The sequence below is a fragment of the Haemaphysalis longicornis genome, unplaced genomic scaffold, assembly GCF_048455015.1.
Source record: "Haemaphysalis longicornis isolate Haplotype H1 unplaced genomic scaffold, Haemaphysalis longicornis Haplotype H1 scaffold_9, whole genome shotgun sequence".
NCBI lineage: Eukaryota > Metazoa > Arthropoda > Arachnida > Ixodida > Ixodidae > Haemaphysalis > Haemaphysalis longicornis.
This window is the reverse complement of record NW_027526460.1, coordinates 39,499,277-39,570,237: the sequence shown is the minus strand read 5'-3', so window position 1 is coordinate 39,570,237 and position 70,961 is coordinate 39,499,277. Positions and strand designations below refer to the sequence as shown.

Here is a 70,961-nt window from a genome sequence, read left to right as displayed (position 1 = left end):
TGCCCGAGGCTTCTCTACGCCTGAAAGCAACAACTGAGAAACGAACGCGATGCCTCAGCCTAGAGCCTCGGCTCATTAAAGCTGCTTTACGTGCACTGGGAGTTTCTGTATTATGCTTCCGTCGAAATGAGTCGGTTATAAGACGATGACCTCTGATGGGGTCACGCGGGAAAGATGACGCTCCGTACTGCAATGCTGGTTCGAACGTAAGCCGGGCCGCACGTTTGGTAGTATACAGGGCATGTACAGTAGCTGAAATCCCAAGCAACTTACATACGCCTCGATTCTCAACTCAACTTATCAAAGCCAGCTTTTGCAACTGCCACAGTTTGACCAGAGCTTGACCCTGGATAGTAAGAAAAGCTAAGATTCTCGCTTCTAAACGGGCAGGGTGGATAGGCGTGATTATTAGCTGGAAAAGAATAGGGGAGAGTTGGGATGTTTTGTCTCTCTGGTCAAGACAAGAGAAAACAAGACACACGGGAAAGAGAAGGTTGATGCTCAAAGAAAAAGTGTCCGCAGTGACCGAAACCGCCGCGCACAGCAAACTGCAGAGAAGCCCGACGTCCAGGTGCGCCCGGGAAGCGACAAGGACAGGAGTGCATGGTGAAGCGAAGGGGCCGTCCTCACGGCGATGTGAAATGTCCGCAACGGTCCAGACTTTTGGAGGTTGTTGAATTCCCATCCCTGCAAGAAGAAGGAGCTTACTGGAGAACGGTAGCTCTCGGAGAGGAGGTCACGCAGCATAGCGCGCATCGCGAAGTGTCGGGGTTGAGGGAAAAAAACCCTGTGGATGACGGACTGCATGCCTGGGGTCGCAGCCTAGCGTATACGAGCCCCTAAACGTCCACCGCCCCCCTTTCCCCGGATTGGGATGTTTGTAAAGGTACTAATACTTAAGGACAATTCAGCGTACGAGGCAGGTGCTTGTGGTAAGCATAAATCGAGAGCATTTTAATTCATAGACGTTGAACATGCTGACGACTGTGGACAAGGGTAAATTTAGTGCGTGCTTCACAAGAGAAACAAGTCTTTCATGCACATATGCAGAAATACAGTTGGACACAATACGGAATTTTAACCCTACCCCTTCCTAGAGACGGTAAACCACAAGTGGAGTTAGTTCACGGTGATAAAATGTTTAGTTAAAGCACACAAACATCACAGAACCTCTCTAATCTGTAGGAAAATCCACTGCCAGAATTTTAAAAAAGAAGAAAAAAATGCTAACTTCACTAATTGTAGCAAAAGGAAGTCTAGCTTCCCCCGTACCTCCCTTGGTGTTATCGACTGCCGGCCTTTCCTTCTGTATTTCGTCAGCGAGTCCCTTATTCATAACGATATTATTCTGCAAAGCATAGTGAGGGCCTCGGTTCTGGCAGTCTTGATGCCAAAAGGTAGCATAAGAGGGTTTCCCGTCAGTTGACTGCTTATGACAAGCTGTATACGTGCTGGTCACGCTGTAGCGACGGAGCAAAACCAATAATTTGCTTAGTTTTTGTTGCGGTAGCGCCGGGTTCACGTCGAAGGAATGCGAAATCTTGAAAGCATCTTCGGGTGCGCCTTCAAAGTCGGCGACGGCGATCACGTCACTTGGTTGTTGCGTTTCTTCGAGGAACACAGTTGGAGCGCCCTCGTTTAGATTCTGGTACTCCTCGGGGAAATTAGTGACCAAAACGCGGGATTTGCAATGCCTCTTGCGACGGAGACACCGCGGTTGAGGAGAAAACTTTGGCCCCTCTCAACGATAGCGTCGACGTCAGGGACAGCATCGTCCCAGTAGACGGTGATCATAAAGTTTGCGCGTGGTGGCAGGGTAACATGGTGATCGGCGGTCCTTACAGCAGCACGGTGTTCGAGGTTTGGTTCCGGAGTCATGGAGTGATCGGAGGAAAAAGTTACCGACTTGGTTTGCAGATCAATTATTGCAACGTTGTCCGTTGCAGATCAATTATTGCACCACTGTTAAGCTGCAGCTCGCAGCTTTTAGCCCAGGAGACCGTCCAGCGGTTGTTTCCGGAAAATAAAGGAAGTAAAGGAAGTAAAGGCCATCCCGAGAATTACGTCGCGGGAGCAGTTAGGCAAAATGACGAACGCAGCAGGGTACCTGGTGCCGTCTATGGTGACGCGTGATGTGCACGTTCCACTTGGCGTTACGAGATGGCCTCCTGCTGTGCGTATGTGCGGACCGTCCCATCTGGCCGTAACTTTCTTTAGCTTAGACGCGAATAATCCGCTTATTACTGAGTAGTCGGCTCCCGTGTTTATGAGGGCGACTGCATCAAAGCCATCGATGCAGTCGCCATCGATGCAGACACTGGACGTCGGACACCGCCTTCCTCGAGTACTGGGTGCGTCGAGGCGTCGTATCTCGGCGTGTCCGCTTTGATGGTCGGGCACTGTGCGTCGTCGGTGTCGTCGTCTTCTCAGAGGCAGGCTCGGTCATGTGGGGTACGCGTCACACCGTGTGGCTGTCGTCGTGTTCGGGAGTCACGTCATGGTTAGATCGGGTCGTCGGGCTGAGGGCATGTCGGGAATCACGGTGTTCGATGCGTCCTTGCGTCGTTGGAGGATTTTCGTTTTTCCGCCGTTGTGCAACTTCACCTCCAGAAGTTGCTGCTTTTAGTTTCCCCCGCGTGGGCTGGGGGACCTTCCACGTGCTAACTCAGCATTGCTACGGTGGTTCGGCGAGCGACTGGTATGGGTAGGGCGACGTCGAACGGTTGAATCAGTCTGGGCCACGGCTGGTTTGAGATAGATACTCGTCGATCTCACGTGGTCGCTGGCCAGGTAGAGGGCGAAGTTCGTCGACGGAGAAACCACGAAGTCCGAGTCTTTTGTATGGGCAGCGACGATAGATGTGGTCGGCTTCTCCTCAGTGGTAGCACAGCGGACGATTATCGGCGGTTCTTCATACGTCCGTCGGCTTCCTCAGAGTCTGGTTTTGGGCTGCAGGGTGTCGGGCGGGCGACACTGGACGGCGGTACGGAGGGTCTTCTTGACGACGGTTGGTGCAGGGCGGCCTCGACGACGAGCCGGAGAGTAGATCATAGCTTTTGTTTCGCGGGGTACTTCGGATGGCGTAGGAGTCCCCATAGCTAGTTGAATTTCTTACCGGATTACGTCGCTCATGGAGGGGACTTGGGGTTGCGGCGTTGTCGGGAAAAGTTCCCGCAGTTTCTCCCTGACGGCTGCGCGTATTGTCTCGCGTGGTGTATCAGAGCTAATAGCGCCGGCATCGATCGTCTCCGAAACTAGCGCATTGATAGGGCGGTCGTACTGCCTCGTACAAATTTCCAGCGTCTTCTCCATCGTGGCTGCCTGAGACGCGAATTCGGCCACCGTATTAGGGGGGTTGCGGGCAAGACAAGCAAAGATTTCTTGCTTTACTCCAAGCATCAGAAACCTCAGTTTCTTTTCATCAGTAATTTCCGGGTCCGCGCGGCGAAGCAGTCGCTTCATTTCCTCAACGAAGATCACGAATCCTTCGTTGGGGTGTTGCGTTCAAGTTTCAAGCAAAAGCGCAGCTCGCTCTTTTCTCACAACGGTAGTGAAGGTCTTAAGGAACTCACTTTTGAATTGAGTCCAGTTGGTCAAAAAAAGCCGTCGTGGTTCTCGAACCAAATTTGAGCTGCATCTTCTAAGTAAAAGAAAACACGCCGGAAAGTTTCTTCGTCGTCTCACGCTTTGAAGATCCGGACGCGCTCCAGCTTCTCCAGCCATTTTTCTGGTTCTTCAGCGGGCGCTCCCCGGAACGATGGCGGTTCCTGGGGCTGCTGCAGGACGATCGGCGACGTTGCTTTTTGTACCATGGTGGTGGTAATTGCAGCGGTCGTTCGCTTCGGTAATTCTGGCAGAAGACCAAACTCGGGCGGTGAACCTCGCAATCGGCGGTTGGCTCTAGTTGGGCTGGCTTGGCGGCTTCCAGAGGTCGTAGGGAGCATAATGGGTGCGTACCCGACATCTCCACCAGATTTCACGAAGTCGAAGACGACGCAGCTGTCTTGAAGGAAAAGCAAGTTTATTGGAGCGAACTTGTGCTCCCCTAACAACTCAAAGAATACAAAGGCGGCGAAATAGCAGTCATCAAAGTGCCGTGTGCAAAATGGTGTCGGCGAATCGAATACCGACGAGTAACCCCGATACATTATCCGACCACGTGTTTCAATACGCCAGTGGTGTATTTTTTTCATCAGTTTTAGCTTACGAAAAAAATCCTACAGCAGCCACGTAAATGCTACCTTCGATTGTTTGGCCACCTAGGATAATTTGTTGGCAGTGACTTTATCGAGGATGTGAGCCAAAATTCTGTTAAAGCTGAGCTTTAGTTAACCCTCAGTCTCTCATTAATGCTCTGATCGCTGGAATGCCTTTTCAGATAGCTATTGCGGATGTGTGCGTCACCATGAATACGTCTCCGTTCTGCTGACCACCAGCCTCATTACACTGCAGAACGCCATAACAGGTTATGCGATTACAAACTGAAAGGGCGATTGGACGCGCGAAGCGCGAGGCAGAGCTATTTTGGGAATGCGCTAATTAATTTGTTGACAACACTGTGCCCCTCCGGAATTAGTAGCAGTAGCAGCAGAGTAACGAGTTAGACTAGTCAGTGAAGCCCGTAACCCAAAACAAAGCAGCCCTGAAAGAGATATAGCAGCAGAACAAACGCAAAGTATGACCGCTAAACAAAATGGCAGCATCTCCACTCCGTGGATGATGGCGTGGGTGCGGTGTACGGGGACTCGAAATGACATCGAAGTTGCGCCTCGAGGGACATCCGATTTGCGCCCCTACCGTCATCCGATTTGAGCCGTCAGTCGCATCTTTCGGGTACTAACTCACGGTTGTGGCGCAATGGGTAAGACGGCTAACACTAACTCTGTCTGGTCTGCCAGACACAGGCTCGAATCCTGCCGGTGCCTTTTTGGTTTTTTGCGATTGTAAATGCTGTGCGCACGTACGCGGACGGACATTGGGCGGACCTAAGGTACTCTGTACATAAAATGGATAGTGCGGGACAGGCCTGCCTTGCTGCTTGTGTCATCTACTTCTTTAGTGCCGTTTTTATCCCAGACGAAATACGTAGCGCCCGCAGGGTCCGGGGATACAGTTTCTAGCAAAATGCGAAAGTGCGCGCATTACGCTAACAGTTTTTTCTGTTATATTTATTATCATTATTTGGATGTCTAAAACGCGAAGTTGTCCGCTCTAAGAGTCCTGAAACACTGATTATTATACCAGGCACCACAGCGCTCCCTGCATTCACCGTGATGACACGTTTAAATATGTTGAAGGTTGGGCAGAGGAAGAGATATGTCGAGAGAAATATCTACCTTATTCGACGACCGAAGGCAGCAAAAAGGGCCCATCTCCCCGCAAGGGAGACTCGAGTAAATGCGTCGCATAGTGGGTGGGTGTATTGCGTTAACGTTTAGTGTTTGGGGAGTTGGTGGTAGTGAATGCGTTGTATCAGCAGCTTTTTGACGTAGTTTGAATGAGTCAAGGATATAAGGCGCGTTCGTAGCCTTTGATTCTGTGTCGGTTTTGTGGCGCAGTGGGAAGAGCACCATGTACCTTGTGTTCCGCCCACAGGTAGTGAATGCGTTGTGTCAGCAGCTTCTCGACGTAGTTTGAATGAGTCAAGGATATAAGGCGCGTTCGTAGCCTTCCATTCTGTGTCGGCTTTGTGGCGCAGTGGGTAGAGCACCATGTACCCTGCGTTCCGCCCGCAGGGTCGTGGGATCGAAACCAGGCGCCGGTAAGTATTATTTTTTTATATAGTGTAGGGGGAGGGGTGCGGACCTGTTGTTGAGAGCGAGGAGGGTAGCGTGATGCGGGGGAGGAGGAGTGGGGGAGAGGGCGCACCTGGAACGGCTGTTGCGGACGCCGAGGCACGCCAACGCCGACAACGCCGGGTGACATTGTGAGTTAAAGAAATGCTCTGCATTTAAAAAGAGCCAAATATTTCTGCAGGCAGTCGGCGCGGAATAATATACACACTTCTCAAAAACTATTGGCGTGTTTCGTGCTCCCAAGTTACTTCGCGCCAAATATTGCAGGTCGGCAGACCAATTTAGACCACCTGGGCGTCTTGAACGTGCGTCTAAATCTCGACACATGGAAGTTTTCGTTTTTCATCTTTATTCATAAAAACGGCCGCTGGGTGCGGTGACAGAACCCGCATCCTTTTGGTCAGCAGACAACGACGCAGCCTCTGAACAGCTCTTGGGGGTCACACTTGTGACGTATTTACACTTTCAAGGTGTGTGACCTTCTTAAAGAAAAATTATGAAACGCAACAAGTATGCCACATTTCGGGTGTGGGCCTTCACCGTTGCGCAGTGCACCAATATTGTGGCCCGACTGTCCCTACACAGTCGCAGCAAAGAAAGGAAAATGTCAATGTTTCATATCGCCTGTGGGCTTGCCCACAGTGGGTCATTTCATTTACTCAGCCATGCATTCTGCTTGCACTACCAGGAGTAGCATGCCATTGAAACGCTGGTGCGCATACCTGGCCCCATGTTGCAACGACTAAGAGAGCGTTGATAGCATTGTAACTGATATGACGGGGAAAGTGAGTGAGATGTTATGAAGTTGATGGTGCGTGAAAGATTGATTTGATTGATTGTGGCGTTTAACGCGCCGACGCAACGCAGGCGATGAGGCGCGCCGTAGTGGAGGGCTCCGGACTAATTTTGACCACCTGGGGATCTTTAGCGTGCTCCGAAATCTCGTCACACGGGCGTTTTTGCTTTTCGCCTCCATCAGAAAAGCGGCCGCCGCGGCCGGAAATCGAACCCGCGAGCTCGTGCTCAGCAGCGCAACGCCTTAGCCACTGAGCCGTGTGGTGCGTGAAGTCCCGAAACGCCTCAACGCGCATTATCAACGTTTCGTCGTGAACCGGTAACCGTTATTCCTTTTTTCGGTTCAGTTCCGGTATCGACACCCTGATATATATATATATATATATATATATATATATATATATATATATATATATATATATATAGGGGTTGGTAGTCAAGAAAACACCGGAAAGCAAAGGGGAGGATGGTGGGTCACTGAAACAGATAAAGAATTTGGAAAGAAAGAAAAAAAAGTGGAGAAAAGAATGCCCGCCGGGTGGGATCCGAACTCACGACCTCCAGAATACCGGTCTGGTGCGATGACCACTACGCTACCGGCGGGGCTATTTTCCCCTCTACTTTCTGGGGTATTTATGTTAAGGTATTTTTGTTTCCTGCGCTTATATACTTCGCGTGGCAGCACCGTAGCTCGCACAAACCACAAAATACCTGGGTGGGCGAACCACCTCATTGTGGTGTGGATACAGGCGTCATTTTTTCACAAGGCGTCTGGAATCCCGTCTGAATGAGAAGCGCGGCTACCGGGCAGTGCTGGGCTCGAGCTAGTTACCGGGAAAATTCCGCGACGAACCACTTGACAGCCTCAGAGCAGTAGACTTTTTCTTTCGGGCTCTTATGTATACAGCCGGTGTAGGTATAGTCGCGCCATTCTCTTGCTTTTCACGACTCCGCCGGCGGTGAAGGCGGCAAACGAACCTCGCCGCCGGCAGAGTGCGATCGCACGTATTGTTCGCAGCGAAGGAGCCGCTGGCGTCCGTCGAGCACGCGAACAGGCACACGATTCAATTTGCTCCTCCTCGCCGAAAACCGCGCGCACGCGAGTAGTGCAGTCCACGCCATAAGTTGGGATGCCATGGTTCGCACGTCTGGGAAAAGCATCAAGGCGCCACTTTTCGTCCGCCCTTTGTTGTCAAATCAGCGTGGACGGGGACCACACAGGGCTTTCGCTCGCCGGTGACCACTCTTCGGGCGAATCGCAGTGGTTCAGAGGGCGTACACGGAGCGGCACGTCACTTTTCACAGCCTTCGAACATCGATACACACGCACGCGTCACGCTTACTGCGGTTTCACGAAGCCGCTGGCTTGTGTAATAATTACGAAGAAACGAGCCTCCAGTTCAAATTCTTGGGGACGCTGTGGCCACGACGACGAGCAAGGAATGGTTAAAACAGGAACTGATTAGTTGAATAGCGTGTTAAGGCAGAACCAGAATTCCACTCGGCATACGTGACGCTGCATAAGTATCTGCTCTCTTTCCATAAGCACTTTATTTAATTTTTTTTCGACTGTTCTTCGCTAATATAAGGCCTTTTGTCCCTTTCGCGATGGCGCGTCGCAGGCATAAGTAGCCCAAGAAAGACTACCGTCTTTAAAAGTCCTCGTTCAGGAGTGCTTGCGTTTGCGAAGCGCTGGAGCAGCCTCCAAACAGACGCACGCAAAGCACGACCGGCTTTACGCAAAGCGACCTTTGTCTGAACACCAGTGACGAAGCATCTGCGCGCCGCGCCTGAAGCACTTATCGGGCACCAATGGCGTTGCACTCAAAGCGCAACTTCGCCAGTCCCGGCGTCAACGGCGTTAACGCTGGCAGTTCACGAGTTATACAGAGTGTCACGTGTAACATCGATAAGTGACCATCTCTAAACATTTTTGCTAAGCAAAACGTTGCTCTGTACGCGCCCATGTATTATACGAAGGTATCATTTTGTGGTCTATTGGTTTTAACACAAGAAGCATAGACAGCACTTGTTTATATAGAAAATATATAAAAAATCGCTCCAATCCACGCTGTGAAGGTGATTGGAAAGCAAAGATTTAAACTAGACCTACATCAATTCCCCATGCAACGTCACTTGAATTCACACACGTGGCCCTACAAAGAGATTCTTCCAGCAGTTACCTGGAATTTTTGGGGCGCGTCCAGAACGCAGCAGCGTCGGCCACGGCCGGGCTAGAGCGGCGGACGCCTCCGCTGTAGCCCGGCCGTGAGCCGGGGGAAAGAAAACGGAGAGGAGCGTCTTTCGAAGGGTGAGACAGCGGAACCTAGCCATCCTGATGTGCTACCTCGGGGCTACACCGCTGCGCGACACAAAAGCAGAAACCGACTCAATTTGGCTCAATTAGTGATTCCCATTTATACCTGAGTTTGGGAATTGCGAGAAAGCTGGGGGAACTTTTATAAGCGCTATTTATCAGAACCAGTTGCTCCTTTCGCGCTTTGTAATACCTCTTAAAACACAACCGAATTGGCATCCACCAATTTAGAAAACGGAGTCCCATTCGTGACAAGCAGTGCGCAAAATGTAGCGTTTCTCTACCGGCCAAATGTCTGTATGTGGTCTCTATATTTTGTTTTCAATTCTTGCAAACCAGTCCTTTAAGTATCTGCCGTACGACCATTTAATTCTGTCGGGATCGGGTTACTTAGGAGGTGCTGTCGAACAAGTTAATCAAGCCGTGAAAAGGAAGCGCACAGTGTACGCGAAGCTGCGCCAAAACAGGCCCAAAACAACCGTCGTTAAAGCAGACGACAAAGCCGTACCGCCGACGCGCCCGCCGGCGAGCAGGCACCTCCACGCGGGGAACGCCGCGCCGCGCCATCTACATTCGCCGCGCCATCTAGACTGTGCACCGTAAGTGAAACCAGAGTCCTTCAATGCTTTTCTGCATAGAGTTCTTTTCTGGTCACGAAACTTCTCCGTAACGCTATGGGAGAGCTTCATATGGGGACCAAAGCTCCCGCGCGGTGGCGCTACGAGTCCGGTGAAGGTAGAGTTCCTCTATATCGCCTAGCGCAAGAGTTGCGCGTCTGAGTGCCACATGCCGCGGGTTCCAGTTCGACAGAAAGCCCGCTTTCAGTGCTGCGCACAGTCAGTTCTACCAGAGTCCTTCAATGCTCTTGAAGGACTCTGGTTCTACTCAACTGGGCATCGGCGGTTGTGGAAGCGGCAGCAGCGGCGGCCGCTCATCTGATAAGCGGTCCAATATTGTGCGCAAGTTTTTGCCCGGCCGCTCCTCGCCACTCCTCCTCGCCGCTGCCACTGGCCCGGCGGCAGCTTTTTCACACGAGAAGGGTGACTTTCCCGCACGACCTGGAACTCGAGATGGCGGATGGACGCGCTACTCTGCTCCCCTAGGGGAGCTATATACAGGAACTCTAGGTGAAGGCGGCTTGGACGGCGGCGGCCGCATTTGCAGTGCGTTGGAGCGCGAGCTTGCTGGTGTTTGTTGTGTGATATAGCTTTCTACACTCATCACGAAGGGTAAACTATGTGAACTACCATGCCTCTGACGTGCTGTGTACCTGGTTGTCGCTCTGGCTATCGGAGTACAACGGAAAAGGCTTCGCTGTTCTGCCTCCCAAGCTACCGCAAACAACGCGACAGGTAGAAGCGAGCCATTCCACGACAGGAGACGGACGCTTTCAGCTTCGAGTCGAAGGCCGTTTGTGTGCGAGAAACATTTCGACCCTACAGACATTATTCGAGCCGATGAGTTAAAATAAGTGGGCAATCTGTGCTTCTGCAGCGCGAGAAGCTCAAGATCCGCGTCGATGCCATACCCGGGATATTTGAAAACCTGCCGGCGATCTTACGAAGCCCAAGCCACGGTCGCGCTCACAACGAGAAAATCCGTCTGCAAAATGTCGTCGCGTTTAGGCGCTGAACAACGATGCTACTGCAGCTACTGTGATTTTGGTTATCCAATCGGACATTTTGAATTTGGAAAGCGGAGCATGGCTATCTTTGCCTGCATATATATTTTTTTTTTAACTTGACCGCCGCGCTTGCCCAGGGGTTAAGGCGTTGTGCTGATAAGCCCAAGGACGCGAGTTCCCAGCCGCTTTTCTGATGGAGGCGAAAAGAGAAAACGCTTGTGTGTTCGAGATTTCGGCGCAAGTTTAAGATAATTGAGTGGTTAAAATTAATCCGGAGCGCTACACTACGGCACGCGCCCCACTGCCGGTGTAGCGTCGGCACGTTAAACCTCATAATCAATCAATCAATGTTTTTTAACTTGCCGTTTGGGTGGGATGGGTGTGACAGGCACTTAGCGGGCGAGTTTTTATCTGTTGACAACCTATAAAGTCGCTCAAGGCTGTAGCATTTACTCCTACCCGGGCCCCTCCGCGCGCCCATTATGCTGCTTCCATTTTCTGAGCGTTTTTTTCCTGAAGTCCACGCTCACTTTCCGAATCTTGAATATTTTTTTTACATTATTAGCGCGCTATAAAATAGCGCAAACACAGTGCTAACCCAACGTGCTGTATGTTTGCACACCTATTTGCTCAACGCAGCACGTCGCCCTGGGCTGAATACACATTTAATTCAGGCGCTAATTAACTCAAGTCATGCAGGCGGCTGCAAAGGCTAGTCAAAAATTGAAAACGTCAGATGTCCGCCTTCTCAAAGCGAGAACGTAGCGGTGCCTGCCGCAACGAACGAACACTGCAACATATACGCCTCAGTAACACCCGTGGTCTTGCCTCAATTTCACAGCTGAGCTACGCGACAACAACTGACTCAAAAACATGCTCACTTCGCTCGCGGTTTTACAGGTGGAAATGAAGAGCAGATGAAAGTAGGCGCGTTGCCGACGGAGAAACAGCCGGCCCGCAAGAGTCGTCGCCCGCCGGCGAAGCCTTCACGTTAACAGGGGCGATCCTAGCGGCAGCTTTTGTCCCTGAATGAAACTTAGGCCGGAGTTTCGTGACCAGAAAAGCATTGAAGGACTCTGGTGAAACCCTTCGCACCCCCCCCCCCCCCTCCCCACCCACCCCACCACCGCCACTGCCTTCGTCGCGTTGGGAGTTTTTTGTCTTGCACGCCGAGAAAGAACTCTTTGGCTGGTAGAGGTGGAGAGCTTTGCTTTAAAAACAATTTTCGCCGACGGAAAAATGGCGGCCAATTTGGACGTTCATGCCCAACTTTGAACCCCGGCGCCGACTGCCGTATGCTGAAAGAAACACGCGAAGGCGTTTCACGTTAGGAATTAACGAGCCAAATCAGGCTGCAGAAGATGAGAAAACCTTTTTCGTCGATAGTTTATGATGGTCACAAATAGTTATATAGGAGTTCATACAAAAAATATTCCCATGGTCCATCGTTATCAATACCATTAAATATTTTTATATGCTTTCGGACCGTCCGTCGTCTCCTGCGCCAGGTTCAGGTTTTTCCAAATCAGACTCGAGGATCCCTAGTTTCTTCTCGTTCCACTTTTATCGCGCAGGTTCGTGTCCATGCTTCTGACATGTCATAATGAGATCGTTCACTGCAGACAAAGAGGCAGCCAGTTCGCCTGCAGTGAATGATCTCATGAAGGCATGTCACCATGCACAGACACGCACGCACAGAATAATAAAAGTAAAATGAGAAGAAACGAACAAATGTGAATAAAAAAAATCATGAGGCTGTTCTGGGAAGCTAGGTACTCTCCCACAGCAGACGGCAGACGATCTGAAGCAGATGAAAAAATTAAACGTTTATTGGTATTGACAATAAACCGAGGGAATAGTTTATTATGATTACTATCAGTTGTTATGAAACTATTTGTGATCATCGTAAACTAGGGAAGAAGAGAAGATTTTATCTTCCGCAGCATTTCGCTTCAGAATCCCGCGTTTCGTTCTGCATACGGCATGTGACGCCACAGTTCCAAGTTTGGCATTGATGACCAAATTCGCCGTCATTTTCCGCAGACAAAAGCTTTATTATATACATTCTAAATAAGTGTGTAAGTGCAGTCCTTTTTTGTGTGCGCTAAACAAAATAAACCAAAAAAACGCGACCTGCGTGTAAAGTTTGGGCATGACCGGTGCAGCGGTTTGCCAAGAACATTTTTTTTTAAAGACGCTGATTTGTCGATGTAAAACCCTGTACATGGTCGATACATCTTCATATGTATGTACAAGTTTCGGCAAGAGTTTTTCAGAGATATTTTCGACCGTGGTAACCAGTTTGCTAATGGCAAAACATACAGAGAGATCTACTGCCATTACAAAAACTTACGAGGTGCTGACACTGCAATTTCCTGAATATAAGTTAGGGTAATTCACAAACGCAGTCACGGAACACGACACGTAATAAGGTGTACAAGGTGGAGCCAAAAAAATCTTGCTATTTCCCTAGCCTGTTTACCACAGCGATTGTGTCAATCATTAATTTCCCATGAGCGGGTTATACATACAGTCTTTCCATTCAGGGGAAAATGACGATTTAAATATAAGCTTACCGGAAATTTTGGTTCCATGCTGATCCATCTTTCAAGCCAGTCAGCAGTATGCAACTTCCGCAGGAAACTCCGTGTATCATCATCATCAGCATCACTAGTCAACGCACACACACAGGAACATGTCCTCTGAGTTGCTGGTCAGATTTTTCTTTCCCTACAAAAATTACATAATTTCTTTCGGTAAGGCGCCCATTTCCTGGCCAATCCCCCTGAGTGAGTACGCGCCATTTCACCGGAACCACCACCCCCACCACCTGCAATCTCCTGCACCACCACTGTGACCGACACAAAAACAAAGCTTACGCGAACTGCAGCCCCAGACGCGGAAAATTTTTTGTTGTGGACAACTTGCCCACCAACATCTGGTTTGGAAATGGTAAACCTTACCTGTTGTCACCTCTTGAAGGCTCCAAAATACAGAAAGTGCTTTCCACGGTAGCCCACAGGGCAGCGAATACCAACGGAAACTGCGCAACACCACCGACGGATATTTGTCGTCGTTGAGTCCTCAGGGAACGGCCAGAACCACAACTCTGTCACTACACACATCCGCACAACTCGCACACCGATCGCGAAGGTACGCCCAACATTTTAAACTACGTTTACACGCAGGCAACTGCGTAAAACTGCCCCAAATGTAAGCAAGGGAACGAGGGTATTCCAAGCGTGCCACAGGCGCTGAAGAACTGGCTGTCTAGGAAGACATGACGAGGCATCTTTGCGCAGCGGGCGGCGCACTATCGGCATCGGGCAGAAAACGCAACTTCACCACGTCATGGTATCACCGGTGGGGTCGCGCGCAGATCGCGAGCTCTTGCATCTTAAAAGAATTGCATGCATTGCAAGTCATTACAATTACCGGCAACGTCCGGCAACCATCCCCTCGTCGAGACGATGAACAAATGGACGACACTTGGCCGGCTTTTGGGAAAACTCGGAATGCAGTGTTGGAGGACGACGCTAATAATAATAATAAAAAAGAAACGGCATCGCTGCGTGCCGACGAAAGCGGTCGTGCACGATGGTTACCAATAGAGAAGCAGTGCTAAGCAGCTTCTTTGGCTGAAGAATAATTGTAATCCAACCATGTTAATTAGGTTTAGTGGTTAACCCACAGCAATAGTTCAGTGGTTAAGGTGGTGTTCTGCTGATTCCAAGGGTTATTTTTTATGGCGGCAAAAAATGAGAACGCCCGGGTATGTGTCGAGATTCGGCAAAATTTCGCTTTGCCGCAAAACATATTCTGTTGAACAATCGTGCTGACTGACCACAACATGAATAATTACGCACGAATGACCCATATACAGCTTCGCTGTGGAATAAATGAAATACAGCCACTTTCCCAGATCGTTGACTTATGCAAAACAATAACTTATAACACAATCCCAGATCTACGGAACGTAAGGAATAGGATAACACGTTTTTATTGGTCCACTCTTACACGGACTTTCGGTGCGCGGACAAATCTGCAGACAGACGGCCGTGTCTCATCTGCAGATGAGACAGGGCGGCGAAGAGCGTGATGGGTGGTAATTGAGAGTGAGCGGATAACGGCGCCGCAGCCCATTATGACGAACCACTGCTCGGCACTTACGACAGCTTTCACGCGAGTGAAACGGCTTTAATTTATTTTCTCCAGCCTTGCACCACCAGTGTGAGCTGCGGCAATTTATTACGAATAATCTTAAATAGCCTCAATTTCTTGGAAACGATTTATACTGTAATTATGTATTAAAGAGGCACTCAAGGGAATTTATCGAGCTTCTTGTTTTGCTTGCATCGCGTAGGCTGGCTCGACAAAACACTTTTCATCGTATATCCAGTCGACAAAGCAATATTTATTTTATAAAGCCTGAAAGAAAAAAACTCCCACCTCCCCTCGCGGGAACCCCTGTGTAGATGCGCCGCATAGGGGGTTCACGGCACGTTTCCATTGAAGGCAGCGTAGGACAGCGGAGGAACGGCGCTGGAATGATGGAGCGGAGCGGCGCAGGCACCGCGTTTTATAGCGTGTATAACGGTGAGGGGACGCGCCGGCGCCAGTGCGTCTGCCGCGGCTATGACGCAACACAATCCAACACAATCCACTTTAATCCAATCCAATCCAATCCAAGCCAATCCAATCCAATCCAATGCCCCTCGCGAGAGAGTGTCCCATGGAGGGAGTGTCCGCTATCGGAGAGGAGAGGGGGTGAGCGGCGGAGAGCGAAGCTGGCGCGGCGAGGAGAATGGGGGAGGGGTGGACGCCGACAACAACGACGCCGATGCCGGTTGGAGGGACAAGGCGGGTGAATGAGATGCCTTCGCATCTAAAAAACTACCATGCGCAGTCTGCGGCAGCCGCGCCAACTAAAGCAGTGACGCTGATACGAAGTGTTACTGCGATTGGACGATGTTCAAAATTTGAAATCGAACCAGTTTCGGTTTCGGTTCTGTGAAACTACATGCTTGGCATCCGACGTTATTGTTGGCTGGGCAAAGATGACTCAGTATCGCAGGCATTCTCAATATCGCAGGAATCGCATGTTGTCGACTGCAAAATGCGTCAGATAATCCTGCAAGAACGGCTTAGAATCGTAATGATCACTAGCTGAGGCGTACGCAGTGGCTGAATGCTCTTCACCTGAGACGCTCAAATTCAAAGCGCTTTGCCCCCCCCCCCCCTTCCCCCCTCCTTTGGAGCTTGCCTGGCACCCCACTGAACACAAGACGTCTTATAGATGTCTACCATGGTCTTGCAAAGTCTTATACCCCTGCTACACTGGGGTCTAAATGTCATTTGAACCAAATGTCATTTGGCTCAAATGCCAAGTTGTGCTGCTACACTAGGTTTTTAAATGCCATTTGGCTCAAATGACATTTGAGCCAAATGAGCACCGAGAGAGACATTTGGGATTTCAAATGCCATTTCCAGCACTCTCGGACGCAGCGTCTTCGATCGGCAATAAAAAATATAATACTTCCGTACGTAAAACAAACAAAATATTGTTGTTTGTGAAACTTTGTTCACTGTTTATTTACTTAAAATACGAAATCAACATATTTAATTTTCATACTCTCAAAACCAGTGGGTCAGTTGCAAAAAACACAAACAAAAACAACGCAAGACAGCCATATTTAGAGTCAAAACTGGTGTCTCTTCTAATTTGATATCATTTTACTGCCTCGGACTGCTCCTAAGTTTGATTGTTGTATTAGTGTACGAAAACGGCAGTTGTGAAAGCTTTCAAATGCCATCGAAATTGTAGTGTAGCACGGCGGATTCTGAATGGCATTTGAAGCAACCCATTTGAGTCAAATGACATTTGGTTCAAATGACATTTGGACCCCAGTGTAGCAGGGGTATATATTAGACAACTTGTGCTATGCGAGTTAGCTATAAGACGTCTATTTTTTATGTCTCAAAGATGTCTTAAGAGAGGTATCTACAGGACACCTGTGCAAGATCTCCGACGTCTTAAGCTCCGTGAGATGTTGATAAGTCATCTTTGCTAAGATGACTAGAAGACATACGAACCTCGACGTGTACAAGACGTTCCCAAGCAGCAGAAATTGCCAAGCCCAAGCACGGCAAATCATCAGTGGCCAATGTGTCCGAGCTTGGCTATACCTCGGCCGCCATTATTGGCTGTCGCTTGGGAAAGGTGACAATCCAACAATTGGCCAATCTCTGGAAGGCATATTGGACAACGCTTGGCGAAGTATGTTGCCATGATAATGCCTATGGGGGGATCCCGTGAATTCTCATGCACATTTTTGGCTTTGTGGCCAGTCTTTATGACCAATGCTTATCTTATGAGATGCCTCGTGCCCGATTTCTGCTTTATACATGCCATTACACAGGAAATTATTTAACGTTACTTATTTATTTAATGCGCACTCGTTAAATAATTTCCTGTACCATGACATCTGTAAAACAGAAATCGGACCGCGAGGCACAATAAACAAACTGCATCAACTTTGCGAAGCAATTACGGGACTTGCAAAACAATTGAGAAACAACTCACCGGGTCCCTCTGTGTAGTTTTCTTATTATGCACATCAAATTTACAACGGGAAACCTGGCTTAACAGTGGCAAGGATACGAACACAAACACGAAAGCAAACAGAAACACGATAGTCGAGAAAAAAAAAGCGCAGATCATGAAGCGCGAACCGATTAGGCTTCGTTTAACTGCTTGAGATGCCTACAAAACAGAAGCATTCAGGTAAATGAAAACAAGACCCTCCTCCCCGGTAATTCGCCGACCTGCCAATATCACAATATGTTGTTGAACAGCACTATATAGCCCAGCTTGGAAGGCTTGTCTCGTCTGCATCCGCCACTTGTCCACGGGAAACACCTTTACGTCGTAGCGCCTGTAATAAGTAAACAAAATAGTTCACTATAATGCTAAATGCATGCTGCTTACTAAATACAGCATCTAGTACCAGCCAGTACGTGTGAAAGTATTCAGCCTAAACTTCTAGCTTGTTAACACTCGCTATGAAACATGAAACGTACTGCACTATTCATTTTTCAATACTGCATGTTATACGGTAGCAGTTACTTGGCTCGTTCTTGAGAAAACAGTCCGGAATTTCACCGAAAATGGGCTTCACTCTTATTACAGTCACGCAAGGTAATATTTTTTTAATAGACAAAGCAACACACAAGGTAATAATATAATAGACAAAGCAACACACCAGCGGTTCCGTGAAATTTTGTTGTGCATACTGTAGCCACATAAACAATTAATTGCGACTGAAATGTCGTGCCGTCAACGTTTTATTAGGGTAAGTTTTCTTTTCTAACAACGCGGGATCAGAGACTACAAGAAAACGCACTACACAACGGGTTCGGAACGCACGAACGTTTACGTTTTTTTTTTTTTTTTTTTTTGCAGGACATCTATGTCAACTTGGAGGTAGAAAAGATTAACCTTGTGGCCTTTGAATGCGTTATATTTTAAGGGGTAACCAAATAAAGCGACAATTGAAGCGACGCTACAAACCTAACTGATCGGGTATTAATTAAACTGTTTACGGTGTTGCTGTCGCCGTCACTCACTTCTGCCTCGTCAGACGCGCCAGGTGTGAACGGAACCAACGGAGAAACCCAGCGGCAGTGTAATTACTTTGGGGCTCGAGAATATCTTTACGTTGCTGAAGAAAATAATGAAACGAAAGCTTCATTTATAGCTAGAGTTTAATGAAGCCAGCTTAACACATCCGGAATTCTTATACTGCAGACGGGTCTTGCTTCAACGCATGCTGAACGTCGTGAACCTGCAGGGGGAGCACGGCCGCTTGTTCTGAAAACACAAAGCAGGAAAAAGGATAGCTAGAACTGGCGTCACACAAACGAAAGCATATGTATGTGACCACTTAATTCTTCGCAAGAACCATCAACACTAAGCAGCACTCACGAGCACCAGTTGTTATAAACGACAGCTGAAGTTTTGGCGGGAACGAGCGCGAGCTCTCCCGTACCGCGCAAGGAAAATTGAAGTGGTGACTTACGTTTTCAGCAGCGGCCGCAGCAGGCAAACGATGTTATTCAACCAGTCAGGTATACTTCAAACACGCCCACCGACACAATAGGCACCTCACAGACACGTACAGGAGTACTACGGCGGTTTCAATCCACAAAAGGGACGGAGACGCGAGAGCGACGCGTACGTCCACCAGCCCCGCCGAGGAGAAAAAGAACGTGCAAAGGCACAACGCTCAAGTGGTCCGACGGACACCGTCGCGTTAGGACGCACTAATGACCCATTCCTACTGAACGTGTAAGACTATCTCTCCCGCTCCTTTGAATACGCTGCACTTAAGTTTAAGTACGCTTTGTTTTGTGGCACGGTGCTGTGGCTCTTTAGGTAACTACTTTTTTTCTGCATTGTGGCCTGTACACCGCTTCAACCGTCTTGTTTGAACATGCTACGCGCACGGCAAGCGCGTGTTCAAAATGCGCTTTTATGCATCAGCTGAAGCTCGGCCTCCGATGGACTTTCCGTGTGACGTTACTTCCGGTCGCCGTTTGATTGGCGCTGAGTCAATCTTCCAGCCGAGTTACCGATGAGCGGCCAATAGCTCGGAAGCCAATGGGGACCCACGGGGTTCCAATCATTGGCAATCGGAAGCAATCGGACAGCTACGCCGCAGCTACGCCGTAAGACAGCTACGCCGCAGTGCCGGCCGCAGGATGGCACGAAGGCGACAGCTGTCTTTCAACAATACCCACAGTAAGACAGCTACGCCGCAGTGCCGGCCGCAGGATGGCACGAAGGCGACAGCTGTCTTTCAACAATACCCACAGTAAGACAGCTACGCCGCAGTGCCGGCCGCAGGATGGCACGAAGGTTGGCAGGATTGTTGTTGTTGTTGTTGTTGTTGTTGTTGTTCGGAGTGTGCTCCGAAGTAGTGTTCGGAGCGCACGTACGCAGTGAATTCAGAATGAACGGATTCACGCGGTTCGCAGATACATCACGCATCAGACGCCGTCCTGTCATAAGAAAAAAAAAGCGACGTTTAATAGCGATACTTACGGCAGTGAGCCAAGTGGGCCTGCGGAAATTGAAAACGCACCTGGACGAGTGGCGTGACTGGTCGTTTGTTTATCAATGACATCGCGTTTTGCCCTGACTGGTGTTATCATCCCCTTGTGGTATACACAGAAGCCGCGTAATTAATTCGTATGAGCCGGTACTCTGGCACCAAAAGTTCGATATGAAGCTAAGTATCCCATCAGGGATACTTAGCACTGCAAATAAAAGTATAGATACAGGCGACATATAGCTTATGAGTGAAGAAATGTATGCGAGTGAAACGGTTCGCTCAGAGTTTATCGCTTAGTTATAGCAGAGTCCTTCAATGCTTTTCTGGTCATGAAACTCCGCCGTCACGCTAAGGGAGAGCTTCGTCGGCTGCCCAGGGAGGCCGCGGCGCGGCGCTTTAAAGGGGCCCTAAATAGGTTTCCGAAGGTCGCCATTTCAATCGCGCAATCGTTAGAGTATCCCTTCGCGACAACGTATACCAAATATTACACCTCTGCGTAAAGCAGGGGCCGCACAAACACGCAAAAAAGATTCCACTTTCTCCCCCGGCTTACCAACCGTACCTTGCCGCCACACCTGCGCGCTCTGACGTATTTTTTCTGTTCTGACGCACCTCTATGACGCACGAAACACTGCCCAGTACGGTGCCGCCATTGGTGGATTTATCAAATTATGCCGCAGATCACCGCTGGAGATCATGTACAAAGGAGATAATTAAATTAGCCAGCTTCGTCGAAATAATGTAGTACAGTCGCATAAATAAACTTTTAGGCGACAACTATCAAAATTTTGGAAGATTATACTTTTTTTTTTTTCGGTGAGCTGTTGCGCACTTCCGGAAGCAGAACACCTCGCAGGTGAGCTTGACCTGAGTGCGTGCGTGCGTGCTTTTCGTCTCCACGTGCTGCGAAGCCCGCATCGTCACGCGACAGCAACTTGATCGTTCAACTGCCTGCGCGGCCCTGAATGAGCAGAACAAACAGGCAAACGCGACCGTGTGCAGTCGTCGGCTGCAAGGCCGTCGACTGGCTTGCGGTAAAAACACTACACAGCGTACCGCGAGATGAGCCGCTACGCTCAGTTTGGCTGCAGCGCATCGGTCTCCGACCATCTGACAAGCGGAAAGTCTTGCTCGTTTGCGGGCATCATTTCTCTCCGGACGACTACTTCCGAAGCCCACAGATGGTGGAACAAATGGGGTTCCCAGCAAGGCCAGTATTGCGGCCCCAAGCGACACCGACTCTCCATCTTCCGAGTGCAGCGGTAAGTATACAAGGCCATGCTTTGATTTTTGGAAGTGTCTAGCGTTAGAACCAGCCGATTAGCCGCCGTTTCTCGTTCTGGGATTTGGTGTTGTGGTTCTGCCGCCGACTACGGACGTTGTAGTCCGTGGTTCGATTCTCGCACCGCGTGTCCTAGCTTTCGTCACTAAACTTCAGTACGTGGAAAGCATAAATGCTATCCCCGCCGGTAGTGTAGTGGTCATCGCACCAGGCGCGAAAGCATAAATGCTAAATGCAGCAACCCCGTTCCAAAACGCTCCGTTGACGCCGAAGTAACGCGTCGTGGCCCGAATGAATGTTTTGGTTTTGTTGAGTACGATTTAGTGAGTTTTAAAAGTTTTAAAAAGCTAGACAGACTCCAACTTTTTCTCTTTTTTTATTAAAATCATGTACGTGTTTTACTGAGAAAGTTTTGGATGATATAAACGTATTTAGTGGTTGGTTACTCCAGGTACGCGCCTCTGGGGCGATCTCTATTTTCTTTTCGCTGTAACAACTTTCAAAACGCGCGGCGTCGGCAACGCGGCATTGCATGGAGACAAGCGCGTTTGAACGCCGCGCCGAACGTCTTTTTCTGTTTAAGTGTTAGTGGCGGCGCTTGGCGGCGGGGTTATGCACTAGGGCAAACGCCGTCATCTGGTTTTCTGCCAGGCAAAAAAAGAAAGTATTAAGGAGGCGCTGGCGCTGGTACTGCGCAGAAGGTGCAAAGCATGGCTCCATGGTGCAAAGCTATCTAGTAACCTTGGTGCAAAGTCCAAACATCGCCTCCTGTATTTTTAAAGCCTTTTACAGCAGACGCAGCCTTTTACAATACAGGAGGCGATGGTCCAAACCACGACCGTCACAAATACTACTACCAGCATCCATGACTACCAGAGTCCTTCAATTCTACTAATAACCAATATAAATATCCAAATTATAAAATAAATAATAAAAATATAATTAAAGTTTTAATATTTATTTTTAGCTGAGGACTTGTTTTGGTTTGGCACATCCGACTTGAATGTTTTAATCATCGCCTCCTTTAACGTTTGTGCGGGGCTAATAGAGATGGCGGCGGCGTCTTGTGATGTCTGCTATGGTCCCTATGTCTGCTTACAGCTTACAGTGTTTGTTTTGCGTGCATGGGGGAACAGAATTCTTTTGTCCGTGTTTGATTGTCAGCGCGAATTATTGGAGTGAACTTCTTGTCGCTGTACCTGATTCCTGTCTGCAGAATGTCGCCGACGTCCAGCTGACATGATGCTGCGTGGGATGTGCTAAGTCGGGACAGAGATCAGTGGCAGGGTTTCCCGTGGAAACGTAACTTCAAGCCAACATGAAGAGGGCGAGATTCGACGAAGCGCAGCCCTCGACGAACGACGACTGCCCGAAAGAAGGCAGCCCTGTCAAAATGAATGGTGTGAGGAAAGCGGGCCCCTACTTGCTTGGTAAGAACCACTTGTTTGACGTAATCGTGGTTACATAATGATGCAACAGAATAAAGGCGTCAAAATCACAGTCACTGTTTATATGACTTAACGACATATTAAGCCAGCAAAGCAGCCTACAAAATTGTGCGAGGCTCTCGATCAATCCGGTATCGTGATGTTTACTTTGCTATCTGCTATAGTTACCTGCCTCAACGATGTTCGATGACTAGCATCCGTATCATTGACACAAACTGGTTACGATGTGTAGAACTTGATTATACAATTCACTTAACTGCGCACTAACATCCCAAGTGCATCTGTATAAGATCGTAATACTATAGTGACACGAATACCCCAACACGAAGCAGCGCAGTGGCACACAAAACTAAAATATTTGTACTCAGGGATTTGTACACCCCAATTGTACCCCCAAGGAGGATTTCGACACCCCCCAAAAATGGTTCCACAACCACGAGCACCCCGCCCAGGTATTTATACACACACCCCCAATATCCCCCCCCCCCTACCTTCAGGAGAATTGCGACACCCGCCCAAAATGAAATTCTGGATAAACCGAAATTGTACTTAAAAGACGCCTAATAAAATTTCATGGCAAAAGGGTGCTGCTTGGCTAGGCTGATAGGCAAAAGGGGACTGCGAAAAGAAGAACTGAATCGTACAAGTGGCAAGCACAGTGTGTCACTCACTTGTGTCATCCTGTCTCTTCACACAGTTCTTTTTCTGAACACTGCTGGTGCGCGACTTCTATCGCTTTTTGCCCTCTTTCATCTGTAGCAGTCTTAAGCTTGAAGAAGTTTTTTTTTTCTTTTCTTTGTCCTTCACTGGGTTCTGCCAGTGTCTGATCCATGGATATTTTCTTGTTTACATTACCTACTCTGTTTACATTACCTGTTTACATTGTTTACATTACCTGTTTACGTTACCTACTCTCACAAGAGGTTATGGTGTGCATACAGGGGCCTCTTCGATTACCAGTCCTGGATTCTCCACGGTCAATCCAAATACTGCGTTCAAATTGGAGGTCTCGGCATATGTGGGAAAATTGAGCACCTACGGACAAATATCATGTGGGGGCATATTGTGTGCGTTGTCCCCTTAGTGCACTTACTGACATAGTCACTTATTGTGTGCGTTGTCCCCTTAGTGCACTTACTGACATAGTCATTTGTTTGCAGCGTAGTGTTCAAATGAGTCAGGGAGAGAGAGAATACACGTTTATTGAAGTCGAGAAATGGCGTCCTCAGTCCAAGACATGTAGCCGTACCCTCCTCATAGCTTTCACTGCTGCTTAGCAGCAGCAAGGGAGTTAGCATCGCGGGTATTAGGAAATTTGCAAGAATACGTTTTCTGTGCTCATCGCTAGGAAAGTAGTGCATACTAAGATCGGAGCATTGCCAATGTCTCTTAGCCCTGCCTGCATTGCTTATATTTTCATTGCTCAGTGATGACAGTGCTTTTTTGTTGCTCTGTTCACTGTCTGCGTCCCATTTTTGTGCACTATTCGCTTCACAGCGCAGTTATCTATATATAGTTTTCTCAATATAGTTTTCGCAATATTCTCAAGTTCTGAATATAGGTTTCAATTTCGACTGCCATTAAGATTATGAGATTAAGTTTCATTTGTAACTGTATATAAGCCGTGCGCATATTTTTCTTCTATTCCAGGGAAGAACATGGGAACAATGTTTGAATTTGTCGTGAATGAGTTGACCCTAAATTACAGGACTTTTTTTTTTGGGGGGGGGGGGGTACTTATCTTCTAGCCCAGTGTGACCATCCAGTCATGACGGTGTTGCGAGTATTTAGGTGACATCTAGCATCAACAGTTGGACCTCAGTAGCGCTGAAACACTGAAGAACTGTGCACATTTAAAGCAAAAAAAAAGTTACCAGTGCATCTACCTGTAGTATCCTTTATATCTTCATATCTTTCACTAAAATAAAAGCCCAAACTCGAGAAACAGCTGTTCATCTTTGCTAGTGATTCTTAATTGTCAGTGGTGACGGGACCAGCAGAATATCAACTAGGCTTGGAAATGGTCAAAACTTGCCCAATACACGCCATCTCGTTGTCTTTTAAGGCCCGAAGTTGGGGACGTCGCCAGTCTGCAGCATCACTCAATGCCTGGCTAAGAAGGAGGGCACGGACGACTTCTACACCATAAAGGTGAAGACCTCCGGCATTTTTCTTGACCACTGGGATTATACCATTCAGGCGAAGCACCATAAGTCAGTATTCTTAAGGAATTGCAATTTAGAAGAGTTGCTCTTCACATTCAAGAAGCCTAATCAACCTGAACTCTTAAGGCTTATGTCACCCTTTAGACGGGCCATGAAGACAAAATACAACTTTGTCTAATTTAAAAGAACCGGCCTTTGGTAGCTCACAGAGCTCTATCCCAGCCATGAAAAAAGCAAAAACGCCCGTGTGTACGGGATTTCGGTGCACGTTAGAGATCCCCAGGTGGTCAAAATTAATCCGGAGCCCTCCACTACTGGGCACCTCGTCGCTTGCGTTGCGTCGGCACGTTAAACCCTGTAGTCAATCAATTAATCAATCTATCGACCAATGTAGAGTGCAATTTGAAGTTTTTCTATATTTCTTGCGCAGCGGCTGAGCCACTCAGCCGCTGCGGCGGGTAAATTATATTAAGTGACGTTATGTGGGAAGGAGAGATTTTATATTGGCCGGCATTTAAAATGCGGTTATCAGTCTTTTAACTGCACCTTAACATCCAAGTGATACATCAAATGAAACTAGAGGGCACACTTCTATTGCCCAGCCATGTTTCTTGGCGGTGAAGTTGGCAACCGCCAATCGCAGAAATGAATTTCTGTGACGTCGTAAACAAATCGCCAGAAAGTGCCTGGGGAGTCGCCACTGCTTCATATGTTTCCTTTAACATCTCAATTATTTCTCTGAAGTTTGCAGTGAAATTGGTATCATTGTTACCTATCAGGGCAAAGCAGTCTGTTTACGAACCAAACTTATATTTTGTCTTCGTGGTCCCTTTAGGACCTTGCCGCTCGTACTACAGTCATTCAGCTAAAGTGACATCGAGGTGGCTTCTTCTTGTTGGAAGAGGGCATTGCGGAGCGCAGTGCGCTTGCAGTGACCCCTGACCCCTGGTCGTCGTCCTTCAGGTTCTGATCATACGCAGCCCAGAGGAAGAGACCCAGGAAGACCGTCAGGGCAAGATGCTGCTGCACACGGAGTACTCACTGCTCTCCATGCTTCACGACCAGGATGGCGTCGTACACCACCACGGAATCTTCAAGGTAGGCTGCCACACCATTTTGAAACTATCCACGTGCAAAGCACATGTGATTGAAGGTCGTTTGCTCTCACCGCAAAGCCAATTTTTGTGTGCGGAAGTTGGAGCCTAAGCCACTGGACAACTTTCTAGCTGGGTACCACTGAGGTGTCTTTGAGGCACTAGAATAAATGAATTCTACCAAGAGTGTTAGAGATGTGGGTGAATGACTGTCACAATTTGAAGATGAAATACGTTTGCTAGGAATGCAAAGGTTGTGGATGAACGATTTCAGTTGTCGTAGTAAAGGAGTTGCCAAGAAATAGGTAGCACCATGCTTGCCACCTGAGACGAATGTGAATGGGGCCAAGTTGAGTCTCTTCTGGTTAAATAAAAATGGTTGCGAACTGCACTGATACGATATGAGCGCAGTCGCAGAGGACTGTGTTCAGTTTGAAGTTAGGGAATTTCCCCGGGGTGTGTTATATTGGCTGCATGTGGTTGCAGTGAGAGCAGGCATTTGGTCATCAGAATTGGCCTGGGTAGAGCCACAATTAGCTGTTTCAAGCTGTACAGATGATTGTGGTTACATTGAAACTTGCACTGTGTGCCTGCCCGCAGCCAATGAATTTAACTCGTTGATTGATTGTAGGGTTTAACGTAGGCAATGAGGCACGCCGTAGTGGAGGGCTCCGGATTAATTTCGACCACCTGGGGATCTTTAACGTGCGCTGAAATCTCGTACACATGGGCATTTCTACTTTTCGCCTCCATCAGAAAAGCGGCCATCACGGTCGGGAATCAAACCCACGTACTCGGGCTCAGCAGCGCAACGCCTTAGCCACTGAGTTACCGCGGCAGGTAATGAAGTTAACTCATTGCTTTCATCACGTTTGCCAGCCACCCTGACGGTTGCCACCTTTGTCTCACTACTGGTTACGATGCTAAAAATAACATGCAGTGTTGCAGCTGCTGATAACATAGCACTCGCATCAGTTGGGGTAGCATCACTGAGGAGCGAGGTTTGGAAAGGACAAAAAGGCCCGCATGGAGGGGGCTATGTCCCCCCTCCCCCCTTTGGATCTACGGTTGAGATTGTGAAGACCCTTAGTTCCACAGTTGAAATCAATTGGATGTTGTTAACTAAAATTGTCAGATTCTTGCTTGCTTTACTTATTTTTCGAAGACCGTAGTTCCCTCTCCCCCCTTCTTCCGTGGTGCTCCTAGTGGTGCTCCGTTTGTGCAGAACCTTTGGCGTGGCAGCCTCGGCTCTCGCACCGTCACTGCTCTGCGACGCACTGCCCCTGGGTCTGTGGGCGGCCAGTTCCTCAGATCCTGGTCGACATCCCCCTTCCCCCGTGGTGCAGGACCGTGCGTGGGAGATGCGGGAGGAGCCGGACGGCAGCCTGGTGTACACGGGGCGGCAGCAGCAGCGGCTGTGCCTGGTGCTGGACTGCCTGTGCCGGCACGACTTCGGCACGGCCACGGCCGACCTGGTCAACCTGCAGCACTACGTGATCCGTGAGAAGCGCCTGCAGGAGCGCGAGGCCCTGCTCATCTTCCAGGACATCGTGCGCATCGTCTGCGCCCTGCACAAGGTCTCGCCTTTCTCCCCCTCCCTTTCAACTCCCGAGTCCTTGGTCTTTCCCTGTCTACAGCAGCGCTACTCTGCGGAGTTGGTCGTGGTCTCTGATGAAAGGGGCTCACTCCTCTCCCGTTACAGCTGAACATTGTCCACCGGGACCTCAAGCTGGGCAACATGGTGTTCCACAAGCGCAGGCGGAAGGTCACCATCACCAACTTCTGCCTGGGCAAGCACTTGATCAATGAGAACGACCTTCTCAAGGACCAGCGCGGAAGCCCCGCCTACATCAGCCCCGATGTGCTGAGCGGTGGGTGGCTGACTGGGGTTGGGGGGAGGGAGGGAGGGAGGGAGTGTGCTGTGCAACATCCTGCTTAATTAATCAGCTCAGCGTAGCGAAGAGAATATTGGACACATAGCATGGCTACGAACGTGCATGTAGGTGCAATTTGCTGGAGTGGCCTGGTTGGGGCGCCTTTTTTCCCCCTTTCTATGATCTATTGGCTCGAGAATGTTTGCATTCATTCAAAACTATTTGTGCACAACTCTGACAAGACATGAACACATTTATTTATCCTTCTTCGTGCACTTAAGAGCCAAGCTTTGAAAAGCCTCGAAGAATTCTGTCACAAGATTGTACTCTAAATTTGAAGTCTTTAACGGCAGCTCCTTGATCTAAGGGACAGTGAAGCAGTCACGTGACTACGCTTTGCAAATATAAACTGCCAACAGTTTTAAGTGGTAATCTCCATAAAATGGTAGGTCAAGGAAGAAATCGGCTAGGCACAACCGCAGCAGGCCTGAAAGCTTTGACTGGGGAGTCTTAATTCGATCACCTGCTTTTCTTTTTTTCTCTTTGTCCGGTATAGTAGCTCCTCGTATAGCCCACTTGTTAAAGCTGCGCTCAACTTTTTCCCGGTGAAGAAAAACTTTACCCGAAGCTTTAGTCTCACGGTTTCTGCCAGTTCTAGTGCAGCACTTCCACAATCCGAGCAATGGGGAGCTTTGGTTAGTCGACACCCATCTTGGCCTTAACAAGTGCTTTGAATAAGAGAAACACCTTCTCACGGTAACTGAAGGGTGGCGTAAGCAAGAGCACCTTTCGAATTTGCCGCCCTTCGTTGTTGCTGTGCTGACTCCGTTGCAGGGAAGCCGTACCTGGGCAAGCCCAGCGACATGTGGGCCCTGGGTGTGGTGCTGTTCACTATGCTTTACGGGCAGTTCCCCTTCTACGACTCCAACCCGCAGGAACTGTTTAGGAAGATCAAGGCTGCTGAATTCACCCTACCCACGTGAGTCACGGGGCCTCCTGCCTGCAGTGTTGCACTTCAAGTGCCTCGATTAGAATGGTCACCCAATGTCAGATGCCACGAGTAGCTACTGCTGAACAGTGAAACCAATGTCACGACCCTTTCTGGTGAGCTTTTCTGGAAGTGCATGGGTAGGAAGTTAGCTTCGTAGACCAGTACAGTGCAGAGCACTTATGTGTCGTGTCAGCTGTGTAAATCCACACTGTAAGCAGTACTGTAGCTGCGACCTAAACGTCCACAAACCAAGGCCATGTGCACAACCTGCCTTTCAAGCACTCCTTGTCAGCACTTAAGGGGGTACATGGCTCTTAAAACAACTTCTTTTAAGTTTCAAGGGACTCTATGAAACTGTTCCACTGATTTCAAATATGCCATTATTTTTTGAGTAAGTCAATCAGTTACCAAGATAATTAGAGATAATTAGTCATTTTGGTATTTGGTATTTGGAATGGGCATTCGAAATGGTTCCCTGCCACTGGTGCCACCAAGGTTTAATGAGCTGTAAAATTAGTTCCAAGTGGTGCATCAAAAAACCGATTCTCGTCTTGCACTCACCAGGGTTCATATCATTGAAAATATCAGGATTACAGTTTTATGACTAACACTGTTTTGTGTATTGTTCCTCCAAAAATGGCTAATTGTCTCTACTTATCTTGGTAACTGATTGACTTACTCAAAAAATAATGGCATATCTGAAATCAGTTGAAAAAAAGCAAGACTGCCAAGTTTCACAGAGTTTACTTGAAAATTAAAGGAAGCAGTGTCCCCCCCTTCAACGCACACCGTTTATGAGCACAGCCACAACGTTTATATCGGGCCCTTTTCTATGTCTCTGATGCACTGTTAAAATGCGTAGCAAGGTCAGGTTAATTAAGAGCCTCCCAGTACGTGCATGCTTCGCTCAAGCGCAAGGTGTTGTGGGTTTGCCTCGTTGCCGGTGCACTCACTGCCACTCACCGCTGCCTTCCTGGCCCTAATGCAGGGAATCACCTCTGTCGGAGAACACGCGGATGGTGATCCACAAGCTGCTGGTCTTGAACGCCAAGCAGAGGATGACGGCCGAGCAGGTTCTCGAGAGCGTGGAGACCACCCTCGCCATGTGGTACGTCGCGCAGTATCATTCCAGTAGCCGCGTTTCACCAGCAGCTGTGGCTGCCAGTTTTCTTGTTTCATGTATTTTATTTCCGATGACAAAATTTTCCGAGGCTTCACATGTCTTTGAAGCGTGAGCCGTTGGAAAATGAATGGCCCGGTGTGTGCGTGCTGTTAGCATGTGGTCAGCACCAAAGTTGCACGCCGTTCGAAACATGATTTGAAGCTCAACCTTACGCATCTCATCACTCGGATATGCATCTTGGGTAGATTAGTTATTAAACAGCACCATTTTTAAGATTAGTAGATTTAACGGGGCCATGCAGGCAAAATACAAGTTTGTTTTATTCGAAAGATTTTGTAATTTGTAGTGCCCCCAGCGCCTTTCCGGCAGCAAACGATGCCGTATTCAATAAGAAATTAATCAATTCAGGTGAAAATTTTGATTCTTTCACTAAATTGTGTGTTTTCGTGATGCCTCCTATGGAGTCATAAGTGCGCATATTCAAACAAACTTCCACTGCACCATTTGGCTCTACAGCCTTGCTTGCCGTCATTCCTCCAAGATGGTGCTACCACACTCAGCCTCTGACCATTGTCCACTGTTGCTTTGCTTTTGACCGTATTTGCAGCTGGCTTGTGTGTGTGTGTTTTTTTTTTTTTTTTTTTGCATCAGCCTTGCTTACTGCACCATATTTGCACCCGTCTTGCTTACTGTCAGTCCTCCTAGATGGCGCTACCACACTGAGCCACTGACCGTTGTCCACCATTGCTTTGCTTTTGACCGTATTTGCACCTGGCTTGTTTTTGTTACAGTAGAAAGTAATCGTTTTGTGAAACATGGGGTATGCTTGACAAACAGGGTCACATAAGACAACACCTTTTGCACCAATCAGCCAGTGTTGTGTAAAACAACTCCGAAGTGGCGGACTGCTGTGCAGCTAAAACAAGCATAGTGTGCCCAGTACCAACAGCAGTGTGCATCGGTACTTCTATGCTTACGTGTATTTTCGTAACTTTCATTCTTTACCCTACCATTCTTACTGCTGTGAAATGAATATGCATTATATTTAAGCGCAAATAGCTCGTTCGGCAAGCTTATAAGCCGTGCCTAATTTGTGCTTGCTTTGGCCAGCCTCAGCCCATTGCACAGCGGGGAATATGACATCATAGGATCTGTTGCGGGAAATGAGCTAGTGGGTCGCATAGCCATTCCCTTTTTCCCTTATTATATGGCTTGTTTGAGCGAAGTGAGCGTTAGAAGTGGTGTCAGTATGATTCTAACGTGGCAATCTTTTGACTGAACCCAACTTATGTTTTGTTTGCATGGCCCCTTTAAACGTGTGTTGCATGTATGAATGTGTCTTTCTTAGGGATGACCAGTGTTAACGCTCAAGGGAAATAAAATTTGCTCATACGTTTCACCTAAGCTTGGTCACCTCTAAACAGTGTGCCAAAAAGCTTCACTATTCACAGAGTAGAATGGTTCATAAATTTCATTTCAGCAACTGCTCCGATCTCACACGCAATACATTCGAGGCCTTGAATGGTAGCTGGAGGTCATCAAATGTGCTCTTCATGCCCCGTCCAACCGCAGGGCTTCCCTGGCCACTAGTGGCAAGCCGGTACAAGTGGTACCCGACGTGGAGGAAGACGATGCGCGTGTCAGTGAAGAGGCGTCAGCCAGGGATCAGCACTCCTCCATCGCAAGCTTGGCGGAAGTGGCGGCCGTGCCGTCGTCCTTCTCCAAGGACCTGTCCGAGCTCCAGCCCAGGGGCAACGTGGGGGAGTTCATCTTCGGCAGCCGCACCGGCCACATGACGGACTCCCAGGTCGCGGGGGGTGCACCCAAGCGGAGGCAGCCCGGTGTGCTGCCAGTCCAACGAGTGCACGAAGATGCCCGGCCCCTCACGGCAGTCGAGAGCATGCACTTTCAGGGCGTGCTGCGCAGTGCCGCCGCATCTGCCGCAGCCGCAACCGCTGCTTCTCCACCATCTTCTTCGTCCGTATCCTGAGAGTCTTGGCGGGAAAGGGTGCTATCTGTCGGCAGCCAACTACACCTGGGGCCCGACCTGTAAATAACTGTGGATTTTTTTCGTGCATATATGGAAAGGGGGGAGGGGCACTACGAACAGAAGCCGTAGTCCTTGATGCTGTTGTGCTGTCCACTTGCTGGCATCGTTGGGAGTGCCTATTTTCTTCCGCATGCTGTTGCGAACGCCTCACAGCTTTTGGGGGGTGGCGCTAACATGCCAAAGCTACACCGAGACTATGAGGCACGCCGTAGTGGAGGGCTCCGGATTAATTGTGACCACATAAGGATATTTATTGTGCGTCGAAATCTTGACACAGGCATTTTTGCTTCTCGCCTCCATCTGAAAAGCACCCATTATGGCTGAGATCGGACCCACACATTTGGGCTCGGGAGCACAGTGCCTTAGCCCCTGAGCCACCACAGCGGGTACCTCGCAGCTTCAACAGTGCTGCTTGGAGGTGGTGTAATGAAGTACGTAGTTTAGCGCCAGTTGGGGCATTTAAAAAGTTGACGCCAGAAATGCGCACAGCGTCTCTATTTCGTGTTTCTACGGCAGGCACCTGAGCAGATGTGTGCAGCTAGTAATGAAAACCCTGTTTTTGTTACTTTGTTCGTGCCCAAGTGTTGGTTGTAGCCAAAAGGACCCTCAGTTTCCCTCTTTCTTTTTCTCTTCTTTTCTTTGTTGTTAGTGCCGAGAAATTTTTTTAGACGCAGATGTAAGAGCCACTGAGGTGCCATGTAAAGCCATTAGAAAGAAATACAGAAGTGTTTGGATGGTGATACAGCCAACTGTGAGGTTTAAATTAGCCTGAGGCAATTCACAATAACATGCCTCGTGGTGTTCATCGACATGTGGAACTTTAAATTTGAGCATGGACATAACAGGTGGCAAGGACCACACCACCTCAACCCATGAAAACTAGGCATGCGGTATCTTAACGGTTTCACTTCAAGCAATCCCACAGGAAAGCATGAAAACATTCTTCTGAGAGGCTCGAAATTAAATGACTTGCCAATGTCACGTATCATGTACTACAGGCGGGAAAAGCATGAAACGGGGACGCACAAAAATGAAAGTGCAACACGAGATCAAATGTAGTGGTATGCACACTCAATATGGGGGAACTTCAAGCATATTTAGAAAGCTTGTTACACAATTTTAATACAGTAAAACCTCGCTTCAAGAGACACTTGGTTATAAGACATTTAAAAATGGTTTGGTTGGTTTTTATGTTAGCCATGTTAGCAACACTGCATACAAGAGATGTGGTTACAAGAGACGTGTTACTAAGGACAACTTTTTTTAGCTCCCTAGAGTGAATTCTTTGCAATTTAGAAGAGACGTGATGCTAGAGGGGCCTCACATAGAAGACGTAGGGGAAAACTTCGTTGAAGCTAAAGCTTGGGCCTGCTACCAAGAGACCGAAGAGGTTCCAGAACCTCTTGAGGGGTTTGTGTCTGCAAATGTGAGCCTTGTGTGCTCCAAGTATCTTAGAGATTATGTGATCCTTGTGCAAATAAATGGTGCTCTAGAGGACGGACCAGAGGAGGAGGGCAACGAGGATATTGCAGGGCAGATAGTGTCGGCTGTTGGCTGACGAACATCTAATACCTGTACTACACGGTTGTTTCGAAGGCCTTCAGAAGGCGTTCGAACCAGTAGTCTATCGAGTTCCCCATTGAAAATACATAGGATGAACTTGTAACTGAGTGTTCAACTGTCAATGGAAAGCTGCTGTATAGCACAGGTATAAAAGCCCTGAGTGGTATTGTACCCAAAATTAAGGCTTGCAAAGTGCAGGGCTTTATCTCCAAAAGTTGGGAAGGAAGCTAATACAATCTACAATCCCTAAAACTTCTATGAGTGACTTCTTTAGACCATCGTGAGTGACTTTCTGTTGATATGTTCAAGCGTACATTGATGTTAATTCTTAACAAAGTGATGTAGTCTGACTCCACAGTGGCTTTAGAATTTTTGGTTACGAGAGACTTGTTTCCCAGGTCCCTTGAGTGTCTCTTGTAACGACGTTTTACTGAATCATAACAGAGCCCACAGAGAGGTCTGATTCCTATTTTATGTTCGTGTTTTATTTGTTCTCAAATTTACACCCATGCTGTGTCCCAAGAAGAATAAAACGAAAGTGCCCGCATATTGCCCACACCTTGGATCGCAAAATGGGCTCCTGTCAATCTTCATAAAAAACGGAGTAACGTGGAGTTGAACAAATTAATGAAAAGTCTTTGTTCACAGTAGAATGGCTTTTTGGCCTAATGGGGGAAAGGGGGCGTGTGAGAGGAAAAGGAAAAAAGAAAATCTGCATACATACACGCATGTACACCCAAGAGCACAAGTTTATGGACTAGGAAAGCAGCAATTTTGAGTTATTTCTCTGCCGCACGGCAGCGCAAAGTACTGTGTGCGGTAGTTTTCATTAGTTCAGTACTTATACGACATCTCGCATGCATTCGACAGTTTGTCGTGCTGCTATACAAAGTGAAATAACCTAAAATTGCCATTTCCCTGGTCCGCAAACTTTTGATCGTGGCTGTACATGCTGCACATTCACATTCACACACACATGCACAACCACATGCGGCGATCAGTGCCCGCCTTGTTTGCGAATGCCCAAATTGAGAGCAGTGTGTCGCAATCGTGTTGCGTTTATCGAGATAACGGCCGTAGGTACCAGTGTTCATCAAACATCGTTTCTTTTTACGTGCACATTATGGGCACATCACCAGATAAAAATGAGCAGCCAAGAAACCATATTTGTTGTACGGCAAGGCACATCCACAAACCTGTTTACTTGCAAATAGCTGCAATGTTGTCAGAAGCTCCCCTCTCATTTGTGCCATGGGTGGCCTCTGTTTTGTCTTTATTCCACCGCACTGTAGTATCTGAGCTTGGGAAGCAAGCACACTCTTAGTAAAGATAAAATGGCATTATCTCAAGAGTGAGTAGTAAAAGAAGTAAAACATTTTTTGCCTTAATAAAGTTAGTAAAGCACTTTCACTTTTGACTATAAACCAGCTTGAACAAAGCAGGATAAAGATTGCCATGACAGCAGGTGATGGCACGGCTCACGGCACAGCCCGCGTTGTGGAAAAGCGGCATTACGCGTAAAAATGATTACTTTCACCACAACTTTACCGCTCTTACAATTTTTCAATTTTTGATGCAGGTTATACATACGAGAGTGTGGCTAATTGTATGAGGAATACCGAAGAAGAATAGCTGACCAAATACGTCTTTTTGTTGTTGTTATACAGCTTAATTTGTTTCTGAACTTTACGATGTTGTCATACTGCATGACCATGCTGTTGTTTTTGGGGCACGTAGAATTAGTAAGGCACAAATTGCGTTTCAGAGCAACCTGTAATTTTCTTCGCTTGTAGCAGGAGCAACAGAATCTGAATGCTTTGTTGGGCAAGCTGGGTTCGTGGCTTCAAAAAATAAAAAAAGGGCGCACTGGATGAAGACAGAGAAATACAATAGACTGGACGAGCGCTCTTCTGAGCGCTCGTCTAGTCTATCGTATTTCTCTGACCTCGTCCATGGTGCTCTTTTTTTATTTTTTCAAAAAACAGAATCTGAATATTGGCCCCAGAAGTAGACAGGTGTGAAAAACATCAACCCTTCATTGTGGCCATAGCACAGATAACATGTCCGGCTCATTTCTTTTGTTATTTGAACGGCATCTGCTGTTGAAGACCGTGTCTAGTGTAAGCACAACTTTTTAGTTTTTTGGTCAAACATGTCTGCCACTGTGCAGGCATATGCGACACGGCGGTCAAAATGCCCATTTATAGGGATGATTATTAGCCCTGTAATTTGCTTGTTGAGCATTATAATCGGGCACCAGCGTGCATGATGGCCACTACCTCTGTTTCGATATATCAGCGTGGTGCTATAGATGGTGTCTCAGCCACACTGCGTTCGTGAGCACTGCTGACCATAGTGAAGGTTATTTACCACTTGCAATTGAATTCACGAATGGTAACCGTGTTTTTAGTGACAGCTGGATAGACATTGTCACGTGACATGCCGTTAGAAACTCGGGTTCTGTGGTATTCGGACACCAATGGGGTCCATAATAGACGAGATTTCTGTTCTGCCACAAAATGGGTTTAGAAAGCCTCGAGCTGTTTTCTTTCAAGGCCTCACCTTGCGTGCAGTGCAGAAAAAAAAAAAAATGCTTGTCAGGGAATGCCGAACTGTGCTTTGCAGAAAATGAATGTGTCAGCACGCCATTCGTTTCTTCGTGGTGCAAACGTTTGAGGATTGTGGTGCAGTTGGTTGCCATTTGTGAAGTGTGAATAGATTCTTGAAATGTATGGTGGCCTGTGTTCCTTGAAATCTGTACTGCTGCCTGCCTGTGACTGTTGCAAATTGGCCGGTCATTATCATTATGTGAGATTATCTGGTCGCTCACCCACGCGTGCCGCAATGGGCCGTTTCAATTCGAATATACCGTATTTTTGCGATTCTAGGCACCCCCTGATTCTAAGCAACCTCCCCTACTTTGGGGGAAAAAAAATTGGAAAAAAGTTTTCATGCGAACCTAAGCACCCCTTTTCTAAGCAACCATCACAAGGTGGATTGTAGACGTGTGGAAGCGGGCCCAAGTTGACATTGTGGCCGAGTAATTTATAAAGTTTTCTGTTACAAACCACTTCAATGGAACGGAAGATGACCTGCTGGGAAATACTGAGAGTGGCGACCCAGGCAGCACAACAGACTCGAGTAGTAGTAAAAGTGACTGAGTAGCAGACGTAAGTGGTGGGTTCACTCTCTGTGCCTATTTTTCTATTGAATGTTTGCTAAATAAAACGTTATTCCTTGCGTCCGTCTTTTCGAGATATGGCCGCGAAGAAGAAGGGGCCGAGGGGGGGGGGGGGGGGGTATTTAGGTTTTCCAAATATAAGCACCCCCCTCACTTGGGGCATCGCGATCATGGAAAGAAGGGGGTGCTCAGAATCGAGTAACTACGGTACATTCTTACTTTGTGGTATGGGCGCAGTTGTGCGCAGGCTGTGTGCCCTTTTTGTGTAAATCACTGTGAAGACTTTAGTTCACTAGAGCAATGTTCGAAACGATGAATTTCAGCGTGACCGTGACGGGTAATGTTTGTGCTCCATGCTGCCCCGTTTTCGATTCCCGCACTCTGACCTGTACAGTTGTAGTACCTGTATGTGTTGCAAGATTGGGCTGTTGACACAATGCTGTGCAGTACTTATTTCTCTGTTATATGCCCAAAATGTGGCACCATTTGTCACGTGTCTTAGGCAACCAGTATTATTGCTGTTGCACGTGATGGAATAAATCGGCTGCATTGCCTTGAAGAGTGTTTGTCTGGGAGAAGGGTTATTTTTCTATTTTGAAGCACACCTGTAATGCAGGTAGTTTGCCCATTGCAGCATCTTACAAAGCCTAAAAACCAGTGTGTCGAACTGGAACCGAACCAGTATTTTTTCCGAAACTGAACCCGAACCCGAACTGTTATTTTTTGAGGCCGCTGAACCCAAACCGGAACTGAACCAAAAAAATGAGTAACGGTTGCCTGTTCATGACAAAACGCTTCGACAATCCATTGTTGATAACGTGTGGTTGGTGTCATTTGGGGCTTTTCTTTTAGGGGCGAAGCCCCTTAGGGGCTGGGGCTGTCGGCATCTCCTGTCGTCATCGTAATCGTCGTCTCATGTAGTCACGGTACTAAAACACCGGGAAACTCACTTACGCCTCGTGCTAGAACATTGCGTGTTCTAGAAAAACACCGGGACACTCGTTTACACCTTGCGCTACATAGCTTCATGCTTCAAAGATGAGACTTTTGCATCCAAGCTGTATACCTCCACCCCCCCAACGATTTCATCTCCGTTGGCAAAACCGCTGAGGTGCCAAGAATCCACTTATACACTGCGTGCTTCGCGCCTCCCCAGGTTTCACGTTAGTGGAGATGGCCCGGGATTTTTGTCATGTACCACCAACTTTTCAACCTCTCTCGCACTTGTTCTCCTAAACGCTCTCTTCATGGTCACATGGGGCAGGATTGTGCTCGTTGCTAAGTGGCGCAAGCAGGGTGCAAGGCGGGGCGCAATGTCCCTCTCTTCGCGTGCTTGCAGAAGGTTTGAAGCACCGACTCTGCCCTCTCCCTCAGACTGTGCAGGGGTAATCAGGACGCAAGATGGCTGCACTGCACACCAGCCTAGGTTCAAAACCTAAATGTGCTTACCTGTAGCACCTCAAAAGTTGATATTTTGTCTGATTGGTACATAATGGCAACAACAGTGCGAAGGATGGGGGCATGAGATGTAAGAGATGCATACTTGCACTGATTATAGAAACCCTATGTTTTTATTAGTTTTGACGTAGCTTCCTTTATAAGCGACTGTGCCTGCTCTATCGTCCCGAAACCCATTGAAACAGCCCGTTCACTGTGGAGGCGCCAAGTTCCCAGGTTTTTCGATGGCCATGCCAATGCGAACTGCTGTTTCAAGCGGAGGTCAACTGAAACGCACCTCGGCGTCATCTGCTACGCGAAGGCGTCTTCCAGTTAAAAAGTCCGCAAAATGGCGAGCTTGGACTTCACAAGCCAATTTTAAAAACCGAAGCTTTATGCGTGGCGTTGCGGAACTACTAAACAGTGTTCAGTGTACTGTTCCCGCCGGCACGCTCGCCCTTTTGGGTTCACTACGCGAGTTTCACAACAAAATGTGTACATGTCCTCGCGGCTGTCACTGCGATAAGAGTAGTTGACGAGCGAAAAATAATGATGCTTGATTCGGTGTTTAGTGATAATTGAGTAATACTAATTAAATTTTGTTGAAAGGAGTTCAAACATTTGAGCTCCCCTTTTTGAGTCCATTCAGTCTCGTTTTGCCGCTAATATTTTTTACGGTCCCCGATAGGGTACGCGCCCACGCACCCCCCTTGCCTTTATTTTTCTGTCGCCGCTGCTCCACAACGGTGCCATCGCACATGTAGTAGATAAATTGACAACGCGGGAATCGGCAATGCCGGACTGCTGCGCAACGAATGACGACTTCTTTAGCTCAAGGCGATACTCAGTATTTGAGGGCCCCTATATAACCTAAGGATAAACATTCAGCATGCACTTAGCTCATTTCTCTCTACTTCTCCCCGCTACACTCATTCTTCCCTCACCAATCACATACCGAAAAACCGATCAATTCTCAGTTGGTCACAAACCTACTAGTGAACTCACCCGTAACATTTCTGGCTGAATAGAGTGAAATGCAGAAAAAAAGCTTTGCGTTAAATTGTTTACGAACGAACAAGGTAGGCCGAGAGAGACCATCTCTTTTGTAATTACCACTGTCAAGTTCTAGCGTCACCCCAGCCACTATTATTCTATGGTTTTATTTCTGGCCTCGTGAATTTTTATACCTTTTTCGTTAAAACAGCAGTTGACCGTCAGTGCCAGAGCCAGAACCTCCTTTATGCAACACACATTTTTTGTTTGCAAAGGGCCTTGACAACTTTTTTTAAGCCACTCATTGTTGCCAGGTGTGAAGACAAATGTTGACCGTGCCATCGCCAACACAGGAGAACCTGGGATTAGGGCGCCACCAGAGAGAACGGCGGAAGTTCTGGCACTGAGCAGGCACAAGGCGTAATACAGGAGGCTATGGTTTGGAGCATCAGCTTTATGCATGCATGGAGAACCGCAAGCAACAAGAGGGAACAAAAAGGTGAAGGGGGGGCCTCAGAAATAAGATGCTGAAGTATACAAAATGGGGACAAGACGGGTTAGTGCAAAATTTCAAATTTCACTTCAACATTCGAGAGATTTTATTCTTTCCACCTGAGAGGTGCTGCCCTGATTGCCACTATAGTCCTTGGTGCTATTGTCGCTAGTACAGGAAAATCTGATCTTCACATGGGAATGAAATGAAAAGGTCTGTTGTGCATGCATGCGTGCTTCACGTGGAGGTATTTTTGTAGATTGTTTTGACATGGGGATGCAGGCGGCATTCCCCCTTTATTAATGTGATAGCAAGCCCGATACGAAAGGTTTCGTAGCTCATGGCCGGCGCTATGTTGCTGCTGCTTCTCCTTGCTCGCTTAGCTTTGCACGCTAAATGGATCATAAACACAAAACCCAACCTTGCATTATTTGAAAGAACTAGCTTTTGGCAACTCGCCAAACTCCATTAGGGCTTCAGAAAAAAAATAAACAAAAAAAGCTCGCATTTTCTTTTAGAGCGGTGACGTAATAAGGAAATTATTAAAAAGAGAATCAACAGAGTGCAAACTTCTTGTTGGCTATCATGTGGCACAATAAAATGGAATAAGATGCTCCAATACCACGGTCATGTCTGTTGGCAGTGGCTTTTGCTGTTAATTCTGCTGAAAACAAACACCTGCAAACCTAAGGCTGCCAATATGTCCCACTTTTTGCAGTATCTACTCCAATATTGTCGAAGCAGCACATGCCACAACCACAAAGGGTACATAGTGTCACCCCTGGCAAGTTTGTCAAGGTCTTGCTTGTTAACATACTATAACGAAGACGTTAAGGATTTCAACAAGAGCCTGACAAACAGAACGATAGACTGTAAATACAGGCGACTTTAAAGCTTGTGACTTGTCAGAAAACTGTCCCTTTCGCTATCATTTCGTGTTTGATGCCAAGGGCCAAATATATGTATTTTTCTTTTTTTGCAAAATATAAGGTTGTTAAAGGGACAGACAACCGATTTTTGTGGAGTGCATGTCGTGTAGCCCATATGAAAGCCAGCATTTTATATACTGAGGTAACCACAAGGAATTTCTGAATAAACAGGTGGAAATAATTTTAATTTTGCACTAAAATTTTTGAAGTCTGAAAGTTGGCGACACGTGCCTAAAGGTGACATTATGTGTCCAAAACAACTCCACCGATTTCAGCACGATTCAAAAACCGCATGAAGGAACAGGAAAGGTTGCACATTATTGTTGTTTTAGCCAGGCAAGTTTTTGAATACCTCTTTTAATCACATGTGCCGTTAAAAGTGTTGCTGCATGGCTCACTATAATGGTTGCCAGCGTTCCTTTTGGCGGGACTCGTATAGCTGGTAGGTCTCAAAATTCCAATTTCAAAAGTTTCAAGGTGCTATCAGCAAAACCGTTTTGGGTAGAGGTGTTTTAAACGATGCCCTTTCATTTGGAATAAAAAAAATATGCTCGACAAAAATTGGTTGTCTGTCGTTGTAACATTTTTGCTGTTGTGCTTCGCTTCTATTTATGAGCATGCAAAGCTGTTAAAACTACACCGCAGCAAATCCAGAAACACACATTCAGAAACAAGGGCTACCGCAGCTGGATTTAAATACTACCTAAAAGTCAATGCGCACTTACATACACGCCGTCTCTACGCTGGTTGTAATAAATTTTAAGGAAACTGCCTACAATTATTGCATGCAAACGCGCATTAAATGGCTGTCGGCGGTCCGTGGCTCTTATTTCAAGCAGCAAGCATCACCAGACCTCTGCTGGCTAAAAGCACCACCATCCGAGACAGCAGATGGCGTAGGCAAACTGGCTGTAACCAGGGAAGCTGCAGTCTAACCACATTATCAGGATGTGAAGAGAGCGGCTGAAAGGTGGCGTTGGCCAGATGCCTAGAAGATAAGAGGCACATTCCGCACGCACTTTCCTCTTGTCCTTCAACTGCACAGCACCGGTGCATTGCAGAAAAGAAGGTCACCACTACCGCAGGAAGCCAGTGCATGTTTGCAACAGTCAATTGCAAACGCTCTAACCGTGACGCATCCGTTGCCCAACTCGTTCTAGCTCGTTGCACAGAATACACTCTTTGCATGCGTTTTTAGAGGGGCATGTCATTTTCGACACAGTATAATTTTGATGCATTCAGGTTCATCGAAACTTTATACCCGAGTTTTTGACCTTCGAAAATATTAACCAAATATTGTGTTATTCACTTCAATGTTCTAAAGCTTGGAATACCCGCACATAGCTAGTAATAAGACGAAGAACAGCTCAAATGTCTTGCAAAACAGTGCAAGTAGCTTTATTCGGTCTCCACAAGCAAACTCGCCAAATGGCCTGCTCCATTTCTATTTGCACTAATAAAAAATGCCTCCTTCTAACAAAAAAGGTTAAAGAAAGTCACCTCTACATGAACTGTGTTGCAAGAACATAAGCAAAGTCTTCCCCTCACATTTATTCTTCAACTTGTCCCTTGCCATTGTGCCAGCCAACACAGCGAGACTGGCATTTAGCTGAGGACAGCTGCAGTCTACATGCCCTGAGGTCCCAATGTTTGACGTGTGAAGAAGACTGTCGCCAACCCAGGTTCTGCTGCCAGGCACCAAAGCTCGTCTTTACATTCAGTACAGGCACGACTGAAACCAGACACTGCGTTGGCTGCATTACAAAGCATTCAACGTAGAATTCTAATGGCGCGTGTGGGTGAACACGATTCAAGACTGCTGCCTCGCACCACCGTCCCGAGGTCCTCCTGCACCTCCTCATTAGGAGGGCTTCTGGAGCAGCTTGCGGCGCCGCTCCCGCCGTTGGCTCTCTTCCACGGTGGTACGGTGGCGGTCCACCTGTTCCCAGATGGGCAGCTGGTCCTCCTCGGTGATGACCTGCCGGTACTGCTTCATGAGGTCGTACCGCTCCCACGGGGTCTTGACCTTCTCCGCCCGCTCGTAGAAGACCTGCGGCAGGCCCAGGTCCTGGACGCCCTTCAGCTCCTGGCGCTCCCACCGCTCGAGCCACGGCCGCGGCTTGAGCTTCACCTGCAGGGCAGGTTCGAGAAACCACCAAAGACGCTCGATCCCTCCAGAGACCAACCCTTACCAGACTCCTTCAACATTATGTTCTACCATGCGGCCACTTAGAATTGGACCTGCTACTCAGCAAAATTATAACACAAACTGTCTGCCATGTGTGCCTACCTCCTTCTTTGGTCTTTTGTCTCAGCACTGTTTCTCTTCTGTTCGAGACTACTATACTATTGTTATCATGCAATACCACGCCACAAAACCTGTCACCTTCAAAATCTCCACATAAGGCAGGAAGTTGCGTTACTGCTTTAATTCAGCTCGCCAGATAACTGAGATATTATCAATCTCAAGGCACACATTACAGGGGACATAAAAATTAAAGAAAGGCCACAATTATTGGGCAGTTCCTGATAAACTTGACAGTAAATTCCATCCACTTCAGCTGACCGTGTGCAAAAAGAACAGAAACAAACACTGGGGACTGAACCTGTTGGCTTAGACTTCAAGGTAGTACAGCAGTTCTCTCCAAATGACTTTACACCTAGGCAGTGGAAGGCCGCAATTGCAAAAGGTTGTACCATAGACAAGTGTGTTGACCATTGTATGAGCAACTGTAAACAGGACGGCCAGTTTTACAAGGAAACAGCAGCACTGGTCAGTTGAGACAGTGAAACTGCCACCTCCTAAGGTGATTGTGTATGCGGACTGCTCTCCGTAATCCTCTGTTTATCTTCACCTCAAAAAACTGCATTAAACATGCAAGCCATTCAATAACCGAAGTACACTGGCAATAGCGGCAATTATTGGTTAAATAGCCACCAACTGCAACTTCATAGAGCAGCCTAGGTTCGAAGCTTCTTCGCTGAGATCCACTCTGCAAACTTTCTACAAGCACGCATTTTTCGATTTTATACGAAAAGAGACGGCAGCAGTTTACTAGGCCAAAGCTTGACAAAAACAACTGCCGTCGGAACTGGGAAGATACCACTTTTGCATCAAGTGGATGCAACACTGAGAAGAAAAAGACTTCACTGACACAAAAAATCGAGGGGACATTGGTAATAAGGCTGTTTGCACATGAACAAAAATAAACAGGCTCAGCTCGGCAGACTATCCGCACCTCATAATAGCCAATGTGCTGAGCCCGGGTACGCGGGAATATCGTGGCCACGGCGGCCTTTTTCAGATGAAGCCGAAAAACACAAATGCCTGCTTGTCGCGGTTTCAGCGCACACTAAGGATTGCGTGGTGGTCAAAATTTATCTGGAGCCCTCCACTATGGCACGGCTCATTGCCCAGGCACTAAAGACCAGAGAATTTGAATTTCATAATGGCCATTGCCATGCATGAACAATTGCATTAGACAACCACCAAACCTATGCCCAGGCACTAAAGACCAGAGAATTTGAATTCATAATGGCCATTGCCATGCATGAACAATTGCATTAGACAACCACCAAACCTATTCAAATGGGAATGATTAAAGGAGTACTGACACCAACCTTTTATGTTCCCTTTTTATGGCTTTTATCGATTAACTCTTTTGTTACCGTGCCTATTCAAAATCTTTTAATTTGAACAATAACTCGAGAGCCCCTTTTCATAGCGTTTCAGGCGTTTCTAAAACAAGTAAAGCTATTTGGGGTTAGCTCAGAAACTGCTCCTTCAAAATCAGTTTTGTCTTCATTTTTGCAACAAAAACGCGATTTTTGACGCGCATTTGCATCACCTGAGTGTGTAAATAGGACGTGGTCGTTGCATGCCACTACTACTAAAGAAGAAAACATACTCCTTGTAATTACTCTGCATCAGCATTTGATTTTTGTTATCAGGGCACCAATGGTGAATCAGACTATGATTTTCAGTCGTCAAGTTTGCACTCTGACAGTAATAATCACCGAAATCAGCCAAAAATATCAAGCAGTGCCTGTTTGCAAAGTTATTTTATGATCTTAGGCAGTTTTATTACCTTTGCACACATTGTTCTAGGTGGTGTTGTAGTTCTATTTACCACAAGACCATTTGCAAGCAGTTTATAAGTTTCAGTTTCGTTCCTGCATTGTGAAATTCATGTTTCGCATTACTACGCAGTTACCCAACTACGAGCTGCTAAGCCATGGCGCCGTCATCACCTACTACTGATCCTCAAAGAAAGCATGCTGCTTGTAATTTAACCCCACCCTGACCAGATTCCTGCAATACGAACTTCAAATGCAAGTCAAAAATAACACCCAGTCATCAGATATCAGTTCAGACAATGAGAGCACCTCAAACCAGCCTTGCGCACCACCAGTAGTTCCCCAGCCAGTTTCATTTCCATACGAGGGTATCTCCAGAGCTGTAGTGTTCCAACAAGTCTCCAACAGGCTTGGTATTGTTTCTTTTTGAAAATTTGAGGTGGCGCTGTAATGCAAGAGGCTCAAAGGACTGAACTGTTCTTGTCACGCGACAGTTGCTCGGTGAAAGCTTGCAGGGCATGATCCTAGCGCATCAAATATCACTCTTGAAGGCAGGGCGACAATAGCCAGTCAGAACGTGATCATAAATCACAAGTTTATGTTCTGACAGATAACTGACAGTGAACGTCAACAATTATCAAGCACCAAGTTTCATTTTCAACTCCATGCACATTTCTCCACATTGTGTGCTTGTTCTGAATATCGTGCTGGCCGTAAATGCAAAGTCAGTCATTGACAAATTGGTGCCTCTGATAATGTCAAACCGCCCAATTTCTTCCAGAAAACCACCCAAAATTGCGCATCTTGAAGAACCGGTTGGGCTTTAGTGCATGGCCCTGACACCACACATGCTACATGCTAACATTTTATTTTTATATCTGACAAACTGCTCTGCGCAAATCGACAGTTTTTCTAGGTCGTGTATTTGAAATGTTTTCCTACAAAATGTGCGATTGAAATTTTTTTTGCTACGGGTGGTTTGTTATACACAACTTTTTTTATCATTTTCTACATGTAAGGGCATCTCGCCGCAAAGCCTGGGTCGATGTGGTTACTAAGAAGCACGCAGGAAACCCTAGGACACGCTACACGGACGCCACACGCTACACCCGCAAACTGGCCCATGCAGTCACAGTGAGGAACCACCAGGGAACTGAAATTACAGCTGAAACGATATGCACCACCTCTACAGACACCGCAGAGCAAATTGCCATCGCCCTAGCAGCCACAAGATCATCACGGACTCGCAAATAGCATGCCGCAACTCGTCCGCAACTCGCCCAGCTCGACCTCGTATCACCCTCGACCTCATTCACAAGATCATCACGGACTCGCAAATAGCATGCCGCAACTCGTCCGCAACTCGCCCAGCTCGACCTCATATCACCCTCCGCCCTCAAGACCTTTAAGACCATCCCGCACCTTCCCGTCATCAATATCCTTTGGGCCCCTGGACACGACCATCGACGGAAATGAGGCGGCACACGCTGCTGCCCAAGTACACCCCCCCCCCCTTCTCCTTCCCCCCCAGCCTATGTCCGAAGAGAGCCAAGACCAGGAGGAAACTTCCCACACACAAACATCCTCTCGCACTCGAGACACGAGTGTCAATGGTCCTTTCCACTCCACTCCCACCTTTTCCAAGCTGAAGTGACCACACACTGCCTACTCCCAGTCTACTCACCTCCACCATACCTACCCCACCCAATATTACAGTGCATGCAACTTCTGCTCCCAGCCCAGCATTCTGTACCATCTGGTCTGGGAATGCCAACAATCCCCATCCCTTGCACTCAATCCCCGTCCCACGTAGAAGCAGTGAGTGGATTGGCTGTCCAGCTCGGACCTCTCGACTCGGCGCATCCTGATTGAGAGGGCACAAGCGGCCAGCAAGAACCAGGGCATCCCAAACTAGCGGACCGGATGCCCTTCACAGGGCTGGTGCTCTCACCATCCTCTACCACTGAGCTCGAAATTAAAGGTGTTTATTCTCTCTCTCTGTCATCTTTTACAACTAGAAAAAAATTGTGATTTTGATCATTTTTTTGCAACCATTATGCATAAGATCATTTCAAAAACTGGTGTTGTTGGAAAGGGCACTGAGTCATTTGCATTTTATGTTGCTGCAATTAGTACATAACCAGTGTGTTTAGAAAAAAAAAGTTTTCTTATACTCCTAAAAATCAGTTAATTTCCCACACTAACGAAAGAGTTAATGGCCTGGCAAACCCAAAACAGCACTTCAAATGCTTCAGCGCACAGTAATTGATTACATAAAAGAGCCTGAAAATCATCAGTTTCCAGTTCCATTGCTTCCAGCCCGGGGGGCGCCAATGACAGAAAACCACATTATGACCTCACCACTTCATGTGGCCGTCAAAACATTGCGGAGAAGGGTAGAGGCGTTGTTTCGACCACCAGCCGCCGTAGCTGAGTGGCTGAGCTGCCTAAAGGAGCTGAGTCCTACCAGAGTCCTTCAATGCTTTTCTGGTCACGAAACTTCTCCGTCACACTATGGGAGAGCTTCATATGGGGACCAAAGCTCCCGCGCGGTGGCGCTACGAGTCCGATGAAGGCGGCTTGGACGGCGGCGGCCGCATTTGCAGGGCGTTGGAGCGCGAGCTTGCTGGTGTTTGTTGTGTGATATAGCTTTCTATACTCATCACGAAGGGCAAACTATGTGAACTACCATGCCTCTGAGTTGCTGTGTACCTGGTTGCCGCTCTAGCTATCGGAGTACAACGGAAAAGGCTTCGCTGTTCTGCCTCCCAAGCGACTGCGAACAACGCGACTGGTGAAAGCGAGCCATTCCACGACAGGAGACGGACGTTTTCAGCTTCGAGTCGAAGGCCGTTCGTGTGTGCGAGAAACATTTCGACCATACGGACATTATTCGAGCCGATGAGTTCAAAATAAGTGGGCAATCTGTGCTTCTGCAGCGTGAGAAGCTCAAGCTCCGGGTCGATGCATACCCCGGATATTTGAAAACCTGCCGGCGTATTTTACGAAGCCCAAGCCACGGTCGCGCTCACAATGAGAAAATCTGTCTGCAAAATGTCGTCGCGTTTAAGCGTTGAACAACGATGGGACTGCAGCTACTGTGATTTTGGTTATCCAATCAGACATTTTGAATTTGGAAAGCGGATATATATATTTTTTTAAATTGACCGCCGCACTTGCCCAGGTGTTAAGGCGTTGTGCTGATAAGCCCATGGACGCGGGTTCCCAGCCGCTTTTCTGATGGAGGCGAAAAGAGAAAACGCTTGTGTGTTCGAGATTTCAGCGCAAGTTTAAAGGAGCACTGACACGAAAATTTTATGTTACTTTTATTGCTTTTATCGATGCTTAAAGGAGCCATGAAGACAAAATACAAGTTGGGTTTATTAGAAAGACCGCTTAGTCCCGATAACAATGATACCAATATCATAGCCATCTTCGAACAAATAACGGAGATATGAGAGAAAACGTGTGAAGCAGTCGCGACCCCCCAGGAAATTTCCCGCAACTTTTCTATGACGTCACGGAACCTTGTTTGTGCAATTGGCGGCCGCCTAACTGACCTGTCGCGACGACACAAGACTGGACGTCTGTAAAGGGGCCTCTAGTTCCATTTCACCGCATCACTTGAATGCTAACGTGCAGTTAACGCACTGAAAATTATGATTTATTGTTGGCCCGTGTGACGTCATTCTTGCTCATAACACGTCACTGTGGCGCAAAATTTGAAAGTTTTTAAATACTTCTTGCTTTTTTTTTCGTTAAAAAGCATCTTTTGTGGCTCTAATGGAGCTGAGTGAGATACTGAATCCTAGTTCTTTCAAATTAAACAAAGTTGTATTTTCTCTTCATGGCTCCTTTAATGGTCTGGCGAACCTGAAACAGCACTTCAAATACTTCAGCGCGCGATAGTTAATTACATTGAAAGGCCTGAAAATCGTTTGTTTCAAATTCCCGCGCTTTCATCCCGAACGGCGCATATGACAGCCTCCCGGTTTGACCTCACCGCTTTGTGCGGACGTCACCGGCGCCTGCTTGAGAGGGTGTTGCACCTGCTCGCCGCTCGTGGGGCCGCGCGCGTGAAGTGATGTCACGAGTTTTTGACGAGCGCTGTCGCGTAACTTCTTTTTCCTCTCCTGGAGTGATGTCACGCTGATGTCCATTTGCTTCTCCGTCGGCGCGATAAATGCGATCCAATTGAACTATGTTCTTCGCGTCGCAGGCCGCTCATATTTCAGCCACGGTATTCTGTTGAGTGAAGGAAGCGAACTGTGCAATAATATTAACGCCGAAAATTGGTGTCAGTGCTCCTTTAAGATACTGGAGTGGTTAAAATTAATCCGGAGCGCTACACTACGGCGCGCGCCCCATTGCCGGTGTAGCGTCGGCACGTTAAACCTCATAATCAATTAATCAATGTTTTTTTAACTTTCCGTTTGGGTGAGAGGGGTGTGACAGGCACTGAGCGGGCGAGTTTTTATCTGTTGGCACACTATGCCTATGAGGACAGCCGAGAAAGTCGCTAAAGGCTGTAGCATTTAAAGCCCGTTCACACTGCGAAGAAAGCGACGGGAATTCCGTCGCTTTGTCGCGCGGCGACAAAAGTTGGTCCCGACCATTCGTCAAAAACTATCGTCGCGCGACAAAGCAACGGAATTCCCGTCGCTTTCGCTTGCTTTCGTCGCAACTGTGAACGGGCCCTTACTCCTACCCTGGCCCCTCCGCGCGCCCATTATGCTGCTTCCATTTTGTGAGTGTTTTTTTTCCCTGCTGTCAACGCTCACTTTCCGAATCTCGAATATTTTTTTACATTATTAGCGCGCTATAAAATAGCGCAAACACAGCGCTAACCCAACGTGCTGTATGTTTGCACACGTATTTGCTGAGCGCAGCATGTCGCCCAGGGCTGAATACACATTTAATTCTGGCGCTAGTTAACTCAAATCATGCAGGCGGCTGCAAAGGCTAGTCAAAAATTGAAAACGTCAGATGTCCGCCTTCTCAAAGCGAGAACGTATACCGGTGCCTGTCGCAATGAATGAACACTGCAACATATACGCCTCAGTAACACCCGTGGTCTTGTCTCAATTTCACAGCTGAGCTACGCGACAACAACTGACTCAAAAACATGCATACTTCGCTCGCGTTTTTACAGGTGAAAATGAAGAGCAGATGAAAGTAGTCGCGTTTCCGACGGAGAAACAGACGGCCCGCAAGCGTCGTCGCCCGCCGGCGAAGCCTTCACGTTAACCGGGGCGATCCTAGCGGCAGCTTGTGTCCCTGAATGAAACTTCCGCCGGAGTTTCGTGACCAGAAAAGCATCGAAGGACTCTGGTCCTACTGATGATGATGATGGTTGGTGTTTAATGGCGCAAGGCCGACGAGGGCAAAGAGCGCCAGAGAAGTTATTTAATGAAAACAAGTGATTACCACAAAAGCTATGTATAAAATGTGTAAACTGGACATAGTAAGATCAATAAAGATAATGGTGATGGCTGGTGTATAGGGCCAGATATGATTACGCATGATAGGAAATGAGGTTTAAAAACTTAACATCTGACAAATATTTAAAAACGCGTTTCACAGAAACCATGGCATCGTCACCTAGAAACAGAGATGGGTGTAGGGGAATATGTTGTCTGTAGAGTTCTCTGAAGTGTTTGTGTCGTGTTGTATCAAGTGCCTTGCATTGTATGAGTATGTGGACTACGGATAGGCCCTCCCCACACCTGCTACACAGGGGTCTTGGAGATCCCGTGAGCAGGTGCGAGTGCGTTACATGCGTATGGCCTATCCGTAACCTAGCTAAGGTAACTTCAATGTGCCTGTTGTGTGAGTCAGTAATGTATTGTCCCAAGTGTGGTTTTATTACGTGTAGTTTGTTGTCTGTCTGTTCGCTCCAGTCTGCTTGCCAAGTTTTACGGAGTTGGTGTCTAATGTGTGGCTTGAGGTCTGTGTAAGGTAGTGTTGCCATGTCGACTGTGTTTCGGAGTGCAGCATTGGCGGCCATTTCATCCGCCACTTCATTACCGCCAATGCCAGAGTGGCCTGGCACCCAACACACAGTCAACCCAAGGTTTGAAGAATAAGCTACCATAATCGTTTTGAAGATAAGATTAATGACATGGTTTTTTGATGACTTTCCGGATGATAATGCACGGACGACGCTCAACGAATCTGTATAAATGACGGATGTAGGAATATGATGTTCAACTATGTGACTTACAACTAGAAATATGCCATATGCCTCTGCTGTAAAAATACTTGTATTAACATTCATTGTTTTACATGCTTCAAAATTAGGCCCATGCGCAGCACAAGACACCGCAGTGGACGTTTTAGATGCATCGCTGAAAAACTCTGCAGCCCTGTATTTATTCTGTAGATGCATGAAATGCTGCAAAATTCCACTTCTTGGTGTCCTGTTCTTGTTGTATTGTACGAAAGACAAGTCACATGCCACAGGACGAAGATGCCATGGTGCTACAAGATCAGTGTGAGATGATTTGAATGTGTCTAAGAGGGAGACGTCATGAATAGTCATCTCGTCCCTCACTCTCTGCGAGAAAGGAACAGCAATAGATGGGCGGTTTAAAAAGAGTTTAGTTGTGGACGTATCATTAAAAACCGGTTTAAAGGGATGGTTATTCATTGATGAGATTTTGGAGGCATATAGAAGGTCAACATATGGTACGCTAAGCACCATTTGTCGCACTCTGCATAAAGACTGTGGACAGGACTGGTACGGAACGCCCCACAAGACAGGCGAAGCCCTAAGTGAAGCACTGGGTCGAGCATTTTAAGTGCTGTTTTTGTGGCTGACCCATACACAACGCTTCCGTAGTCCAACCGTGACCCTACCAACGCGGCATAAAGTCGAAGCAGGAGTTGTTTGTCTGCACCGTACGATTGGTGAGACAGGACTTTTAGGATATTCATTGTTTTTAGGCATTTTTGTTTAAGTCGTTTTATGTGGGGTATGAATGAGAGTTTCTCGTCAAACACCACACCCAAAAACTTGTGTTCTCTTTTTACTGGAATCGAGTCACCAAAGAGTTTTACGTCGGGATCGGGCAGGATGCCCCGCCTTTTTGCGAATACAACGCAGGTACTTTTAGAAGGATTAAGTTTAAATCCATTTTCATCTGCCCAGCGAGAAAGTTTATTTACCCCAAGCTGGACCTGACGTTCACAAATGGATATGTTACACGATTTGAAAGATATTTGAACGTCATCTACATACATCAAGCAGGATATGGTTGGCGGCAGTGCCTTTCGGAGAGAGTTCATCTTAGCTATAAACAAGGTGCAGCTCAATACGCCACCTTGAGGCACGCCATTCTCCTGCACGTGTACATTTGAAAGTGCCGAACCGACCCTGACACGAAATGTTCGTGAAGACATGTAACTACAAAGAGTGTTCAGCATGTTACCCGAGATACCAAAAGCTTTTAGGTCTCTAAGAATGCCGTAGCGCCATGCTGTATCATATGCCTTTTCAATGTCAAAAAATACTGTCATACAGTATTGCTTATGAATGAATGCATCCTTTATGTAGGCCTCTAGAGAAACCAGTTGATCATTTGTGCATCGCCCCGCCCGGAAGCCTGCCTGGCAGCCCTCGAGAAGACCATTGTACTCAAGAAAGTACACGAGCCTACGGTTTATCATCTTCTCGAGGAGCTTGCACAGGCAGCTTGTCAAAGCAATGGGCCGGTAACTGGATGGAGAGGAAGGGTCCTTCCCTTCCTTTAGGATAGCCACTACTATGGCCTCCCTCCAAGAGCGAGGAATGTGCCCCGAAAGCCAAATCTTGTTATATAGGTGGAGGAGTGTTAGAAGAGTGTCTGAGTGTAGGTGCTGTATCATTGTATATGTGATGTTGTCTGGGCCTGGAGCTGAGGGTTTACAAGTGCTCAGAGCGGTCCTCAGCTCATGAAGTGAAAACTCCGAGTTATAAGAGGAGGTTGACTTATCATTATCACGTAAAGACTTCTTTTCGGCCAATTGTTTGTGTTTCATGAAAGTGCTAGTGTAGTGTGCTGAACTGGACACGTGTTGGAAGTGTTGTGCGAGTGTGTTAGCCTGGTCTTCCAGTTTGTCCCCTGTTGTACTGACCAGGGGCAGGCTGTGTGTCTGTTGTCCTTTTAGTTTGCGTATTCGTGTCCAGACTTTGCGAGAGTCAGTGTAAGAGTTTATGGATGTTACGAATGAGCGCCAACTCTCTCGTTTTGCCTCACGGCGCACACGTTTTCCTAACGCCTTGGCCCGTTTGAACAAGAGGAGGTTTCCCGACGTGGGGTACCGACGAAGGATACCCCACGCCTTGTTCTGGGCCTCTCGCGCCCGCCTACAGTCCTCATTCCACCACGGCCTCCGCTGGTTGCGCGGGGCACCAGAGGCGTGGGGAATGGACCTTTCGGCGGCGTCGAGGATGTGCGCCGTGAGGAGTTGGGTAGCTTCTTCGACGTGTAGGTGTCCTATGGATGTGTGGTGTAGTTTGGATGTCTCTGTAAATGTATTCCAGTTAGCTCGTGCTTCATTGAACCTATTATGGGAAGATGGACTGCATGGGCCTTTACCTATGTATGTGAGTGAGGTGGGGAAGTGGTCACTACCGTATGGGTCAGTGCCCACACCCCACTCGAGAAGAGGAAAGAGAACTGCGGAGCCAATCGCCAAGTCAAGACATGAGTATGTGTTGTGTCCTATGTTATGGTATGTAGGCTGTTTATTGTTGAAAAGGCATGCTCCTGAAGATGTAAGGAACTTTTCTATAAGGCGACCTCGGGCATCCGTGCGAGAAGAGCCCCAAAGAGTGTTGTGAGCATTAAGGTCGCCTGTCAGGATGTATGGTTCGGGCAGCTGGTCAACCAGCGCCTCGAAGTCAGAACTCAAAAGTGTAACATCAGGAGGAATGTATATGGAGCATACCGTTATCAACCTATTAAATATTATTAAGCGTATTGCTACAGCCTCAAGGACGGTGTTCAAGGTGACAGGGTGGCATGCTAAGGATTTGCGGGCGATTATGGCCACACCGCCAGAAGAGTGTGTGCAGCCAACCCTGTCCTTTCTGAAGACCATGTAACTATTCAAGAAATTTGTGTGTTTAGAATTCAAATGTGTTTCCTGAACACACATTACACTTGGCTGATTAGCATGCAGTATTTCGTATACATCGTCAAGATTTTTAAGAAGGCCTCTACAGTTCCATTGAATTATGTTTTCTCTTCCCATTATTTAGTGTGAGAGCTACTGGAGTGTGTGTGTTTTTATGTGTCGTCTTTCGGGGCTGTGACTCTCGCCTTTTTTGGCTTGTCGGGAGGCTTTGGCGTCGGGACGCGTTCCTTGCGGTGCACCGCCGGCAAGAACGCCCCGACATCCATCTCGTCGTCGGATGTCCGAGGGGTGGCCGACGGACCGGGCCCCCCGGACTTGGCCCCCCCTCGGGAGCCCTTCGTTTGAGCCGCCACCGCCGAGGGCGTCCGGGGCGCCAGAGGTGGCACGGGCGGTGCGGTGGCAGTGGGAGCCGGTGCGGGGCCCGTGGTGTCCATCACCTCAGTACCCTCCAACGCACTGGAGGGTTGGGAGACAGAGGTGGGAGCGGCACCGGTCCCGACGGAAGATGTTGCCACCACAACCGCTGCTGCCTCAGCAAGCGGCGTGGTGGCGGGTTGGGATGCCAGAGGCAACCCAGGGGGGGGCGGAGGAGGGACCAGGTCAGACTCGCTGAACTGGGTCCCTGTGGAAACCAGACGCCGCTCCGCCCCCCGGCGAGCTGCGTCGGCGTACCTCCCCAGAGGGAAAGAGGCAACCCTCTTCCGCGCCTCTGGGTAGGTGATGTTCTCTGTCACTTTCACGTTGATTATTTTCTTTTCAAGATGAAATTTCTCGCACTTCCTGGAGTAGGCCGCATGTGGGCCCCTGCAGTTTACGCAAGTGAGGTTATCAGAATTGCAATTGTCGGTGGGGTGGTCCTGCGCTGCACATTTCGCACAGGTTGTTTTGCCGCGGCAAGAGGTTGTGCTGTGCCCGAACCGCTGGCACTTAAAGCAGCGGCGCGGGTTCGGTATGTACGGGCGAATAGAGCATCGGATGTAGCCTGCATTTATGTACTGCGGAAGTGTCGATCTGTCGAAGGTCAGGATAATGTGCTTGGTGGGGATTATCTTATCGTCCCTGCGCATCGTGATGCGGCGCACGGCTGTGACGCCCTGGTCCTTTAACCCTTCAAGAAGGTCAGCATCTGTTTCCGTCAGGAGATCTGTCTCAGAAATCACACCCTGGCAGCTGTTTAGGCTCCTGTGGGGCGTGACCCTGATGTCCAGATCATGGATGCGAGTTTGGGCAAGAAGTGTGCGGGATTGTTTTTCAGTGTTGAGTTCGACAAGGATTTCTCCTGTCCTGAGCTTTTTGGCCTCATACTTTTCACCTAATGTGCTTTGCAGAAATTTCGAGACAAGGAATACCGACAGTGAAGCGACGGGTCTCGTTGGGTCAGCTGATTCGATGACAAGAAAACGAGAATAGTTATCCCCGTTTGTTGAAGAGACAGTTGCTGACAGAGGTGGGAATGGAACTTCGGTGCGGCCCCTTTTCGGGGGCCGATCACGTCTGGGGGGGGGTTTAGAAAATGCCATATATCATAGTATAGAAGCAGGGGACGGGGGTACTTTCTTCCACAACCTTACCCTGATAGCTGAGGAGGTCCCGGAGCTCCCTGTCTGGTAAACAGACAGGGAGCCCATCCGCCGGAGCTTGACCTGGGCTCCGACGGCCACCGTTCGTGGTTTCTAACCCTTCACCTATAAACACATTGCCACGGTTGGATCCAGCGTATGTTTGGGGGCTCGGGGTCCGCGGTATCGCCAGTACCGTCACCAAGATTGCTCAAGGTGCCCCGTGCGGGGACTCTGGTCCTACTATCGTGGCAGATATTTGATGACCACTTTCAATAAAAGTACTGATGGCGACTTCCATTGGGATTCTAGGCTATATTATCGGCTCCTTTCCCAGATTTGTTTTTTGTAAGAGCACCTTTCTAGGGAGCAGTCATGCCTGTAGCTTTGGCTATGTGCATCAGTTCAGTAACGCATCAGCGTCTAGTCACCGCTCGCGGGGCCGCGCATGTAAAGTGACGTCACAACTTTTTTTCAAACGTCGGAGGCACATGGCTAGGTCACCTTTTTTTCCCTACCATGGAGTGATATCACGCTGATGTCCATTTCCTGCATGCCGCTACCCGTGCCATTTTGTCGGCGCAATAAACGCGATAAAATTAAGTTATTTTCCACACGTCGTACGCAGCCCATATTTCTGCCAGGGTATTCTGATGAGTAGAGGAAGCGAAACGTGCAATTATATTCCCTGAAGTCATCACTGTCTGCCCTTCTGCCTGCAATCACAATTTTCAAATGCAGTCAGCCCCTTATCAGCTTCGGTTTAGAAAGCTACGGAGAGGCTGTGCCAAGGTGAAAGCAAGGGCCTCGCACGGCCATTCTCTAAGGCCATTGAGAATACACACCTTGAGTGTGTTGATGGGGACTGGTGCCCCTTCAGTGTGCGTCTGGGCCTCCATGTCGAAGGGGAACGTGCTGTACTCATGCGGGGCGTCGCGGAGGTATCGCAGGTGCTCGTCCAAGCGCTTCTCCAACCGCAGGACCTCGATCTTCAGAATCAGTGGGCAGTACAGGTCGTACATGATCTCTACACCTGTTGGGGGAAAAGTGGCCACCAGTGGAAGTGAGCCCAAGGTGTCGGTAACAAGAGGAGCCATGAAGACGAAATGCAAGTTGAGCTCATTGAAAAAAAAAAAACGTCTTTGTCTTGATAATACAAAGTTCAAACAAATAATCACGATATTAGAAAAAACAGATGCAGCAGTGGCGACTCCACAGCCACTTTCTGGCAAAGTCTCCATGAACTCGCAGAATCTTGTTTGGCCATTGGCAGCAAAAGACCTAAGCCAACGCTAAGAACCATGACTGCACAACCGGCCAGTCATGCTTCTATTTCCCCTATTTTCATTTGATCACATCACTTGAATGCTAACATGCAGTTAACACACTGATAGCCAAGTGTTTAGAGCTGGCCTCTATTCAAGGTTTTCAATACTCCTCGCATTTTTTTTTTTAATTAAAAGAACATCTTTCGCAGGTGGAGTAGAGCGAAGTGTGTTACCAAAGACAATGGTTCTTTCAAATTGAACAAGGTTGTATTTTGTCTTCATGGCCCCTTTAAACATACAGCACTGCACTGTTTTTATAAAGAATTACAAGAAGAAAGAAGAAAAAAGCTTTAGTTTTAAATGGAGCTCATTCGTGCTACTTGGAAAATTTTTTGGACCATGTGGTAACCTTTGCTACAAGATTTTTCTTTTTTTTTTTCTAAATACAATAGTTGTGAGGCATTCTAAAAATATGCTTTATTTACCAGGTTCTAACAAAATGTTGCACTGGGTCAAACTCTAACAATGATGGAGGAAAAAAGTGGACAAAAAAGAAGCACGAAAATGTTGGCTGGCAATGATTGCATCCTTCTGCTGGGACACGTCTGACCATCACCATTAGCCTACGTCCACTGGAGGACGAAGGCTACTCCACAGATCTTCATCCGCTCCTGCACCACACTCCTGAGTCCATTCTTTGCCCCAATTTTTCTTAATTAGTCCTTCCATCAAGTCAATGGTGCCTTTGCCTACATATAGTCCAATCTCTCACTAGCCCCTCCATTACCCGAATGGTCCAGCGATTGTCATTTCATCACATGGCATACCCAGCCCAGGTTCACACCTGAGCATTTCTTACGAATTGTGAATGCAAAAGCATTAATGTCCAACTGAACGCTGATGAACGCTCATTCCAGTTTTAAGCTGCGATTAATAATGACAGTTGCCCCGTTGTGCCAAGCCAGCCAGGCATGTCCTTGATATGCTGCTGAACACCGCATTCACTGCCACAGCTGCAACTCTCCATCTTTCCATGTGGCTCTGAAATGGCTTGCAGCACGGTCTTCCAATTATGTTTATTCTGTTGAAAAGCTCGTAGTTTGCACTGATGTCATTGTGCACACGTGCCACATGGTAAGTTGTAAACTTTTCCGCCGCTGCTGTCTCAGAAAGCACTGAGAAAAGTGAGGGCAGTGCACCAGAAGGGGCCGTGGTGATGTCCCGTGCAAGTCATGTTCTGTTCCTGATTCTGATTGTAAGGTTTAATGCGCCAATGCAACGCAGGCGATGAGGCGCACCATAGTGAAGGGCTCCACATTAATTTTGACCACCTGGGGATCTTTAGCCCGAAATCTCGTACACACGGGCGCTTTCGCTTGTCGCCATGTTACGTTCAAGGAGCTATTTCCTCTCGCAGACACAAACGCAACTTTTTCAAACAATGGGCCATTCAGTGCTATTGCATTATTATGAGCTACAATGTCCTAACCTCAAGTTTGTTCCCTGATCCAAGAAGCTCGCTTCCCATATGTAAGCGTTACTTCCATCATCCTTCATTTTACACTTCAATGGTTTGACCAAAGTTTTCTTTACAGGTGTTTGAAAAACATGTTCTTAATCCATGAACAAGCCTTCTACGTCAAATGTAAGTTAGCCACAACTGACAAATTTGGCACCCTTTTGATAACACACAATGTCATACTTCAAATAATAATTAGCCATTCTTATTCGGTAAGAAGTTAGTTACACTGGTGAGCAGCCACCACCAACAACAACCACAAAAATGCTTATAATAGTTATCATTGTGTGCGGCAGATTTCTAATACAATAGAGAGTTTTTGCCGCAAACATTTGAAGCAAACAGGATTTATAAACTTTGAGTTAGAAACAAAGGATTTAAAATGCAATGTTTGCAATGAAGCCTGCATTACGGGAAACGATAATTTTAAACCTTTTTTTTGTTCTGGCCAATAATAGAACACTCAGAAACACATAACCACGTCAAGGGTTTTGAATTTTCATAAGAAATGTGACGGCGCCACATCGCTTGGTCGTGGCCCGACAAAAAACTTCGCTTGTCGCCCGAGCGTGGTTGGAATTTTAACCAACGGCAGCAAGTGTTGTGCAACACAGACAAACCTGGCGCTTCTCCGAAGCTTTTGTGGGTGTGTATGCATGTGTGCATGCAGATGTGGGCACCGTGTCAGTTCAAACAACTGCTTCGGGATACGCCACCAACAGAATTTTTGCTGAAGTTAAGGTAAATGATGTCATAAAAAAGCTGCACTGGCATTCTTCTAACCCATTTGAACCGAGCCTACGGAATGCTGAACAAAGATGCATGCTGGCTATATTCTTCGTCACCAACCACCGCCTCTACTATGTGATTGCATCAGCAAGCAAAAAGCATTGCGTCACCTTGTTATGCCATTGAGAAACAGTGCTTCATTAAGTTAGCCCTGAAGGGAAAGAAGATGGCTGCTATACTGAACAGAGACGTAGAGGAGGAGAAAGAAGAAATAAGGCAAACCTAAGTACGAGGCAGGAATTTGCAGTTAAATAATAATGCAAAAACTTGTTTTGAACCTCACTGATACGACATCTAGATGGAGTAAAGCAGTCTGTCTAGCTACTCTACCTCCCAAATTGCGAGTGGTCCTGTAAATTTTGCCAGATCATGTAAGGAAAAGCCTTCTAACTTGACCTACCGTGCTGGACACCTGAATGTCCTTTTCTACATGATTAAAATAAAAAAGGCAGCATTCATGAACGCCCCAGAGAACAATACCACCTTACACTGGCATTCCAGCCCTGTTCAGGCAGGAATCGAAACTGTGACAATGCTCTTCAAGGGACCTCAAACAAGAAAACTTCTTTTGCTCAGCGCTTTACAAGAATAACCACCCATACTACCGAACTACAGACTGCCAAGAAACCTGTTCAAAATGGCTTTGTGCAGGGAACCTCTCACCTTGGTTGTCAACAACATTTCGCAATGTGAACTGGTGTCGTACTCCGACTCCGTTGCGCATGATGCAGATGCCGACAAAGCGGTTCTGCTTGCCAGGGGCACTGTTGTCCGAGACAGTCACCGCCAAAATGCTGCCTGGAAGCATTGGACAGGACACAAGCAGCAAATAAGGCTGCAGCAAACTGCCCATGGTGTATCGAGCAACTTCAAGCACACACAACGGCACAAACGAAATGTGAAATTGACATTACGCCTTTGCGAAGTTTTTAAGTTATAAGCACCCAGGCTACATAACCACTTCTAGTCCTTCTTTTAGCGGTGGTGGCCTCTTCGAAACAGATGCTTCAATGCTGGGTGTGATATGTTAACCCACTTGACTGAAAACACAGAGTGCCACAGTAGGGCTGAAGTAACACATGAAATTCAAGCAAGTATATTTCGAAGGAAAACAAAAATGTGCCTCATGAGAGATCGAAAAGGGCTGAAATCGATGGCAAGTTGCGCGTGGCAGCTTAAGAATATGATGACATCTTGAAACAAGGTGAGCGGTTCTTACCAACATAGAACTCTGGAATTTCGATCGCAGTCCTCCTGCTGAGCATGTCTTTCCGCTCCAGCTTCTCCCTGACTGGATGCCTCAAGCTGAAGTCGGTTTCTGGCAAGAACTCCGGGTAGATGAATCTGGATATGCAAATAGTAGGAAAACACAAATCTCAACAAAAGAAACGCAGAGCTACCCTGGCCGCTGTTCATGAACAGGCGTTGTTCGGTACTCATGCAAAATAGGCAGGCATTGTACACAGAAATTAACGCATGCATCTCACATCAATGTTTTAGAAAGTAACACATTGAAACAAATTTTTACGGCCTATATACATTCTACATAGTTTATATGTGGCTACAGAAGCGGGCTCACATTCCAACCTTCTAGTTTCCAACTTTTCATCTCCACAGTGTAAGGTGGAATCTTAACAAGGCAGCTGTGAGGCGTGCCACGTGAACATAAAACAGAGTGAATTTTCTATTTGTGGCTATAGAAGCGGGCTGACATTCCAATTCTCTGATTTTTAGCTTTTAACTTTCATTGCAGTAAAATTCATCTCAACTCTGTAAGGTGGAATCTTAACAAGGATGCTGTGAGGCGTACTACGGAAACGTAAACCAGAGAGTGCATTATCATCCTCGCGCAGTTTTCGCGGATTCACTGGCCAGGCAAAGCTGTTTATTCTTGTTTTCTGCGGCCAAGCGTCGTTTTGATGCTGCAGTGCGCCAGGAAGTAAAAGAAGAAATAGTCGTGCCTATAATCTGCAAGGTTCTCGGGTATCTTGGAGCGATGCCTTCGCGCAGGAGTGGCATTTTCCAGTTGGGCGTCCGACGCCTGAGGTGACTGCGCTGAGAGAAACCTGCAAGGAACTGCGAGAGACGCGCACGCGAGTTGCGTTTAGATGGGAGCTCACCACTTGAAAACAGTACGCTGGCAAAATTGGGGCTGCAAGCCAACTCAAGTTAAGTGTAATTAATCGTATAATCGTCCGCACCATGAAAAAAACGTTTTACTTACTTTTGTGGAAATACACGCGTCTGCAAAAAGTCGTGAGCGCTCTGGAGGCCGCCATGTTTTGTGCCGCTGCTGCTGCACCGAAAAGGCGAAACGGCAAAAACCAGGAACACGATGCCTGCTCAATCATTTCGAGGAGTGCCGTTTTTCTTTAGTTGGCAAAAGTGACGCTAGAGGCGCCGTATTCCTGTGCATTTCTGTGCAGTTACTGATCAGAAACTTTAAAATGACAATTTTAATAGGAAGTTCAAGAATAATTAGTCTGAGTCAAGTGTTTCGTTGACCAGCTGCAAAAACAGAAGGAACATTCGCAATCTGTTCACTCATTCCAACAAGTTGCACGTGCATGTCCGTACACGCTCAAACACGCTCAAACTGAATGAGAAACATAACTACAGGTTGTTTGGAACTGCTAGGAAACGAGCCCCACGGAGGTGTTTCCGTTACCATGCACATTAACATTAAGCGCCCCATAACAGAACTGTCAGAACCCGAAGCAATGAGGTCCTTGAGCAATTTTTGTTACTTCGTGCCGTTGTTTCCGAACCTTCGGCATGTAAGCTCCGCAAGCTCCTTGCAAGTTGCAACGGTGTTGCCGAATAATCCATCATGAGGGAAGTCATTAGGCAATGCTTAGAGGAATTCTTCACAGCTTGGGTACTTGGGGAAACTACAAGGGAGCCACCATTGGCCTAGCTTGTTAGGTTCGAACGAGCATCCATGGCCCGAAAAGCCATCCCCAGAACATTTTTCCTCGAGTTTTATTTATGCAACGGAACGCAGATCACTGGCATAATTACTCCCAGGTATGTAAGCAAGCATGAGAGCAACACAACAAATGGGGAAAACATCGATATCGTTTGCGAATCGCAGAAAATAGGAATTGTTACAAGTTGTTGGTCGGGTGAAACTGTCGTCTGCTATGCAGAAGATCTGCTTTCACAAGACGTGGGCGGTGTGGTTAGAATTTTCCGGTATGTAGACGACTTCCTAGTTGTTCGCGAGAAGGAAAGAAGGTCGAGTTGCATGTGCAGAGTGTGCTGTGTTCGACGAGTGCCTCGCTCCTCTGACGCTGACGCATGAGTTTTCAAGTAGGGACAGCATCAGATTGCTGGATTTGAGGTTGTACCAAAGGAACGATCATGTGGGCTGGAAGTGTGAGCCGCGGGCTAACAAGCCACTACTGCAGTACCAGTGAGCTCACTTGAAGCTCGTAAAACGATAAATTGTGAAACTGTGCCTAGCAAATGCCCTCCAAAAGGCATGTCATCACGTTGTTCACGAGAGCTTCAACGATCAGGTAGTACGGCTGGCAGCATCGGGGTATCATGAACATTTAATAATTTCTGAGTCCGAGGGCATACATAAGAGGGCAAAATCGAAACGACTGCCATTTGACATGCGCAAGACAAGTAGCCAAAGAACAAGAAAGAAAAAAAATTGGCTCCAATCCACGCTGTGAAGCTGATTGGAAATCAAAAGTTTAAACGACACCCACAAAAATTCAACGTCACTTGAATTCCCACACGTGGCTAAACAAAGTGGGAAACCAGAGATTCTGCCAGCCGTTACCTGGGATTCGCGGGGGTGGCATCCCGAACGCAGCAGCATCGGCCACGGCCGGGCAAGAGCAGTGGACGCCGCCTACGTTGCCCGGCCGTGCGTCGACAGAAAGAATATGGAGAGGAGCGCGTTTCGAAAGGTGAGACAGCGGAACCTAGTAACCCTGAGGCATTGCTCGGGGCTACACCACTGCGCGACACAAGCGCAGACACAGAAACAATTCGGCATGTGAGCTTAGTGATTCCCAATTATACCGATTGAAACAAGTTCGTTTAGTAAAGTTTGAGAATTGCGAGAAAGCTGAGGGAACTCTTATAATCGCTATTTATCAGAACCAGTTGCTCCTTTCGCCTTTTGTAATACCTCTTAAAACAAAACCGAATTGGTATTCACCAATTTATAAAACGGAGCCTCATTCGTGGCAAGCAGTGCGCAGAAGGTAGCGTTTCTCTAGCGGCTAGATGTCTGTACGTGGTCTCTACATTTTGTTTTCCCGCCCTACAAACCAACCATTAACGCATCTTTCCGTATACGACCACTTAATTCCGTCGGGTCCGCGTTACCCAGGAGGCGCTGTCGAACAACTTGATCAAACCGTGTGAAGGAAGCGCGAAATGAACACCAAAACAGGCCCAAAACAACCGTCGCTACAAATCCGTACCGCCGACGCAACCGCCGGCGAGCAGGCACCTCCGCGCGGGAAACGGTGGGTAAGTGAACCCCCCCTCCCCACCGCCGCCACCTCCGGTGCGTTGGGAGTTTATTGTCCCGCACGCCATGAAAGAACCGTTGGCTGGTAGAGGTAGAAAGCTTTACTTTAAAACGACGATGGTGCCTTACATTCACGGTGTCTTCCATGGCCTAAAACGGATAGGGAAGCGGGTGGACGTTCGCGTGGCGCTTTCCGCGCCACATAAATTGTTAGACCTGTGCCGAGTGAGTAGTGGAGCCACGAAGCAGCCTCGAGGATGTCAGACCAAGCATCAGAATCGTTATGCGAAGTGTGTTGAAGGTATCGTGTACCGTATTCCTCTTTCAGGTGGAAAGTGCTACGTAGGCCAGACCGGCAGGTGCCTAAATGACCGCTCGCGGTAACATGATTGCAATGTAAAAGGGGGGCTGACCGGGCGCTTGGCAGCGCATTGTCGGAATTACAAGTGCGCACCGAAGTTTGAAGAATGCACGTACGTTGTTGGGCAGAAGCGTCAGTCAGACCACAAGGGAAATAATTGAAGCAGAAGAGATTGTGCGGTACGGTGATGACTGCATCAGTGTACCTTTAATCTCTTTAACCGCGAAGGAATTATACTTAAACGAAGCACGCGTGTTGGCACTGGACGGCAACTGCGGACGGATAAAGTGTACTGCGTTTTATATATTTGTTTATCTTCTGTGTCACAATATCTTACATGAATATAAATGTTTCCCGAGTCAATAAACTATCAGTTGGAAGTCAGCGCTGCATATGTCCCTTACTTGTCCTTGTGGGTGTTTTTATTGCGCTGTACCTTAAGAGCGTGGAAACAACGAGCCCAGACATCAACCTTACTAAGAGGTAGAAAGCTTTGCTTTAAAACACGCAGTTTGTACCACTGGCTCATAGAGTTGATTCTATGAACGGCGCGTTCGGCGCATGTGAAGCACTGCAGCAAGAAAATGAGCTGGAGGATGCAATGTGCATAATTTTGTCTTCTTCTGCTGCATGCGATGTTAACTGCCTTGGATGGCACTCACCGACAGAGATGATCAACAGGTTACTGGTTGGTTAGCGCACATACGTATAGAACCATCATTCGAGTCAGTGACACTGCAGTGTCACTGTTTACCGCCCATGGTTTACCGCCCATGGTGGTAAACAATATTTTTTTTTTGTTTAATTCACCCTGGCCAAGCGTTGCGAAAAACCTTGGGTTATCTCAAAAAGACAACACACCCGCTAAAAAGGCTGCGCTAGGCTCTTTATTTCTTTTAATCCTCACGTAAGTATGCGAAACACGCAACGCAAGCCGCTGATCCCGTCTTGTGTTCACTGCGCTCGTCATGTGTGTCTGTTCGTCCCGTCTTTTGCGCTGTTCAGTTATGCCACTGATCTTTTACGAGGCAATTCCTGTCTTTGTGCGTTTTAGTTTATTCGTTTGATGTTTTCATTTTCACATTTTACTCATCTTCCGTCTTCCTCCGTTTGCTCCTCGTATCCCCAAAGCAACCACCCTGTTACAACATAGAAAATCCATTTCAATCAATCAATCAATCAATCAATCAATCAATCAATCAATCAATCAATCAATCAATCAATCAATCAATCAATCAATCAATAGCAGAAAAATTTAAGGATGCTTAAGCTTGCTTCGCCAAGTAACGAGGAAGACTCAAGTGCGCCTGTCACAAATATACCGGAGGCTCACGCTACGGCGGCGGGTTACCGAAACCCGACTGCGCAGGCGCGCACAGGGAGGACGAGGAGGTTTTTCCTCAGCGGAGCGAATGCGCGGGCATAGTGAAAGCCAGCCAGCGGAACTAATCTACCCTACCGGAACGAATGTGCACACGCCCCGTCGGGCCCCGCTACCCGCCGCCGCAGCGCTAGCGGACGATGCCCGATATGCTAAAACTCTCTCATATTAGAGTTTTACACCTATACCTCCCCTGCAGCCTATATCTCTACCCGCCATCGGGCCGCTGCTCTGTGCCGGGCGCTTGCGGAAGGCGGAAGGGGGTGTGGTTTGACCTCTAGCGCTCAAGGGCAAAACTGGTTACCCCGCGAAGACTGTAGCGTAGTGTAGCTTTCGCTACAAAAGCAAACCGATGACCCGACGCTCAAAGCCAGTACCGAAGCCAACGCCATCGCTCGGGCAATCGGCAGTTGCGGTAGGGACACCTCCCTGCTCACAGCGCTATGCGCATTCGAAGAAGAAAAAAAAAAAAAGCCGACAAATTTGGAATACAATTCGAGGGTGGCGATAGATCAGTACGTACCCGGCGACCGCCGACTCATGCGTGTGAACATGACTGGGATGCATGCGCGAAAGCCGAAGCAACGGGCGAACATCAGGAGAAGACGGGTGGTTAAGAGAATCGTTTTTGCGAGGAAAAAAAAAAAAAAAACGCGAAGGCTGACAAGCGAAGTATATTCGAATCGGCAGGCACGCAGGGAATAAGCACTAGGCGCAACCTTGCTATTTAGGACACCGTTCCCAAACAAACGAACTCATCAAGGACGGAAAAGGAATGCACGGATTGTTTGGAGACAGCGAAAAAGTGCAATTGGGCTTAACGCCGAGTGTGCGGAGCAACAGTGCCGTTCGGTTTGCAAGCTGCGTTGCAGTCGTCGAGAGTGCTGTACCGGTTGGCACCGACGAGGCACTGGTATCCACGCAGCACGGCGTCCGAAACTTGCAGGCACCGTACGCGGCCGTCTTCCGCCGACAAATGGGCGAAGAACGGGTACTTGAGATGCCCGAGAGCGCAGGGGACGGTGCGGGGAGGCGGGCACGGAGGTTTTTGGTTACGTCTCTGGATGCAGCGCCGGGTGCACTCGTCGGCGGTGGAGAAGACCGCGCTGCCGTTGGCCGGGCATCCGTCCGAAGGAAACTTCCACGCCACGCAAGTGTTTCCTTGCAGGTACCACCAGGTGGACACCGTGTCCTGGCTGCGTTGGTGAAATGGCGGGGAAGAACAACAAACGCGAACACTAGAGAAACGCGGAGTACTCTCCTCAGTAGTTTAAAACGTTTTATAGTTTGTAGGGATCTCTAAACTATGCTGTAATTAAACATTTTCAAGGAAAGACGGTTCCAACTATCCCAAATTACGAATGATCCTTCAATGTTTTCAGTGGAGAAACGTTTTCAACAAGTATACATTAGCCCCTTCACGGTTATTAATAGTCATTGTTCTTGTTGCCGAAGTGCTCAGTGGCGCCGCTCTCGACTGCGTGAGGCAGAGCTTTCAGTCTTTTAAAAGACGATATAGTCTTTCTTGGGGTACCCATGATACGAAAAGTCTGTCTGTCTGTCTGTCTGTCTGTCTGTCTGTCTGTCTGTCTGTCTGTCTGTCTGTCTGTCTCACGATACAGCCGAGCGGCTAAAAGTTGAAAGAACGCTTGGTTAAGAGGTACACATTGGCGAGCCCTTTCCTACGTTTCGAGATCGTTAATCGAGAAGGAAACATTAATATAAAAAAAACGCGAGCACGATGTTCATCGAATAGATGACAAACGTTACGGTGATGACTGATTACAGTCTGGTGAGTTGATGCTGACTCCCCAGTCCTTAAGCCCCTGCCAGTACATACAACCACGAGTGGTTATCATCGTGGTTATCATAACTTCATCGTGCATACGCCCACCTATGCCCTTCGTCCAGCGGTGAAGTATTGCCAAAGTGGCGAATAGCACACAAGGGGCAGCTAGTATTCCGTGCGAGGTATAGAGTTCATACCTTGTGCAGCTGGTGAACAGCGGCTGGTCGAAGCATTCATCCGCCGGCTGCTCAGCGGAGACGCAGCGCTCCAAGCACTGGCTGAGCGAAGCGAACCTGTTGGCGCCCCGGTTGCAGGTGTGCACGGCGTTGTGCGTGGCGTCGACGCACGAGTTCGATGACGGATTAAAGTGAAACTCGGTTGCCGCGCGCCGGCAGAAAGTGTGCAGCACGGTCCCACAAGCTGGAGGGTTCTGCGTGCAACGGGTTGGACGAGATGGCTTTATTGAGTTGAGCCGTGGCATTTCGCGGTCCTTGAGAAATTTCGGAAAGTCGGAGTAACACTACACGCGAGGCAATTTGACAACAACAACAAAAAAACGAGTGTCCTTCTACTCTGCAAAAATGGATGACTTGCGAAGCTGCATGCCCTCAACGGAGTGCACGAAACAAAGCACGTTTGTAATTTACGACTGAGCATACTTCCAATTACGTGATCGAAATTCGGAAAGACCCGAGCTTTATCCTAGCGCACAATTGTAGAGCTGTCTTTCTCCCGCGTCCTAGGCATCCTACTGTTTGTGTAACACGCAAAACACCGGACTGGTCGCATTGGGCTGTGAGACGGCCATGCTTAAACCTTACACCAACATGACGGATGTGTCATCACTAAGGGCATGAAACATTTAGCTGCGCATGCCTCCACCCCCATCCCTCCACATCCAACCCGTGCGTGCATAAACCGGCAACCGTTCATGAGCGGTTGCTTAGAAGTGAAAGACACTGCCGAATATGTCGCTGTGGAAGCCATCTAAGCTGAGCAAGTGATATTGGCCCGCGTCGGCGTTCCAAGCGGGTAAGTTTTTGTTCATCCGGGAGGGATTCGCAGCTACTCGACCAGCTGTAATTTGGGGCGGCAACGGAGGTGGCAGCGGCTTTCCGTTGTTTTCGCGCCCATTCACGCCTCTATTCGGTCTGACACTTCTTCAGTTTCCGCTCATCTTCCTCCAAGCGAGCGACATGCGTCCGTCCCAGCGAGATAACACCTCGAAGGCCTCGACCTTTATTCTAGCGTACACACACATAAATGTCCTTTTCGCTTCCCAGTCGTAGCCACATTATTGTCTGTGCAACACACCAACCCAGACCCAAACCGCTCGATTGCGGAGGACAGTGACAGGGCGCATTGAGCCATGAGACTACCACGTTTAAATGTCCCACCACCACAAAAGGTATGAGATCGGTAGCGGCGTTAAGCCCTGTTGTGGGAACATGCCCCCTCCCTCCACCCCCAACCTGTGCAGGCTTAAACCGGCAACGGGGGTGGGCGCGTAATTAGGCGTGAAATGCACCGTAGAAGGGAGAGAGAAAGAGCTTATATGCGGTCAAGGGGTGTTACATGAGGGGGTGGACAGTTCACAAACAGATGATTTGTTCGATGGGTTCTTTGAAATGGGCGATGCTGGAGTGGTGCATGATGTCAGCAGGAAGATCGTTTCATTCTATTGATGTTTGCACAAAAAATGAAGAGTGATGAGCAGTGGTATGCGCACGGGGTGGATAAACCGCTTTCGAATGGCTAATACGGCATGACGATGAGCTGGAATGATAACATGGCTTAGGTGCAATGCATGATAAAATTTATGAAACAAACACAGTCTTGAAATTTTGCGGCGTGAAGCTAAGTTAACCATGTTAGCTTGAGATTTTAGTTCGGTGACGCTACTGTGATAGGAGTAGTCTGAATAAATGATTCTGGCTGCGCGATTTTGGATGGATTCAAGTGTTTGAATAAGAGAGATATGATGGGGACTCGATGTCACATGCGTATTCTAGCTTCGGGCGAACTAGTGTTAGGTTAAAAGTTTAACAGAAGGTGGGGCTAGAGGTAAGTTTCTACGGAGATAACCAAGAACACGGTTAGCGTCATTAGTGATGTTCATTATGTGGGATGACCAGGTCAGATCGGAAGTTAGAGTGATACCGAGGTATTTACATGAATTACCTCGACTGCTATGATAACCTCGAGTTATGATAACCTTTATGATATTATGATAACCTTTTACAAACAATTTTAACTTGATAGAGAACTGTGCTGAACGAGACAATTTTCTACGTGATGGGTAGCATATACAAGCTGGCCTCAGAGTCGCGAGCGACGCTAAACCCGGAACAACTTCTTAAAATTGGTATTTCCGACAAAGCAAACCCTTTAAAACTTCATACTATCTGCGCACGAAAACCTATCAGAACACTCAGCGTAAGTTGAGTCGTGAAATTTTATGCCAAAATCCTCTGAGCCGAAGTATTTCTCTCCCTGTTTCCTGCAGATTTTTGTTCGCGTGAACTCTCCGAGGAGAGACCTCCATGCAGGAAGGAAAAAGCGTGCGATCCTCCGCCGTTTGATGAAATGCCCGCCATTTAATTTCCTCGCCAGGAGATGTTGAAGCCTTTTCTTAATGCCGCTTCTAAGTGTTCGGAAAAATGAATAATGGAAGCTCAGAGTTAAGCATTCCTATCGTTCAGTAGTTAAGTGGCTGATGCATGCTCTGCTCCACGTCGCTTCATGCTTTGTGGTTAGTCTTCTGGACATGCAGGGGCGGTTGCATGTGTAACGTGCTTCTAACAGTATATTATAACAAGCAATATTGACGCTCCTGAATAAAGTTTTCCCAACGAGTAAAAAAATTCTACTTGCCGGGTGCATAAATGGGGAAGCAGCAGATTCGTCTCTGGCATCCCCTCCTAAGTCCACAGCTTTGCTTCTTGGCACCGCCGCGGGCGAAATGCTGCGTGATCGCGTTTTCTGGACGGAGGCTCTCTTCCGGTCTTTAGAAACTCTTCTCGATCGTGTGGTCTTCCGAGTGCGGAATCTGCTCGCGACAAAATTTGACAAAACCGGTTTCCCCATAGTCGTCTTATTCTTCAGCATATTAACTCCACGGGACGTCGCTGCATTCGGTGCGGTCAGCGTGGGGGCCGAGCTCGTCTCCAGCTCGAACAACTCCCTGGTCTGTTCCAGCGGCGGCGCACTTGTCCTTTTGGGGGCCACGGACTCCGCCTTGTGCTGCGACGAAACCTCGGGACGGGGCGTGAGTCGCATGACCATCTGATGCGTCTCGATCACGGCCACCGCGGAGAACAGGAGGAGGAAGAGGGCGAACACAGCGAGCGCGGCGATGGAAAGAAACGTGGCCCACGCGAAGCGTCCCTCCGCCGGCTCGCGGTTCCCCGCGCGGCGCCTCCTAGCCCGCGGCGCCATCTCCGAATCGCTGGCGACGTTGCAGACGCAGCAGTGGCCGCTGCTTGTCGTGGTGGTTGTGGACTCTGAGGAAAATTCACTCGACGAGGCGACGTCCCCGTAGTGGTGGTTCCGCCGAAAAGAGAATGAGGCCCCGCTGAGGCCAGAGGAACTGTCCTGGCTCGTTGACGAAGTCTGCTGCCGCTGTTCGTCCACGACCGGCAGAGTCCGTGGCAGTACGGCTTGCCGCGTGTCTTGCATCAACTTGGGCGTTCCTTGAGGATGCCCTTTTGGGTCCCGGGTGCTCCCCTGCATCTCCAGCACCCTCCCTGGCTGCTCGGGCTTCATCGGCGGCTGTTTCTTTGCGCTAAGTTCAGTCATCGCGAAGCGAGATTCGGGGCGGGGCTTCGGCTCGGCACCCCTGTCCGGTCGTGGCGCCTTGTACGCGGTGCTTCCGAGTGTCGCTGGCTGCCGCGAAGTGCGCTGCTTCGATTCATCCATTATGCCTCACTGGATCCAGTCTCTAGGTACGCAGTTGACCGAAAGGTCCTTCTGGTCCTTTGTTAAAATAGGCTGAGCTGTGTGTGCACGAGCGGCGATAGAATGAGCGCTCGCGCTCCTCGTCTTCGTCTTCGGCAAGGTCATAACCTATAACAAATATGCGGTTCTTAAGTAATCACGAAAAAGATAATGCGTTTTTGACAGGGTTAGCCTTAATAGGTTCGACGAATAGGTCTATGAGGGATTCTGATCGGACGAAGAAGATTAAGACCAAGAATCAAGAAAGGCGCGCTCCGCCCCTACCTATCGTTCCTCCATCATCGCGCACATGGCGGCGGACACAATATATGGGCTTATCTGTTTGGCAATTGGACATTAGTGCTTCCTGACGCTTTCGCAGCCTCATCTTAAGCCTCAC

At 48.0% G+C, this 70,961-nt stretch overlaps 2 protein-coding genes and 1 long non-coding RNA gene across 4 annotated transcripts; 1 reads left to right on the top strand and 2 right to left on the bottom strand.

Annotated features, from left to right (window-relative positions):
• The first annotated feature begins 21,995 nt into the window (after positions 1–21,995).
• Positions 21,996–36,976, top strand: LOC144152803 (serine/threonine-protein kinase 40-like). Of its 2 annotated transcripts, none has more exons than XM_077684266.1 (8): positions 21,996–22,356; positions 24,440–24,525; positions 25,503–25,637; positions 26,980–27,210; positions 27,336–27,504; positions 28,342–28,486; positions 29,487–29,606; positions 31,194–36,976. In XM_077684266.1, exons 1-8 carry the CDS (start codon positions 22,245–22,247, stop codon positions 31,609–31,611), a joined length of 1,416 nt encoding a protein of 471 aa, XP_077540392.1. In that variant the 5' UTR covers positions 21,996–22,244; the 3' UTR covers positions 31,612–36,976. The 2 variants fall into 2 exon arrangements, with proteins under 2 accessions (XP_077540392.1, XP_077540394.1); XM_077684268.1 differs by having other exon boundaries at positions 22,302–22,356; positions 25,520–25,637.
• Positions 36,977–41,639: 4,663 nt separating this feature from the next.
• Mrpl19 (mitochondrial ribosomal protein L19) lies at positions 41,640–60,985 on the bottom strand. The gene is made up of 6 exons (XM_077685324.1): positions 60,824–60,985; positions 60,561–60,675; positions 59,819–59,943; positions 59,263–59,397; positions 55,869–56,056; positions 41,640–42,398 (listed from the first exon to the last, which is right to left on the bottom strand). The coding sequence occupies exons 1-6, from the start codon at positions 60,948–60,950 to the stop codon at positions 42,129–42,131; spliced, it is 960 nt and encodes a 319-aa protein (XP_077541450.1). The 5' UTR covers positions 60,951–60,985; the 3' UTR covers positions 41,640–42,128.
• Positions 42,868–45,797, bottom strand: LOC144153665 (uncharacterized). Its single transcript, XR_013319349.1, has 3 exons — positions 45,722–45,797; positions 43,849–45,634; positions 42,868–43,762 (listed from the first exon to the last, which is right to left on the bottom strand). It is a non-coding gene; the product is annotated as an uncharacterized LOC144153665 (long non-coding RNA).
• Positions 60,986–70,961: the final 9,976 nt, after the last annotated feature.

What these genes read in the sequence shown, in the direction of transcription:
- LOC144152803 (XM_077684266.1), top strand. Translation starts at nt 22,245, where the DNA reads ATGAAGAGGGCGAGATTCGACGAAGCGCAGCCCTCGACGAACGACGAC. An exon ending in AGCGGGCCCCTACTTGCTTG is followed by an intron (nt 22,357 to 24,439) that starts GTAAGAACCACT and finishes TTGTCTTTTAAG; the next exon opens with GCCCGAAGTTGGGGACGTCG. An exon ending in TCGTCTGCGCCCTGCACAAG is followed by an intron (nt 27,211 to 27,335) that starts GTCTCGCCTTTC and finishes CTCCCGTTACAG; the next exon opens with CTGAACATTGTCCACCGGGA.
- Mrpl19 (XM_077685324.1), bottom strand. Translation starts at nt 60,950, where the DNA reads ATGATTGAGCAGGCATCGTGTTCCTGGTTTTTGCCGTTTCGCCTTTTC. An exon ending in GAGAACCTTGCAGATTATAG is followed by an intron (nt 59,944 to 60,560) that starts GCACGACTATTT and finishes TTGCATATCCAG; the next exon opens with ATTCATCTACCCGGAGTTCT. An exon ending in AAATGTTGTTGACAACCAAG is followed by an intron (nt 56,057 to 59,262) that starts GTGAGAGGTTCC and finishes TTCCCCCAACAG; the next exon opens with GTGTAGAGATCATGTACGAC.